Source organism: Hevea brasiliensis, chromosome 6 (assembly GCF_030052815.1).
Source record: "Hevea brasiliensis isolate MT/VB/25A 57/8 chromosome 6, ASM3005281v1, whole genome shotgun sequence".
Classification (NCBI taxonomy): domain Eukaryota; kingdom Viridiplantae; phylum Streptophyta; class Magnoliopsida; order Malpighiales; family Euphorbiaceae; genus Hevea; species Hevea brasiliensis.
The window spans coordinates 3897905-3969993 of record NC_079498.1 but is presented as its reverse complement, the minus strand read 5'-3'; the positions used below and the strand labels follow the sequence as shown (position 1 = coordinate 3969993).

At 28.6% G+C, this 72089-nt stretch overlaps 6 protein-coding genes and 2 non-coding genes across 10 annotated transcripts; 3 read left to right on the top strand and 5 right to left on the bottom strand.

Moving 5' to 3' along the window:
- Positions 1 to 4939: 4939 nt before the first annotated feature.
- LOC110651253 (probable aquaporin PIP2-2) lies at positions 4940 to 7232 on the bottom strand. The gene is made up of 4 exons (XM_021806524.2): positions 6825 to 7232; positions 6018 to 6313; positions 5518 to 5658; positions 4940 to 5437 (listed from the first exon to the last, which is right to left on the bottom strand). Exons 1-4 carry the CDS (start codon positions 7132 to 7134, stop codon positions 5324 to 5326), a joined length of 861 nt encoding a protein of 286 aa, XP_021662216.1. The 5' UTR covers positions 7135 to 7232; the 3' UTR covers positions 4940 to 5323.
- An 11189-nt stretch (positions 7233 to 18421) lies between these two features.
- Positions 18422 to 20378, bottom strand: LOC110653252 (60S ribosomal protein L12). Of its 3 annotated transcripts, none has more exons than XM_058148251.1 (2): positions 19781 to 20378; positions 18422 to 18740 (listed from the first exon to the last, which is right to left on the bottom strand). In XM_058148251.1, exon 1 carries the CDS (start codon positions 20364 to 20366, stop codon positions 19797 to 19799), a length of 570 nt encoding a protein of 189 aa, XP_058004234.1. In that variant the 5' UTR covers positions 20367 to 20378; the 3' UTR covers positions 18422 to 18740; positions 19781 to 19796. The 3 variants fall into 3 exon arrangements, with proteins under 3 accessions (XP_058004234.1, XP_058004233.1, XP_058004232.1); XM_058148250.1 differs by having other exon boundaries at positions 18422 to 18711; XM_058148249.1 differs by lacking the exon at positions 18422 to 18740 and adding an exon at positions 19035 to 19285.
- A 7417-nt stretch (positions 20379 to 27795) lies between these two features.
- On the top strand, positions 27796 to 28800 carry LOC110648061 (protein S40-4). The gene has a single exon (XM_021802161.2). The coding sequence runs from the start codon at positions 28005 to 28007 to the stop codon at positions 28542 to 28544; it is 540 nt and encodes a 179-aa protein (XP_021657853.2). The 5' UTR covers positions 27796 to 28004; the 3' UTR covers positions 28545 to 28800.
- Positions 28801 to 34925: 6125 nt separating this feature from the next.
- Positions 34926 to 38943, bottom strand: LOC110648064 (uncharacterized). The gene is made up of 3 exons (XM_021802165.2): positions 38700 to 38943; positions 38486 to 38530; positions 34926 to 35412 (listed from the first exon to the last, which is right to left on the bottom strand). Exons 1-3 carry the CDS (start codon positions 38781 to 38783, stop codon positions 35227 to 35229), a joined length of 315 nt encoding a protein of 104 aa, XP_021657857.2. The 5' UTR covers positions 38784 to 38943; the 3' UTR covers positions 34926 to 35226.
- Positions 36946 to 37048, bottom strand: LOC131181019 (U6 spliceosomal RNA). The gene has a single exon (XR_009149648.1). It is a non-coding gene; the product is annotated as a U6 spliceosomal RNA (small nuclear RNA).
- On the bottom strand, positions 38791 to 38893 carry LOC131169194 (U6 spliceosomal RNA). Its single transcript, XR_009149649.1, has one exon. It is a non-coding gene; the product is annotated as a U6 spliceosomal RNA (small nuclear RNA).
- Positions 38944 to 39509: 566 nt separating the features above from the next.
- LOC110648067 (vacuolar fusion protein MON1 homolog) lies at positions 39510 to 47290 on the top strand. The gene is made up of 14 exons (XM_021802169.2): positions 39510 to 40166; positions 41886 to 41965; positions 42092 to 42163; positions 42277 to 42316; positions 42611 to 42712; positions 42834 to 42955; positions 43620 to 43752; positions 43891 to 43982; positions 44464 to 44545; positions 44698 to 44762; positions 45663 to 45965; positions 46055 to 46146; positions 46271 to 46335; positions 46799 to 47290. The coding sequence occupies exons 1-14, from the start codon at positions 39687 to 39689 to the stop codon at positions 46892 to 46894; spliced, it is 1824 nt and encodes a 607-aa protein (XP_021657861.2). The 5' UTR covers positions 39510 to 39686; the 3' UTR covers positions 46895 to 47290.
- A 7150-nt stretch (positions 47291 to 54440) lies between these two features.
- Positions 54441 to 59093, top strand: LOC110648066 (double-stranded RNA-binding protein 2). The gene is made up of 3 exons (XM_021802168.2): positions 54441 to 54947; positions 57068 to 57287; positions 57795 to 59093. Exons 1-3 carry the CDS (start codon positions 54702 to 54704, stop codon positions 58757 to 58759), a joined length of 1431 nt encoding a protein of 476 aa, XP_021657860.2. The 5' UTR covers positions 54441 to 54701; the 3' UTR covers positions 58760 to 59093.
- Positions 59094 to 72089: the final 12996 nt, after the last annotated feature.

The window sequence follows — 72089 nt, the reverse complement described above, 5'->3', positions numbered from 1 at the left end:
TTACACTTGAGTGGGGACTGCAAATACAGATCATAAGTGTTCAATGGTCATGATTCACTTAATCCATTTTCTTCATATAATATGTATATGTATGTGGAAGTGTTTCTCTCTAGTTTGGTGCCTCAACTGTTGAGGCAATATCATGTTGATTATATTTACATCACATGCGAAGAAAGAGTTGATAAACCCAGGTGAGGGCTTGAGTAGGAAATCATACTATCATAGTCCTATTATGTGTATTAAAATGCAAGTAAGGGTATTGAGTACATGCACGCGTGGGTTTAATTAACGTTGAATACAAGCTTAATCTCCCAAATTAAAACAAATGGGTGAGTTTTTTTTTTCTTAGCTTAGAGGACCAGCAAAGGTCATGTAAGCATGCTGGAGATGAAATCAATGCTCCTCTCCCCACACGCTATTGGTACTAAAATCATGCTTTTTGCGTATGTGTGGGGGTGAAAGTGACCTCACAGACCTACCCAAATAAACCCACTAGAAAAATTACACAAGAATCTTGTTCTAGTTGTAATGGATCTTTGGGGCTTCACATGTTGTTGAATGGCTATGCAGCATGCACCTCTTGAATCACAAGAGTTGGCCATTTGTGATAAAAGGTTTCCTCTCTTGAAAGCCTAGAGGAAGGGAATAAATAATAAGTGCATGCCGTGCTTTGTTTATGAGCTCAGTGAATGATTGTTCCAATTGGGTAATTGGGTTGGTCCAAAACAAGCCCATAATGGATCATTGAGGTTTGAAAAGAAGCCCACTTTAAAATGTTCCTTAGGACCTATTAAATATAGATATGGACAGGGTCTTATTTGGATCCGAAACCAAATTGATTTCTTTTAGGACAAGCATACTTTAATGGCTTATGGTTTTTTTTTTTTTTACTTAAAATTTGTGTTATTACATTATTAGCACTTAAAGATAAAATTATTAATTAATGTCAATATATGTTAATGTGGTAAATTTCTTTGTGTTCTTAAGCTAGCATGGCAAATGAACCTCGCCTTATATGTACCCGTCTGTATGTTGATTTTTTTACAATAAATGGATAAATATCAGTATATTTTATTTTTTCCTCATTTTTCCTAACTTATTATTAAATGAATGACATCATTATACAGTTAAATAGGTGAATCCGTTTATTATGCAACAGAAAGAGACTTGCCATGTTAACATATATTAATGCCATTTAATAATTTTATTTTTAAATACTAACAGCTTAATAATAAAAGCTCTTAAATACAAAATATATATATACCCTTATTAATAAAACGCCAAAATCACGTAGTATTAAAATATATTTATCCTTCTTTTATATTTATCCTTCTTTTTTATTATACATGTGAAAGAGAAGAGAGTCAGCTTGAGTCTTTCAACTTGCGGTAAAATATATGCACAATTACTATTGGGTAATAAATTTTAATCAAATATTTAAACACAAACATTCTCAATTGAAAGCTGCTTCTCAAAAATATTTGAGCAATTTATGACAGATTGAATATGCAAGTGTTTTCTGCAGGAGAGCATCTACTTTCTGGTATGATAATGTTAGACTTCTGAGAAGATAAAATTAAAATTTCATCAATGAGAACATTTTGGAGACAGCACAACATTTATTCACTAAAATTTGTGATAACACTTGGACCAAAGCTTTCAACAATTAAGCATAAAATATATTATTAAACTAGTAATTCAATATTTTAATATTTACTTCCTAATCTAAAATAGTAGAGATTCATATCTTAATATAGTCAAATCTCTTTATAAATTTTTAAATATTAAAAAAAATATTATAAGAATTTACATTATTTCAAACTAAAATTGTTCAATTAAAATTTAAAAATATTAAATATTAATCTAAAATTTAAAAATTAATTAAAAAGTGTGTATATGTATATATATATATGAACAAAAATTTCTAAAAAATGGTTCAATTTATTAAAATAAAACACATTTAACTATATTATTTAAATTTAAATAAAAATTTCTAAAAATGTTGTTTAATTTATTAAAATAAAACCCATTTAACTATATTATTTAAATTTACTTTCATTGCAACATTTTAAAATTGTATAAAATATAATTAGTGCATGAGTCAAATGGTAAATATGGGGTCATCTAAAATTGACATCAAATTTTAATTTCGCCAATTATTATCTCTTTTAATAATTAGTACTTAAAAAAGAAATTAATACACTTGAAAATTCACATTCATTATTTAATACTTATCAACACATTTTTCTCCTCGTCTTAATTTCATTATGAGTGGCAAGCAACATCAATTAAAGACATCAAGTTTTATTATTAGAAGGTTTTTTTTTAATCTAAGATAAATATGAACACACATAGTCCAAGAAAGTGACACGCTCTTTAATAAAATTATAATAATTTTATTAAAATATACTAACCCTTATAAGGTCACACACATACACCTATCTATAATTAATGTGAGACCTCGAAAGATCAAACTACTAACAAATTGGTTCACTCTAAATTTTTTGCTATGAACACTCGCATTAAAAAATGTCATAAAAATGTATATCATAAAAAAAAAAATATCATTATTATTGTTTACCAACAAATGAATACTAGAATATTGTTGTCATTGCCTGGTATACTCCTTTCTGATAAGGAATAAAATAATGGTTTAAAACTCAATTAGTCCTATATTTATTGGGAATATTTAATTTAGTATATTTTTACTTTTTATCCAATTTAATTTAGTAATTTTAAATTAAACTCAATTTAGCCTAAAAATCAAGAAAATCAAAAAATTAAACTTCTTAATTTTTGGACTTAAATTAAAAAATTTAATTCATAAATTTTAATTTTTAGACTAAATTAAGCCTAAATTAAAACTTCTGAACTACTTTAAATAAAAAGTTAAAAATAAATTAAATTAAACTTCTCTAATAAATATAAGAGCTAAATTAAACATTACACCATAAAATAATTAATTCATCAATTAATTGTATAAAGCGATGATCTCATTACCCAAAAACTTAGAAAAATTTTCGCCCCTAAAAACAGTCCCACCTGGAGGTAGAGTGACATCAGTAGCCAAGCATATGAAGCTATCATATACAAGTCCAAATAGCAAAACCATCACCCTCCCTATAATTTAAGCCAAAAATATGCATCATCTAACAGCTATAGCCTCACCTACTTGAGTTTAGAATACAAAAACAAAACCATAAACTAAGGGACAAGATAAGGTAAATTATAATCTACAATTAATAATATATGAAAGAGGAGAGAAACATCCACCTTTAGAAAAGGAAGGAATCCCAAGGTTTATTGACCTAACATAATATATTTTCCTTTCCTTTTCTTTTTTCTAACAGTCCCTTCTCAACAACTACCATAAGGAATCAAAGCCACCATGATCATTTTCCATGAACCACCACCACAAAAGCCACATCCATCATCTAATCTATTTTGTGTTGTCATTTTCTAGACAATTACTATTAGTTTATATATTATTGTTAAATAGTCATTTGTAATTGTTTAATAGGCTTGAGGATAAGATTGGTTTGATCAACACTATTTTTTTTTTTTCAATAAAAACATCACTATAGTGCCCACAATATATTTGAGGCTGGAAAGTTTTGGGAGGTGGAGAAACTTGTCCAAATATATAAGAGAAAAAAAAAATTTTGTCTTTTTCATTCACCTATTCTATCTCTCTGAAATTTGACCTCTGTTTCACTTATATCTCTTAATTTTAATTTTGTTATTAAAAAATTTTTAAATTTTAATTTTATTTCATAAAAATCCTTCTAATTTGTTATAATAAATTTTCAGGTTAAAAAAATAATAAAATTATCTTTTTATCTCTTTTCCTCTTATACTAAAAAAATACGGATCGTTTTGTTTCTATCACAAAAATACTAATGCTATCACAATAATCTATTTATTAGGAAAAAAAAAAAAGAATCTACCCTTCATCGAAAAGTATTAAAATTGTATTTATAAATGTCATATTATAATTAAAGAGTTTTTTTAATTTAAAATCTGTTATTGCAAGTTTGAGGACTTTTTATGAAATAAAATTAAAATTTAAGAATTTTTTAAAAATAAATTAAAGTTAAAGGATGAAAGTGAAATACGGAATAAAATTCAAGGACATATTATAAAAATTATCCAATATTAAAAATATATTTGATAAAAAAATTAAAAAAAAATTAAATGGTAAATATTACTTCTATAAATTTAAATCCTTAAAGAGAGTATAATTATTAATTAGATTAAATACTAATCTAATCCCTTTAAACATTCAAACAACACTAATAAGAAATTAAAAATTATAAAAATAATAATTACCTTTTATCAAACTTCTACCAAACACCCACAAGGATTAATCTCTTCAACATGAAGCTTTTACTTAGTTCTTTGAAAAGCATAAAGTAAAAAAGAGAAAAAGTATAAATAGTAGAATCCTAAAAGAAGTTAATATTCTTTCATCTGATGCTTTTTTTTTATATATATAATTTCTACATAATTATTAGGCACTGAAAAGAAGAGAAGAAATTAAGAAGAAAGTTCAAGAACAAGAAAAGAAAGTTAATCTTAACCTTGTCATAATGTACTTTAGTTAACCTTACTACTCTATCTGAAATGTTTTCATCTCTTATCTCTTAATAATTGGGAATTGGGATGACCTAGAAGACACCATGCCTTGGTTAAGTATAGTACACTATTCACTAGAGAAGTCTTATTCACTACTACTTACTATAGAAAATCCTTACACACAGGCTTTAATTAGATGCTTGATTATGCAAGTATGAGAACAATTCTCTTTTATATAATTCAATGAATTAATAGACTTATTAGGTGAATAATATAATTTTAGCTATTAAATCAAATCAGATTAAGTATATGTCTTTAATTATTAGTAAATGCACTGACTATAATGATGGTAAAGAAAAAGAGAGACTACAAAACCCATTTTACTAGATTAATTAAGCACAACCAAGATGAAATACACCCAAAAGATAATGGATTGGGAAAAACTAGGAGCTGAAGATCATAAGATAAGGATCAAAGGATAAACAAAAGTGACAACTTAAAAATACAAATCATAACAAAAGCAACAGGGATAGAAAAGACACCCCACCTTGACCATAAATTTTTATTATTTACAATTCCATGGGCTTTTCCAATTTTCTCCCTCAAAACCCTTGAAAGGGAAAAGAGAGAAAATGGGGAAGGGACCCCTTCTTAAAAGACAACTTGCTCATTCATCATCATCCATTGTTATTCTTCTCAAGCATCATCACCATCTTTCTTCAAATTATCAAATAAATTAAAAACTAAATTAAGCATTGCTCCTGAAGGATCCTAGAGCCTTAATGGCTGCTGCTCTCAGAATGTATTGGTGGTAGAAAGCAGCAATAGCGGCTCCAATAAAAGGTCCAACCCAGAAGATCCACTGCAAAACAAACAGAAAATAAGTTCAAGCATATGAGAGAAGAATGTATTAATTTTTATTTAAATAGGTTAATTTCGTACTTGATCATCCCAGGCCTTGTCTTTGTTGTAGATAACAGCAGCTCCAAAACTCCTAGCAGGGTTGATGCCAGTGCCAGTAATTGGAATAGTGGCAAGGTGAACCATGAACACAGCAAATCCAATAGGGAGAGGTGCCAATACCTTAATTGGGAGAGAAATTAAATTAATAGAAATTTAATTAAATATTAATTAAATCATTTTAATGTTTAAGAGGCACTTCATAAATTATAAAAAGAAATCAAATGATGGGGTTTTTTTTTTCTCTTTTTAAATAATTTCTTATATTATCTTGCGCTTGCTTTCCAAATCAAAAACCTAACCAACTTCAGATCAAAACTGTGGTGTGGAGAAAGTAAAGACCCCAGAAATCAAGATATTGAGATGAGAAAAACCAGCAAAGTCAACAAGAAAATGACTCATGTAATATCCCAAGAACCTAAACATTAAATAGCACAAATATTTTATCAAACAATTCAGAGAAAACAGAATCAGGTCCTTACAGGAACATGGGAATCTCTTGCATTCCTCTTAGGATCAGTGGCAGAGAAGACAGTATAGACAAGAACAAAGGTACCAATGATCTCAGCACCCAAACCAGTGCCCTTGCTGTACCCAGAAGAGAGTTCGTTGGCCCCACCTCCATACCTGGTGTAATAAGCCTTTTGGAAGGCCTTGACCAAACCACACCCACATATTGCACCCAGGCACTGTGCTACCATGTACAAAAGGGCCCTGATTAGTGACACCTTGCGTCCCAGGAACAGCCCGAAGGTCACAGCTGGGTTAATATGTCCTCCTGTGTAGAATACAAACAAGGGTTATCATCAGTACTGGTCTTTACGAGTAACTGGATGGGAAAAAATATAAAATAACTAAGAATAATATACCATTAATTTGGTTAAATTGGTTATAAATTTTGTTATTTATAAATTAAGCTTGAATAAAATCCAATATTTTCTTCAAAACAGACATTATTCTTGGTTATATATGTTTTAGGAAACAGTTTGTAGAAAAAAAAAATAAAGAAAATAAAGATTAAATTAGTCTTTAAAGTGTTTTCTCTTCTTCTTGTTTCAGTTTTCCCCCCAACTCCATGAAGAAAACATTGCATGTGTTTCACGTTAAATTTTCTAAAGCATGTTCTTAATACGTGGTTAAATTTTTTCCACTGTGAGATAGAAAAAGAAAGAAATTAAGCACAAAACAAAAAGCAAGTTCTTTGGAAAAAAAAAAAAAGAGAATTTTCTTTGGAACCAAACAGAGAAAGAAAAAAAGGAAAAGAAAAAAAAGAAGAAGAAGAAACTGACCAGAGATACCAGCAGTGCAGTAAACAAGAATAAAGATCATGCCACCAAAGGCCCATGCAATGCCAAGAATACCAACACCACCACAAGCATCAGAATTCTTGGCAGGGTCAGTCTGACTCTTATATCCAATTACTGTCAACACAGTGATATAAAGGAAAAGAAGGGTAGCAATGAACTCTGCAATAAGAGCCCTGTAGAAGGACCATTTTCCAAGTTCCTCTACATCGATCAAAGGTGCAGGTGGAGGGTCATGGTAGTCTTTGGCCGAGAATTCTCCAGGATTCTCTGCAACTTCCACGTCCTTAGCCATGAGAGAATTATTGATCTATATATTTTCTTGATTTTGCGCTTCTCTGGTGGCTAGTGAGCTCTGAGAGGGGGTGGAGAATATGTGGTTAGAGAGGCGAGCAAAGAGGGGGTATTTATGGAAGAGAGGATGGACGGTATATGATTAAGAGAGTATAATATTCATCGTTTGATGACATAATTAACTTAAATTTTAATTAGCCGACCAAATACCATATTTTTCTTCATTTTTTTTCCCTCCTTCGCTTGCTTGACCCCACCATTAGCTGCAACGGCTCTTCTAAAATGCATCTAATATAATTTTTTTTCAGTATAAGGCCCCATTTATTTAAAAAAAATTATATATGAAAATTTTTATTTAGAAATTATTTTATAAAAATTATTTTCATAAAAAAATATTTTTTTATTTTTTTATAATATTAAATTAATAATAATTATTCATATTATGCCTACATAAATATTTTTATATTTTAATAAAATTATTAAAATTAAAAAATAAATTTTCTTTTTGAAAGGAAAAAAGTCAAATATTTATTTTTTAAAAATATACTTAATTTTTCTTTTAATTATAAAAAATATTTTTTATATATTTTTTTAATTATAAAAATATTTTTTATTAACTTATTTTTTAAATATTTTAAATATTAAAAATATAAAAAAAATATTTTTCACGTATAAATTTTAAAATTTGGCAGCATAAATGCATTGGTTGTGCGGAGGCTTAGCCGTTTAGCCTCTTTAACGGTCATCAGGACCAGGGAAGATAAACAAGCCGGACAACGGTCAAAAGCTATACGGTTGCACCCCTTTCTGTGGGCGCTTGAGATTAATAGCGACCAAATTAGTATCTTAATTGGGGGTTTAGTTTAATCGATAAAAAAATTTTATTTAAGATTTGATTTTATCAAAAAAATACTTTGAAAATTATAATTTTAAATATATCAAATCGATATAAACAAAATGTATTCACAATTATCTAAAAATAAAATTTAATTAATATAGATATATATAAATTATAAGAATAATAATTATTTTTTTATTACTCTTGTACTAAATACCCTTTAAATATCACTAAATTTTATGATGAAAATCTCATTGTTGATAAATTTATTTTTAAATATAAAAAATATAATATATGTATTTTTTCATAATGATAAATATAGATTTTTCTATATTCCCAACTAGATTTGTTTTGAATATCATGTCAAAATGAAATAAATGCCACCATAATTAGAATTAGTAAACTCCCCAATTTTATTATGCGAGAAATAATTTAAAAAAAGAAAAATGTGATTCACATTTTGAGAGATTTTAAGTCTCTTAATAATTAATATTTTCCCAAGGTAAAGTCTCTATCTATGTACTCATCTAGATTACATATATGAAAACAGGAATTTTTATAGTTGAATTTGGTAATTTCAAAATAATGTATCATATGATTTAGCATTTTTTATTTAAAAAATAAAATTTTAATTTTAATTTAATCCTAAATTAAATTTTCATAACTATGTTAATGATGTGTTAATGGGACACTTTTGTATGCATCAACTTATATTGTCACATCGCCTATCTCATACATAAACTAAAAGGCAAATGCATTAAATACCCTTTAAATAGCATATTCTTTTTAAATACTTAAAAAAAAAATAGACATTATCCTGCTTTATCCAAGAAAATTATATTATATTTTGATTCCAAAAATTATTATTGATATTATAATATTAGCATACAAGTTGTCATTTTGATGGGCTGATGATCGATGATGGTCATGCCAGATGAACAAATTATCTGTACAAGCCTAAAAGCTATGCATATATGATGGTTATAGCCTTATCAAAATCATAATTTATTAATTTATGATTAGAAGCATAGCCAGATATATAAGATTGCAATCTTTTATAAAATTTTATTTTAATTTTCCATAGTTGCATTTTCTTGGCTTCCAAACAGGGTCTGCATGTGAGAAAATTGCAAGTATTGATTCCCTGAGCTGTACAAATCAATCATTGAATTTTTTTTGAGTCCTTGGGGAGTGGTTATGAAATTATTGAATGAGAAGAATGTTGATTAAATGGGTGCCAGCTAATTTCTCACAATTGGGGGGCAATTTTATCAAGAATAAATTAAAAAGCTGTTCTAATTGTCACATACACACACCAGAAAATCAAGAATATTGATTTAATTGCAATAGAGAATTTCTCTATACATAATTATTATTGACCTCTTTGTTGACACTTTGCTTTGCTTGCAGAAAAGAAACTGAGAGATGGAAATTAAACAAACGGAATTTTGTTTTGATTATGTGAATATCATCAAAATCACATTTATTATTTGAATATATATATATATATATATATATATATATATATATATATATATATATATATATATATATATAAAATAGACACATAAATTTAAGACATAAACATAATTATACAATCATATAATATAAAAAAGAAAAAAGAGATTTGCATAATTCGACTGTAAGATCTACGTTTACGAACAAGATAAGAAAAAAAGTTAAATTTCACTATGATGAAAGAGTAAGATACAATCAATTAGGACTTTTAACCCTAGTAATTTTTTCAAATATCACTAATTTTATTCGCAAAGAGTAGAATACTATTCATGCCTCCAGACCTCACTTTTTATCTCAATTAAGTTCTAATACGAAACTCTCAAGTTAAATTACAGTTTGAATATACGAAGAAATATTTAAAATTCAAGTCATATAAAAATAATAATATATTTGAATTGAGTGATTTCTTATTTATTTCCAAATTCATATAATCTTAATCTGATAATTAAAATAAATATTTTTATCCTAATTTGAAAATTAATTTGAGTTTTAAATTCAAATGTCTGTGAACAAAAATGATAAAGAAGAGCCGACCACCATATTTGTGGAGAGTGCTGATGACTGATGCGATGAACCCACTGGAACGTCCCTATTGTTTCCATGCCAATTTCCACAACAGGCCTCGTCTTCATACGTTCCTTTTCTTTTCATGCTCTTTAATTTATTTCATTCTCATTTTTTATTATTATCTTTGTTTGCATAAATCCATGGGGTTGCTTTCTTTGAACATTGATTGTGGCTAAAACCTGCTCCACGTATCGCAAAACTTTGAGTCCCCAATGGGTTTGAACTTTAAGGAAGAAATAATTTTTATTTTTTGATTATTTTTTTAGTTGGCTTTGTAAGGCTAATAGCGACACCTAAGTTGGCCGGTTTGATTTTTCTTCATTTTCTAATCTAAATTAAAATTTTTAATATTTTTAAAAATTATTAAAATACCATTAAAATTAAAACTAATCATTTATATTACATTTCAATGTAAATTACAAATCAGTTTCAGCAATAGAGAAAAATGATCCTAGTGTGTGTGTGTGTGTATAGATATATATAGGAGGGCAAGCAAGCTATGCAATAAGCTAGTTTGCATCCTCTTTTGCAGCTTCTGATGGTCTGCAAACACTTTTCAGAAACCATTTTCTGGTGCATTTCTTGCAGGTCTGGTCTCTGATGGTTTCAGGGAGACTTCAGAAACTACCATTGATCCTGTGCTGTCCTCCAAAATCCATACTACTATGTACTTTACATGATTTTTTTTTTTTTAATTAAGAGTGATATTCAAATAAAATTTTTTCAATAATAAGATATGAACCTTTGCCTACTTTAACAATGAAGGGAAGTTTTAGTCTTTTTTTTATGGAAATTTTTGCTCGGTTAATTAGTAGAGGTGCATGATATTGATTTGTTGCAGTTAAAGACTTAAAGTCAGTTGATTTGCTGCCAATGGTTATCATTAAGCAAAAAATAAATAAATAATTCACTGTCTAAATTCATAATGTTCTGTAAACAAAATTAGAAATTTATGGGAGTTTTTATTAGAAATAATTAGTGAAAGGAAAATTTGTCTCATTTTAAAAAAATTATATAATTGTTCTATTCATAAAAAAAAGTTGTATTTGTTCTAAGAGAAAGTGAACAAATATAATTATTTTAAGAGGTATAAATTGAATAGTTGTATTTATTTTAAAATGTGTAAGTAAATAAATGTAATTATTTAATATTGTATCTGTTCGAGAAGTGCAAACCCTTTTATAAATAACAATTTAAACAAAAATCTATTGTAACACCCTTAATTTTTAAATTTATTATTTTTTAGTAAATATTGATATTTTATTTTATTTGAATTTTAGGAAATTATTTGAAATTTTTCGAATTTTAGAAATCGGGTTCGATTTTTTCGAAAACAAAAACTTTGATGATTTTTAAAAATTAATTTAAAGACTACGTGACAAAACTAAAAATATATTTGGAGTCTAAGAATTTTTTTGAGTTTTCTAGAATTTTTTTCAAAATTTTTGGGCCTCGCTTTCGCTTCCAAGGCAGAGTAAAAATTTAAAATTTTGTATCCTGAATCGAACCGATCAAATCGGATCGGACCGGCTTCTTCTTCCTTTTTCTTTCTCCCCACGCGCGTCCCGACTTCCCCTCCTTCCCTTCCCATTTTCTCTCTCCTCCCTCACCCCCAGGTTGCGTCGCCGCCTCCCCAGCCACCCATCTCGCCAGCGCGCCGCTCCACCACCTCTCCATTGCCGATTGACGCTTCAGGCGGCCAGAAAACGCGCGCGAATGCCACCCCTGGGCGCGCGATATGCTTTGTCTTCTTGGCCGATCCGGCCACCGATTGGGCCGGGTCTTGTGTCAAACAACATCTACACCTCGAGAGCTTTCTATAGACACCAAGAACACTAAAATCTATCGAGCGGTTTGTCCAATTTTTGTCCGGGAAGTTTTAGCCCATTTTGATTTTTGGGCTAGATTTCTTGCAAACCGTGAACCCCACGAAAAAACCGAGAGTACCATAGATCTCCACTCGTCGAGAGCTTCGCGGCAATATAAATTTTGAAATTTTCCGACACCGTTTTTTGGTGGGTCCCATGGAACTTCGTAGTGTTTTTCCGAGCATTAAATGAGCTTAGAAAATTCCATAAAAATTTATGTACTAACCTCCGTATTGTGGGCTTCGTGTAGGTATCTTCAATTAGCGGAAATTTGACAGTTGTCTAGGTCTGTGAATTTCCAGCCAGACAGACCGGTTACCGAAAAAGTCTTAGAATCAGATCGAGATTTTGGCTACCCCACCATTGTCAAATGTCCCGAGCGCGTCTCTGAGTCAGAATCAGCATAGATAAACCCAAACCTTACTTTTTTGTAATTTTTCAGTGCTTAAATGGGATTAAAAATCCATAAAATATTCATGGTAGCTCAGAAAATTATGATTCTTTTTGCATTAGCCTAGTAATATTGCTAAGGCCTGCGGGGCAAAGTTTTAGAATTTTTAGAGTTTATTTGAGTAGTTTTTGCAAAAAAGGTCAATTATAAGGACTAAACTGTAATTTTACATATTGTGATTGATGACTGTTTGGATGGGCCCAAGAGGGGCTGTGTGATATGATTAAGTTGTGGGTGTATAGTTTGTGAATACAGAAGTGTGTTTTAAACCCATTTGCAAGTTGGGTAGGTCCTAGGTATAGATGAGACTCTGCCGGATTTTCGGCACGACTTAGGACGTCTTTGGTCTTTTTCTTAGTTTATATTGAGTTAAATTTATTAAATAATTGTAATAAAATTGTCAGGTGAGCCGGGACAGCCTTCTTCCTCCGCCCAGCCGCCACAGTGACTGCTGTCAAGTTTGTGAGTAAAATATTAATTTTAATTGTAATTTCACTATTATTATATGTTCAAGCATGCCCATGCATCACTTATATGTATATATATCTATGTAATTAAACTCTAGGCACGTTTTATGTTGCATTCACAACTGTTAAAGTGCCATGGATGTTGTTGTGGTGATTTGGAGCAGTGTGCGTGCATTGGCATGTGTGTGATATGGTGTTGGCTATGAATATGACGGGTAGACACGGCTTGAGATCTTCGCTGGGACTCGGTCTTTCGGGATAGTCACGGCTTGAGTTCTTCGCTGGGACCCCGATTTGGTTTATTAAAGGAAAGTTCGGCTTAAGTTCTTCGCTGGCACAGGTTGGATTTAAGAGAGCCGTATAGGAGATCAGCTCCCATATATTATGATTGATATTACTGGGTGTGTGAGTGCTCCAAATTATCTTTTTGCTATTATGATGTGAAAATATTACCGATATTGCATTTCACTCTACAAGGTGCATTAGTTTTAGATAGTTATAGAGATTATGGTTAAAATTGATATTTAACTCTCTGAGTCAAACGCTCACTCCTGTTCAATATTTTTCTAGGCCACAGGAGGATATTTTTGAGGTTAACCTGCTTTTCTCCCTCGCAGGTCGTTTATTAATGTTTGTATAATTCTGTTAACTTTTAGAATTTTCGCATGTGTCAGAAATATTCATTTGATTTGGGTTTGTAATATAATTATCATGTTGGACCTGTAAACTTATTATTATATATATGTTTGTTGGACTGGATGAGGGAGCTAAGCTCGCATTTATTTTTATGACATTTGAGTATGTGGAGGGTGAGCTGAGCTCCCCAATTGATTATATATTGTGTTTACAGGTCGGGTGAGTCAAAAACTCCCTGTTTAAAGGTCCACTTTATGGCCGGACTCTGTCCAGTTGAATTCTTGAAATTGGGTTCAAATAGGCCTTAGAGTTGGGTTAAGGGATAGTTACACTTACTACGGGCCTCGGGGGCTTTAGGCTGGCCAAAGTCTTAGTGCTGGTCCGGCCCATAGGTTGGGTTGTGACATCTATTAATTTTTTTTCTCTTTTATTTTCTCTTCATTTTCACTTACAAATAATAATATTATTATTTAATTCATTCTAAGAAAAATTTTAAAATTATTGTATAAAATTTTATTTTAACGTTATCCTAAAAGAATCTATCAAGCTGCCTGATAGCAATACAGTGGGAGTATAATTCTCTTTCTTATTACTACACCATGGAAGCCTATTATTGTTTTTTTTTCTAACAGTTTTTAGTTCATTTACACAAATTTTCTTGTAATTGGAATTGTTTTAAATAATGTGAAACCTATATTTGATATTAAGTAGGAGCTAGTTATATTACCAACCATGCAAGACTAATATTAATAGTTTTGTAATATTGATTTTTATGTATTTAAAATTAATTATATATTTTTTTATCAAAATTTTGTGTTTTTTAATTATAAATGAAAGATTTTCATAATTTCCATTAAAAAAAATTTGGTATTGTGAAGCAACTATAACAATATAATATAAAAAAAAATTATTTTCTTTTTTACAAAAACAAATACGTTATTAATAAATTAAATTAATAAAATCATTTTATAATAATATAATTACAAAGAAATATGTAATTTAATGTTTAATTATTTTTATGTGTATATAATTATATATTTATATAAATAATATGATATGATTCGATTGATTTAGTTTATAAATGATAAGATATATTGTATTTAGTATTTACACAAAAATTTCTTATATTAAAAATATATATATATATAACAAGAAACGGCTTGTCGCTTGACTAGAAATGAGTATTCATTCCTCCTAGTTTGCCTAAGAAGGCCTTGGTATGGCATCGAACGACAAGTCGTTTGCATAAAGGACAATGCTAATTCATTGTAATATCAAGGAACAAATTCAGGATTTTCACATCTACCACTTCTTCTTCTGCTACTACACTCAAAATTTCGTAATCTTCCGTCTCTCTCTCTCTCTTCCTCTGAATCTTTCCATCTTTATACTATGTGAATTTTTAGTGTTTATAAAATAATAATAATAATAAAGAAAAACTTATTTAAACTCATAATTGACCTGGATAATATAAATATGGGATAACTTTACTTAATAAAAGTAAATTATCTAGAACCAGAATTAAGAATGCAATGATCTCATTAACAATATGCATTTTTCAAGGCTATATACAAACTCAATTTCTGCAGCCATTTGGATGATAGCTAGCTAAGGGAAGATACGTCATACACATTATAGCCTAGCTAATTAATTGATTTACATATAAATATATACACAATGGTACATTAGATTTACAAGAAAGTGTCGTCTCTAAGATGATATATATATATATATATCCCACCAAGAGCAAGTGCCCAAAATGCATGCCTGGCTGCTAACTAACATACTGATCAAATTGCAAAATCAACGATGATTACCATCGCTTTCATCTTCATGTTCTTCAGCTTTCTCTTCTCTAATGGTCTCCAACGATGGAGAATTAGAAGGCCTTAATGGGAAGCCAAGAAGTGATGGTGCAACCTCAATCCAAGGCTTAGGCTTCACCGCAAGTCGTCTCATGAGCTGTTTTGCCATTTCAAGAAAGACTATAAATATAAAAATATAATAGTTGGAACTTTACCTTGTTCTTCAAAGTCTCTCTTTCTCTTTCTCTTTGATCTCAAATAGAAAGAGAGAGAAGGGGTGAATTGATATAGCTTCCCAATGGCAATTCCTACAGTTTTTCTAACAATAATATACAAGAGAAAAGCTTGTTGGATTGTGAAGACTCGAATCCAAACTGTATATATAGAGAGAGCCAGATGGGTGAAATTAGTGCTCAAAATAGTAAAAGCAAAGAGATATTTATGGAGAAGCAGTGGCTATCGGTACAATGAGTGGATGAAAAACATCTCGCAGTCATACCTTCATATATTCATTCATTCATTCCGCTAACTTAGGAGATACCCAAAAATATCTAAGCGTACCTACTTAGTATAGTTATTGAATCATTAATTCTTGTCCCTTTCTTTATGGGAATCCTAGGTTAATATCTTAACTTATTTAGTACAATGATTAGATTCACCGTAAATCTAATACATAAAATGTATGATAAAATTTGCTTATTAAATAAGTGAGTCTCATATATTTATATTTTATATTCAAAATGAATCAGATTTAAATAAGAAAATCTAATAATCAAATGGGTGTTTAGGTGATTAGAAATTAATGATCATTTCAGAATTGTAAACCTATGTTACTATCAATTCATGTCCTCATATTTTTTAGGTGATAGTGAAAGATCAATCATCTGGTGATTTAATGGTTGTCTCTTAGACAAGTGTAAAAACAATCCCATGTCGAGTCTCTTTAATCAAATCATTATTTATATTTTTTAGCCGACACTAAGATTACTAATTAATGATTTTATTTTCACAAAATTAATGATATGTTGTTTTGCTAAGAGGAAAAAAAAAATCTTTTGTTGAATCATGCTTACACCCATATATTATTTAAGATTAATTTATTAAACAATTGAATTAAAATCGTACTATATTAAATATCTAAACTCACAAATATTATAATAATTAAATACAAATTAAATATATTATTAATAATTTGCTAAAAAAAAAGTTCAAAATGGTTCCACTTAAAAAATATTTTCCATATTTTCTTACCTTTAGAGCATTCAAAAAAATAAGTAAATAAAAAATATTTTCTAATAAAAAATATATATATAGAAAAAGTGATTTTTCGTTTTATAAATTTTAATAATTTTATTAAAATATGAAAATATTTATATATATATATATATATATGATATAAATACATATCATTAATTTAAAATTAAAAAAATATATATATTTTTAAAAAATATTTTCTATAAAAATATTTACCTTATATAAATTATATTTAATTATTATAATTTTTACAAATTCAGGTTGTATTTGTATACATGTGCTACTCAAGATGACAAGATTTTCTTTGTTAAAAAAATAATGACAATATATTAAGGATTATGGATAAATTTAAAATACTTGAATTTGGTGAATCTAGTGGTTAATGTAGACTAGATACATTAAGTAGAGGAAAACGCGTTCTGGAATCGGACCCGTGAACTGTTAAATTAAACTAAAATCTGTTTGAAAAAAAAAAATAAAATCGATTAATTTAATTTTAAAGTAAAACTAAAATTGATCAAATCTATTCAATGTGAACCCCCTTGGTTCTGGCCCGAAACTGTGGTCAACCCCATCTTCGACCCTCCTTTCTGCAGCAGAGTTTGGGTAACACTGTAACACAAGCTTAAAAATCGTTCAATGCCGCGGAATTTTTTTTTTTTAATTTATTATTTTAATATATTTAATAAAAACATTTATATAAAAAATATATTAATTTTAATTTAAAATAATATAAATATTATACTTATATATTATAAATAAAATTATTATTTATCAATAATTATTAATATATTTAATCAATTTAATTAAAATAAAATTATATTCATTCACTGTATTACATGTTAGTTATGCCTATATAATTTTAATAATATAATATTTATTAATCACTTATTATAATATATTAAATAAAATATAATTTAATAATAAAAAATATTTAATTTTAAATCTAACTATGAATGAAGATGACAAGTAATATCAATTAAGAAAAATAAATGATTAATCCATCTAAAAATAGCTTAGCACTGTTCTTATATTAAAAAGTTTAGTGTATAAAGATAATGTATATATATATTGTTTTAAAATATTTTAAAATTAATAAAAAAAATAAATTAAATATATTATAAAAATTTCATAAAAATTAAAAGTAAAAAAAAAAAATTTGTTATTTATAAATTAAATTTATATATTTAATATATTAACAATTGTGGATGAATGTTACTTAAAAAAACTCTAAACCAATATTATAAAAAAAATCAATAAATAATTTTTTAACATTTTTAGATAATAATAATATAAAAAATAATAATATTAATTAAAATAACAATTTATTTTTATTATATTCTTAAAAACACTAAAAAGTACACCTTTTTTAATAATAATAATATAAATAATAAATCATGCGTCAAAGGAAGAAGCCTGCTTCTCATTTCGTGGCAACGTTTCACGAGGACGTGTTCTGAACAATAATTTTTCCCCATTTTTTAAGGTATTGTAATTGATGAATCAAATAAGTAATCGAAGTTAAATGAATTAGCCCTCCTAAATAACACCTTGAATGGATTGTCTCACCATATAATATGAGACTTTACTCCTATAAATTACAAGTAAATTGTCCTACAAAATTTACAAAATCAAGAATAACTTGATTGGTCACTATAAAGATGTAAAGTCTTTGAAAAAAATATTATCTTCCACTGCCTAGCCCACAACCACAAGATGATATCTAAACCATTAAGGCTCCATTGATTTTTTTTTTTTTTTTCAAAAATGCCCTATTTAGGAGTGGCATTGTACATTTTAACTTCAACTCCTCATTTATAGTTTCAACGAATATCATCCATCTTAAATAAGAGAAAAATAGTTCAAAATCAAAACAGCACAATCTACATCAAAACAGAAAGGAAGAGATGCAACATAAAACCAAGAAATGGCATACAGAAAGTAACTGAATCCAGGAAATTTTAAAAATGTTTACCCTCAGTTCAAAAGAAAACAATCCAACAAGGCAACACCACAATCCTCATAAACGAGCAACATTACATTCAGCATCATCTCCATATGCACAAGGGAAGAAATAAACAATGCGCACATTTCAGAGGTTGAAAAATCTCTTTACAATTGACACATCTATGGCAGCAGCCCTCAGTGCAGTGCACCAGCAACATAAATTAATTCTGAACAACCAAGGTTTTCAATGTTTATTCTTTGTGAAAGTAAAAAGTTAACAGTAAGATAGCTTATGCCCAAACTTAAATAAATCAGATATACATTCCATAAATGATAGAGATTAGAAAACAACAATAACATGTAGGATTTTTTCATGGGTTCTACTCTTGCTAATAGGTGCAACTTAAACAATGAGATTCCTAAAGACTACATTGGCAAAATATCGCACAAGAGGGGGGTGGGGGAAGGGGTGGGTGTGTGTGTGTGTGTGAGAGAGAGAGAGAGAGAGAGAGAGAGAAGGGGGGGAGGAGGGAGAGAGAGAGGACTTGCATTCACAAATTCAAACATTTTGATTAGTTGTTAGACCGATCAAACAACTTGAATAAAACAAGAACCATAAGGATTTGTAGGAAATGCCTGAAAATGGGCTTACACACAAAGCATTTGGACCTAATAATGAAGTTTTACGCAATGCACAATTGAGCAGGATCTTTAATGTACAAAAGGTTGGCATCCTTTAAAAAATATGTTGGTGCAAATTAAACTTCACACGCTCGAGAAATCAGTCAACAGTTTCCTTAACTGCAGGCAATGAAATGATCCAGATATTAACTTCAAATGATCCTTGTTTTCCATCACTTCAGCTACAAATCTTAATAACATTACAAATAAAAGACAATAAAAGAAATTTACTTTCAGGCATCCATATTATATATTTATATTATCATGTTCATTAACAACTACCAGAAAAAAATTAATCAACATTTGTTTTCCACTGTTCTTTTAACAATGCTGCCCTTTGTATAACATAAATATATCAATAGCTAAATTTATTCGTTCAGTATTATCGCATATAATTCAAGCATAAAACATAAATTCAACAGCACTGAAAAGCCATTAACAAGCATCAAAGACACTATATCTGGCTAAAAAAATCCTCCAAATCATCATCTAATTACCTCAAACTAGTAAACAATCTAAGAAACATCCTTAAATTTCCAAAAACACAAATTAGATTTTTTTTTTTTTTTTGGTGGGGGGGGGATGGTGTTTGGAAAGAAAAAGGAAATAGCTCACTGTGACAAGTGATCTCTCAGTCAAGCGGCACCTCAACTTCACCATCAGTAATCTCTTGCTGCAAATCCTTAGGATTCTTGCCATCGACCGTACACCCAACCGAGACGCAAGTTCCCAAAATCTCCTTCACAGTTCCACTCAGATCCTTCGCCATCGATCTTGGCCTCATAACCTTCGCGATCTCAATTACATCATCGAGCGAGATGTTCCCGCTGTGCTTGATATTCTTAGTCTTCTTCCTGTCTCTCTCTGGCTCCTTAAGTGCTTTGATGACCAAAGCCGCCGCCGATGGAACAACAGTCACCTTGGCCTGGCGATTCTGCACCGTGAGTTTGACGGTGACGCGAAGGCCCTTCCAGTCCTTGGCGGTCTCCTTAGCGATGTCTTCACCAATCTTTTTAGGGGAGAGACCGAGCGGCCCAATTTTCGGAGCCAGGGAGCTGGCCGCACCGACTTCGCCACCGGTGACCCGGACAAAGACATCGACGACCTGAGAAGGGTCAAATTTAGGCGGCATTTTGGGTGCTCCGAGAAAGACAACACTAATGTTTCCAGAAAACACAGAAGGAAGAAAACAAATACACATATCACACTCCCCAGCTTTTAGGGTTTTGCGGGACGGGGTCAGAGAGTGACATGACGTATTTGACCTTGTGCAATTTCCTCTAAGCAGTGGGTATGAAGGGTAAATATGTCTTTCTATGTACTAAACTTGGTCTCATTTTAGCACTTTGGTTCGTATTAGAGGTCCATACGAGAGCAGGCGGCCCAAGATATGTTCATATGGGCTTGTGCAAGGACTTCGGCATGGTGAGACATTTTAACAATGTAATTGTAATTTTTAATCACTAATTATTAATTTTTAAAAATGCTAAACCAAAAATTATATTGCAAAACAATCCAATTCAGTTTAGTAATTTATTTAATTAAATAATTTTTTATTTTAATTTAATGATTTAATTAACAAGAATAATTTAAATATTTGTTAATATTATTAATATTAATCAATTATTTTATTTTTTTAATCATTTCAGTAATTATTTTTAAATAAATCAAATAAAAATATTATTTTACTGAATTAAATATTTATTATTTTAAAAGTTATAATTGGGTTTATTTTGGTTATATTATTTATTTATATTTTATGTTTAAATATAAAATTTTTTTCATTTGTTAGGTCTTAAATTTAAGATAAAATAATGAGACAGCAGTGAATTAAAAGTATAATAAAAAAAGAAAAGAAAAAAATTAAAATTAAGATAACAATATTAGATATGTTATTTTATATATTTTATTTTCTTATCAATAGAAAGTTTGTTAAAATTAATGAAAATATTGAAATTATTGAATAAATTAATAAAATTATATACATTAGCTAAAACTGACAATATAGAAATGAAAAGATTTAAATAATTTGTCAATTGATGAGTTTAATTATTTTTAATTAAATATATTGCTAACATTGAAAATAATATGAAAAGTTTATAATTAATTAAATTGATAAAAATATAAAGTTTTGTTAAAAATAATAATTGACAAATATTATAATTTTTATTGTTTATTTTAATATAAAAAGTCGACAAAATATTAAAAAAGTGAGGATTCGAATCTGAATCTATCAGGTGAGTGATATGCTTTTAACTACTGAATTACTTAAAAATAAAAGTTAAAAATAACGTTGAACCAAGTATTTAATAATCAGATAAGTTTCTCATTGAATTGTCTTCTACAAAAATCATATATATCAATTATTGTCCTTTTAATATATTATCAATCAAAATAACACACAGAAACAAAAGGCAGCATTCAAAAGTGTCATAATCAATTACTTGTAATTTACCCTGATATGAATTTCAAACTTGTTAGGAATTATAGAAGGGTGATGTAAGTTATGACCCACATCTCTCAACAAAATTTATGTATTGAAAAGGAAACAACACAAAACCCTTAATCTTCTATTACTAGTAGTGGACATTTTCATCACTTTCTTTAACTTTGCAAGTGAAAGTTGTGTTAGGGTTTTATAGCTCCCATATCTTTATGACCCCATTCATGTCATTTTCTTTGAATATTAGCCATTAGAAATGTCATTATGTAAGCATGGCAATGGACCTACATATTGCACATCATCCCTTTTATCATCACTCTTTTGAAAGGGAAATATCAATCCCAACTGTAGGAAGAATTAAATATGAATTTCATTTTTGTCACTAATTTATGTGTTTTATCTCTGATTAAAAAGGTAAAAAGTTGAGCGAGAGTCGTTGTATGTGAGTTCATGATGAAAAAACCGAGACAGACTCATTTATCAGTGGATTAGTCTTTCGGGATTTTATCATTAACTCGTGTTTGCGTGTGTTATATCTTTGACAAATAAGTATCGAGAAGAATTTTTTACCTAAATTCAATTTATCATGGATTCAATATACAAATGTTTGAGACTCATGTATTTAATAGGTGGATTCCATCATACGACATCTATCTTGAATTTATAATAGATCGAGTTTAAGCAAGAAAAATCTAGCTCGTTTATTTCTCTAAAATTAAGCTTAGAAAGTGAACTATTTTAAAAGTAAGTGAAATTATCATGTTTAATGTTTTTCTCATTTTAATAAAATGACATCAAGAGTCAATTTTTATGTAACACATTAAATTCATTTTTTTTATATAAGTAAGGAATATCATACACATTGAAATTAATAGATAATATATCATGAATTAATTTTTATATATTATATTAAATTTATTCATTCGATTTAATAAAAAATAAATCAACAATTTTAAAAGTTGGAAAAGATATAATTTTTTTATAATTTGATTAGCTTACAGATTTAAATTGTAATAAATAAGATATGTTATCAATTTAACTTTATTAATTTATTGAATAATTAAAATTTTTTCATTAATTTTAATAAATTTTATACTGATAAAAAATATAATATTGAATAATATATATAATAATGTTATCTTAATTTTATTTTTCTCTCTCTTGCATTATACTTTTAATTCATATATTTCTCATTATTTTATCTCGAATTTAAGATATAACAAATAAAAAAAATCAAATGTTTAAACATAAAATATTAATAAACAATATAACTAAAATAAATTTATTACAATTTTGAAAATAATTAGTATTTAATTCAATACATAATATTTTTGTTTGATTTATTCGAGAATAATTGCTAAAATGTTAAAAAAATAATTGATTAATATTATTAATATTGGCATATATTTGAATAATGTTTATTAATTAAATAATTTAATTAAGTTAATTGCCAAAATTAAAACTAATGTGTAAGTTTTCATTAAATTAATAAAATTAAAAAATTTTATTAAAATTGAAAAAACATATAAATATTTGAGTTTTTCGTTTTAATCATTTAGTCATTGTTATTAATACAATCATCACGAGTTAGATGACTACAAGACTTGAGCTTAATTTTTATATATATTACTAATAAAATTAAAAGTTCTTCTATTTTTACTTTTTTTATCTTTATTTTCTTCTACTTTATAAATTTTTTTTAGGTGGCTATCGGCAAGTGTTCTTATGGTGATTATATGTATACTAAGATTTGTTGTTATTGATAGACTTTAAATTTATATTTTTTTCAATTTAATTAAAAATATTTATTTAACAAATGTTTTAAAATAATTTGATATCTACAATTAAATTAAAAAAAAAGTCATCTTGAAACGATATTTTAAAATATGCTGAATAAATAAGTTCACTCATAAATTTTACTGAAAAAATCTCAATCCCTATAAACGTCGTATAACATATCTCAACTCCTATAAACATCTTATTACATATCTCAACTGATATAAAAGTGATATTAAATACTTTTTGAATCATAAATAATAGATCATCGATCATATCAGTGTAGTTAAATTTTTTATTTTTTTATTTAAAAATTTTAAAAATATTTTAATTTTAATTTATAAAAATTAAAATATATTATGAGACATTTTAAATATTTAAGATGTCGTAAAATTTTTTATTAATAAATTTCATGGGATAATCTGCCTAGTGAAATGATGTGAGTTGTGTGTTTTCAAGTGGACCCACTCACCCAATTCTTCGCTTGTGTGGGGTTAAGATTCTTTTTTGCATCCATTAACCCATATGGTCCACTAACTTAAAAGAATTAAGCCAATGACTTTATCACAGAACAGAAGTATCCATCGAGTTGCGGCGATTATTAAAAAATCTCCATCATTTAGCCACGGATAATTTTAATTAATCTATTAGAATCAAATTACGTATTAATGATTCACATTAAAGTCCCATCATCAATATCAACTCTTTAATTTTTTTTCTTAAATTTAATTTATTATAAATTTAAAATATAAATATATAATATTTATATATTTAATAATTAAATTTCATTATATATTATATATTTTGAATTCATAATAAGTCGTTGACACGCAAAATCATATTTTGATAAAAAAAATATTGAAACACTAATTAATACTTTAAATTATTAGTATAGTGAATTTATTTTTCATAATTTATTGAGAGTATGAGTGTTGTAAACTCGAATTTATATGTGAATAAATTTAATAATGACTAATTATTAAATTAATTATTTATATATAAATATATATAATTATTATATTTATTTTAATTAATTTTATTTATATTTTAATATAAATATTTAATTTAATAATTATTAAATTTATTTTTATATGAGATTCAATTTATATTAGATGTATGCACAAATGCTACAAATTGAAGGTGCTTTGGAGCATCTAATTTTATTAAATATCACCGCCACAAGCATTGGATTCGCCAGAGTTAGTGCTTTTAGATAAATCCAAAAGTTGTTTGGTTGCTTTAAGATTAAAATATATTAAGTTTAATTTTAAATCACTTTGATATTTTTTATTAATATATTTAAAGATATAATTTTTAAAATTATTTTAGTAATAATGATAAACAAACTGTTGATATTGTTATTTAATATTCTTCGTGGAAAAGTAAGTGCATGAGAATATCTTAAATACCTAATTTTCTTTTCATATTATTATTATTATTATTATTATTATTATTAAATTATGTGTGAAAATAGCATTAAATAAAATATTTATACATAAATCCATACACTTATTTTATATAATTTTAATTAATTTATAAAAATTTTGATATAAATATTTAATTTAATAATTATATAATTTATTTTTATATGAGGCAATGAGTAGGATATATGTGAAAATTAATATATTCGAACCTAAACCCGATTAATATTCTCAAAATCTGAACTCATTTTAAACTCAGCTGAAATTTATTCTCAGCTATCCAAACTCATCTAAAACTCAATTATTATTATTTGAAAAATATTTAAATTCATTTAATTTTATATTTTTTATTAAAAATCTACATAAAAATTATTTTATTAATAATTTATATTTTAAAAATTTAACAAATCCATAAATTATTTTAATTTTATTTTATATATAATAAATTATATACAAATTTATAAATATTATTATAAAATATATATTTTATATTTAATTAAATATTTATATAAACAGATTCGGATAATAAATACTTAATATGTAAAATTTAAATATGACTCAAATTCATCATAGATATTAAATTTTAAACTAAAATCCGATTATAAATTATCAAAATCTATACTATTAAAATTCAGTAAAATTAAATATTCACAAAAACTCAACTTTATTACCATTCTTATATGAGATAAGTTTATTATGGAGATATCATTAATTATTTTCAACTCTTAAATCTTTTAAATATTGATAACTTCAATTCACCACTTACTAAACAGTGAGTTGCATATTTTTTAAAATAATAAATAAATAAATGCTAAATCTTATAAAATCATTATAAAAATTTTAATATCTATTCTCTGCGGTTTATATTTATACAATATCAATCATATTAGTATTATTTGAGTAAATATTATAAATAAGAATAAAAATAAAAATATTTAAAAATAACTAATAAAAATAAAAAATCAACATGAAAAATGATTTATATCACTTGTTTCAAACAAACATTAATTACGAGATCCATCACAAAAATACATTAAATGTTATATTTTTTTTATCACAAAAAACATACCAAAAGTAAAACAATTTTAATTTTTTTTAGATATATTTATATACAATTATGATTATAATATATATTATAATTATAAACTATATATAATTTAATATACAATTTTGTATTTTGATTCTGATATGCCCATTTCAGGCTTTAGTTATAAGTATATTAAATCACTTTATAATTTTTAATTTTAAGTGTAATATTTTATTATAAAATATGCTTAATCATTAATTATACATGTATCTTATATTTAAATATTATATAATTAATAAATAATTAAAAGCTATATTATATAATATATTTATGTTATTATATTATAAAATATATTTAATTTTAAATTATAAACGTAAATTATAATTAAAGATTATATAATTAAAAACATATAATTATATAATTATATATATATATATATATATATATATATATATATATATATATATATATAAACACTTTTGCTTATGGAGAACAAGAATATAATGGAAGATATTATGAAGATGTTGTATTGAAGATTGGCAATTCAAAACTATAGCAGCCATCCAATTAACATTCCAATGGTACACAGCAAAAACCCACATTATCCTTCGAATTTTAGAATCATCAACTTTCTTCTTTTCATGGATTGGAATCATCAACTCATTATTCGAATTTATTTTCTTTTTTTTCCCCTTTGTGAATCACTTTAATCATATCTTGAAATTTTCAAAAGAGTAACAGTAAATTTATAATTTAATCCTTAAATTTTATTTTATATTATATTTTAATCTCTAAATTTTACACTATATTATATCTAGACTATGAGAAATAGATTATTTAATCACTTTAATCTTAATATATAGAAAAAATTTAATTCTTGTAATTTTAATATTTATAATAATTTTATTCATTAATATATTAAAATTACATAAATTAAAGTGTAATATAATATAAAATTTAGATATTAAATAATTAATTTCTTAAGATTTAAGAATTAAAATATAATATAATGAAAAATTTATAAATTAAATAATTAATATTTTAAAATTTTAAAAATTAAGTGTAATATATAATAAAATTTAAGGATCAAATGGTAAATTTTCCAAGAATAAATTTCCCTTCCACAAGTAAAGCGTGATGTTACCTTTAACGTTCAACTGAACTCATACACTCCACCACGCAGTTGTTTTTCTTCTTTTTTTTTTTAAAAAAAAAATCAGAAATTAAAACGCTATTTTGGGAGGGTGAGACGATAAATTGGGGAGATTTTTGGAATGTAGCATTGGGTCCAGCTGGCGAGAAGGACGAGCTAGACTTAGTGGTGACCCCACATCACGTGCCATTCACGCCCCCACACGTATGCATGATCAGACTTCGCCACGTGTCTAGCATTCACAAGATTATACACGTCTCGAGATCCTAGAACATGTAACCTGAACCAGTTTTGTCCTCTTTTCTAGAACCAGGTCAAATGAGCTTTCCCTCTCCTTCTGTCTCAGTACGCGTCGCGACAAATTCGTAACTAGCAGTACAATATTTGTTATCGTAAGGGACAAATTTGGTATTCCCAAACTGCCCTTCTTTTGTCCACTAGTAGCGCCTAGTTTTGCGTTAATATATACTCGGATTCTGTCATAAAAGATAAGCCTATTTTTATTTTTATATAATTTATAAAAATAATTAAAATAATAAATTTTATTTAATTTTTTAATATATCCTCACCCATATTAAATAATTTAGTTTTTACTAAATTATTTTTACAAAATATAAAAATACTATATGATTTAATTTTTTAATATATAAGAAATTGTAATTTTATTTTTTATTAAATTAATATTTATATTTTTTTTAACAGATATGATCTAAATTATTAGACGGTAATGTATCGCTTATATAGCATAAATATCTAACGTGGCAATTCGAGGAAAGTTAAACAGGGTGTTATGGTAATTTCAGCAGATGAAGTGACAGAGAAAAATTTATTTAAGAGAGAAACCCACTCAGCCTTATCCATTATATATATCTAACCTGTAAACCTTTATAAAAGCAAATCAATATCCTCTCCTCCCTTCCCCACCGGTGAAACCACCAGAGACGAGAACCAGACCAAGGCGAATCCCCATAGAGAGACCCAAAGAAGAGGAACCCAACCGTAGAATCTATTTGTCTTCAATGGCTACTAGTAAGAGCTACTTTGCTAGACAAAGCTACCGATTTTTGTCCAGTGACCAGACCCCTCACGCGCCGCTCACGCCCGACTCTGCATTCGAGCTCGATGAGTCTGACGTTTACAACAACTCAGTAGCAACTCGCTCCAACTCGCCCGAGTTTCGGAAAGCTGTACAGAGTTCGAGACTTAACAAAAAGTCCACAGCAACAGCAGCGGCCAGACTCACAGACCCTGGAAATAGAGCCGTCGGGACTCCGTCGTCACTTCCGGTTAACATACCGGATTGGTCGAAGATATTGAAAGACGAATACAGGGAGAATCGAAGGAGAGAGGTCGACGACGATGACGATGATGATGTGGACGGCGAGGATTATTTCGATGGAGGAGCGAGAGTTCCACCGCACGAGTTTTTGGCCAGACAGTTGGCGAGGACGAGGATCGCATCGTTCTCGGTGCATGAAGGAGTAGGGAGGACATTGAAAGGGAGGGATCTGAGTAGGGTAAGAAATGCAATTTGGGAGAAAACAGGGTTTCAAGATTAAAAAGCAAAAAAAAAAAAATCAAGAAATGAAGGTCTTTTTCGAGGATTTATATACAGGAATTCATCACTACAGGTTTTCTAGAGTATGTGATAGATGTTTTTTTTTCAAATTTTTACTTTAAATTTTGATGGGTATGGTGGTATGATGCTGAATAGTATGAGTTTTATGCTTGTGATATGCTAACTTCTTCGAGATTGTATCAGAAATGGCTGAGAAAATTTCACTTTGGCAATAAAATTGCAGAGATTTTTCATTATATTTATATATATGTTGATTCCCTGTACAAATCATCTCAGATGCTTCTGAAATCTTTCTTCCGGCTGATGTAAAGCTTCAAGCTTTTGTGATTCATATTGTGTAATGTGGTGGCTCATAAGTTGGCAAGATTGGGTCCTCTATAGCTTGTTGAAGCAGCCCTGTTTCAGGATGGATCTTTTATTTAATAATTGCCAGAACATAAAAGCAAAAAAGGGAAAATCTGATTTAGTTTTCCAAATTTGAAAGTTGAAATGGATGGCGAGAGAGATGGGATCATTCTGGGGAAAAAAAGATTACGAAGAAGGAGGGTGGTGGAAGGAAGGTTCAATAATTGGTGGAGTTGGGGTTTGATGTGGGTGAGGTTGGTAAGAATTAAGAAAAGTTCAGGCTACATTCATGGATAACGACCCCTTTGAAAATAATAATAATAATAATAATGCATAAATCATTGCATGTCAAAATTGTAAATTTTCATATTCTTGAAATTTTCCTGGAAAAATAATACATCTAGTTATAATAATTAGGGTGTTCGTATATAGGTTGATTTTGACAATTTGAATGTATACACTGTGAAATTAAACTTAAAAGAAATTAACTTAAAAAAAAAAGTGGGATTTCATTGATCAAAATTATATCAATACAAGTAGTATAGGATACGCGGATGTAAGAAAAAAGCAATTAAAATTGTGGAAAATGAAAATATATTCATTGCTTAACAAAAATTGGTTTATATACATGAGGAAGACTAAATCTGTTATAATCAACTTACTAGATCATCTTTAATAAATTAATAGAATATTAACTTCTAAGCTTCTTTACTCTTGATAATCTTGTTAAAGAGAACAATAAGTGTAACGCATCGTTTTAACCATTATAAGTTAGTTAATGAGTTTATGGTGATCAAAACGATGTGTTGAACTAATTATTCTCTTTTTTTTTTATCAAAAATAGAAATTCATTAACCTGACAAATTGAGTACAGAAAACCCTAGCCTATGCCAGACACTAGTCCCACTAAATAAAGCCCTCACAGAGATAAGCTCAACAAATAACTCAATACAAGCCCAAATCCTAGGCCTAATCATTGCCGTCGAAGGAGGAGAGTTATGCAGTAGCCACTCATCAACAACCACGAACAATAGAAAGAGAAAGCGGGCTCAACTTCAACTCAACACTGCAAACAACACAGAGCCAAACTGCATCCTCAAAGCATACCACTGAGGACTATTAAAGATGAAGCATTGTCAAACCGAAGGAGAGAGGTGAGTAGGGTCGCCCAACAGAGCTCCGAATGGCAAGAGAGCCATGAAGGTCAGGCGGCGAAGACACCAACTTTGCAACCCCAGAGGTGCCGAGCCTCACAGCCTAAAGGATTTTGCACACTCCCATTGAAAGCTTGAATACTGAGGAGACTACGCTCCACCATGCACAAGGACTCCAAAAAGCACAATAGCTCAACAGTTGCACTGTAGGACCGCAACCTAGAGAATAACAACCAACATTCTTATCGAAACATAAACGTAACTGGATACAAACAGAAAGGATCTAGGAAATCGGCAAGGGCCCTCTCACTGAAGCACAGGATCCACCAAACAAGTTTGCACAGACTAGATCTATAAAAAAATCGACAGAAAAAACACATATCTGAAACAAAAAACTAATAGCCAAATAAAATTTATATACATCCTAATCGAAGGAAGAAGAGGGACCTTCATTCGGCGAGGAAGGGATGTCGTCCTCTGCCCTTGAGGGTAAAGAACGACCACTCACGTGCTCCTCTAGTTCTGTAGATAATGAAAAAGAGAAACTCTTACTTAACAGCGAAACAGAGCTCGCACTTTGTTGTTTCACTTCTATCCAATTAATTATTCCCTTTGGTAAGATTAATCCAGTAGATTAAAAGATATTTGATGGCATAATTTGGATTGCTTCCATGTCCCAATACACTTTTGGATATCTGATGTATGATTAAAGGAGGAATAAGATAAAAAAAAAAAAAATGGACCCAAAAACCAATTAGATATGCTAGTGATAATGGAAGCATTATGATAGGGGGAACATCTGGTACAATGCTAATCTTGATAATGGGATAAGCTCATATCTATGATAGATTTATAGGTTAGGTGCCATCGCCATTAATGAGTTACCCCTTTATTTATTTGTATCCCAAAATATAAAATAATCTGAAAATAGGACATTGGATCTTGCACTTTAGATTTCGGATAATCGTTCTATTTAAATAATTTTATTACTATAAGATTTATTAATTTTAATTTTATAATATTAAAATAATTTCTAAAATTATAAAATCATGAATTAATCACAGATTTAAAAAAAAATAAAAAAAAAACCATTTGAGGTGAATAAAATTAATTTTGAGGTTAATATTTAAATATATTTATGAATTAATAAAAAAATTAATATTTTCTGTCCAGTTGGCAAACTAAAAAATATATGGCGAGATGAAATTGCAAGCCAAGGTCCACGTGAAATCCATTCGTGGGACAATAACAAAGGCTGGCATCAGCGCAGCCAGCGTTAATTCTGCGATCACCATTAATATTATCCACATTTTTAATTAATTATTATTATTATTATTATTGACGTGGATCCATTACAAAGCTGAGGTGTTATGATAATAATAATAATAATAATAATAATAGTAATTGAATAGGAAGTCGTGAGATATTGGGTTAAAAGTTGAAATAATTCTGCAATCACCATTAATATTATCCACATTTTTAATTAATTATTATTATTGACGTGGATCCATTACAAAGCTGAGGTGTTATGATAATAATAATAATAATAATAATAATAATTGAATAGGAAGTCGTGACATATTGAGTTACAAGTTGAAATTAAAAAAAAAAAAAGTTTGAGCTAATCAGACCAGTCACAGTCCGGAAATTTTAATAGTAGCGCTTAAATTTTAAAAATTATAATATAATAATTTTTAAATTTAAAAATATAATATAAATTTTTTTACATTTTAAAATTTTATATAATAAAATCTTTTTAACTTATAATAATTAATTTATAAATAACATGCTAATGTAAATAATTCTGACGATAATGTGAACGATTGCTATTATTTTATAACTAACAGTAAGATCTCTCTAATTAACTGTTATACATATAATATTTTATTATCTTATACGACTAAAATCTTTTTTTATAGTTAACCTATAAAGAAAAATATAACTGATTTTACTATTATTATATGGATGAGAGAAAATTGTTCATATCACTGTTATTCTGTATTACATAAATTGACTATTACAAATTAAAAGAATTTTATTGTGTAAAATTTTAAAATTTATGAATTTTATATTATATTTTTAAATTCATAGATAATTCTATTATAACTCTTAAAATTGAAATTTATCCAAATCAAAGGGTGTTTACCTTGTATTATAAGTTAGTCAAATTAATTTATAAAATTGTAAAATAAGTTGATCTATTTGTTTATGATAATTTTAAGTTTCAAGATTATAAATTGAGTTTGTAAGGTAAAAAAAAAAAAAGGATCAACTTTTTATTTTTTATACTTATAAATTAGTTTAATCAATATTTTATTACATTATACTAATTTAATTTTTAAAATTTCACTAAAAAATTTATTTAATTATTTTAATAATAAATATATTTATATGTTAGTTTTTATTAAATATATTAATTATTTATCAATAAGTTATAAGCACTTTAACTAAATAAATAACTGCTTAAAATTTTAAATAGTTATAAATTTAAATTAATTTATAAGTGCTAAAGTACTTGCCTACTTATAAACTAATTTTTATAAGTTAAGTCAAACACTTCCTTAATTTAGTGTAATTTAAATTAAATTAAACAAAATTTCGACGAGTTAAAATAAAATTAAAACAGAGTTAATTTGATTTGGTCTAAATTAGTATTGAAAAAAACCTTTATGTATTATATTGATTTAAATTAAAATCAAAATCATTTTTTTTTTAAATCCGGTTCAGTTTCAAATCCTTAATTCTAAAGATCAAAATTAATCTAGCCTATATCCAACCAATAAATTATTCAAAATTGGAATAAATTATAATTAATTTTTATTTCTCATAAATATTTTATTTTAAATAAGATTAACACAAGATTAAAAATAGGAAAATATTAAAAAAAATGAGATTTTGCGTATTGATGTAGGGAAAACGCAATTCAAATTTTGACAAACTAAGGCTTCGTATGAAAAATATTTTATTAAAAAAGTTTTTTTTTAATATTTTTTAATATTTGAGTATTAAAAAATTAACCAATTAAAAATATTTTTCTAATTAAAGAGAAAAATAAATCAATTTAAAAAAAAATAATTTTATTTTTTTTAAATTATTTTTTAAACTTTAATAATCTTATTAAAATATAAAAATCTATAATAAAAGATAATTTTATAAAAACATTTTCTTAGAATATATTTTTTATAAAAAATATTTTTCATATATAAATTATTTTTTATGAAACACACCAAGTCTAATACTATGAACTTTTTTGCACTTTAAAAATAAATATGTCATGAACTTTGTCTGTTAATACTTTAAAATAAATATTTTATTGTCATTAATAAAGAAAATAATTTTTTTATTTTTTTATTAAAAAATATTTATTTATAAGTTCCAAGATATTTTTTTAAAAAATTATTATCTCACCTTATTAACTAAATAAAACTTAATATATTATTTTATTAAAAATGAAACATAAATTTTTAAATATTAAAATGTGAAATTTCATATATATATATATAATTTTAGGATTTTTTTTTAAAACAAATTGAGAGAAGTAAATTGAAAATACAGTTTACTGGATAAGAATAGTTTCAATAACAAAAAAAATATTAAAATTTAAATAATTTTTTTAAAAATATATAAAGACTTATTTTGAAATAAATCATTTATAAATAAAAAATTTAATTAAATTCTCATATAATAATATTTAATTTTTATTTTGTTTATAAGGAATTTTTTTGAATTAAAAATTAAAAATTTTTCATTTTAAATACAAAAATTAATAAAAAAAAATAAGTAAGTTGAATCCTTATAAAATTTTTATTTTTTAAAATGGGAGTGCACACAATTCATTTACCAATCCAACCACCACATAATGAATATAAAATGCTCTTGCTTTCTATAATTAGAAAATAAAGATAAGTATATATCACTACTTTATAGTTTATGCATTTTATTAATAAAAGCTTGAGATTTTTTTTGTCCTATTAATAAAGGATCTGTATTATTACTTCGTTAATATTTAAATATAAAATTACTAAACGACATCAATAGATGTTAGCGTAGTACTTCTTATTATATTTTTAAGCTAACATGGCAAATAAATCCTTCTATTTAGTTATATATACTAAATATCAACATAATCTTTTTTTTTTATTCTTCCTAATTTAACATAATTATATAGCTAAATTGGTATAATATTACATAAAAAATTAATTTCCAATATTATACTTATAAGAAAAATCATAAAAATAGAATTTTAATTATTGACTTCAACCTTCTTCAAATTATTGACTTCAACCATTAATATTATGTAATACATCGCCACATCAGATTTCAATTTTTAAAGGAAAATGACACACCAAACAGCACCTCCACCATATAAAACCCTACGTCCAAACCAGAGGACATCTTTGTCCTTTCATAATTTTTTATATTAAAATAAAATATTTTATATAATTATTTTTTTAATTATTACATAAAACTTTAATTTAATATGAGTAATAATTTCAAATAGTATTTAATAATTCGACTATAGTTAAAATATTATCTCTTTTATTTATATTATTCGATAACATAATATTTATGTAATATTTAGAGATAGAGAAAATAATTCGTGAAAAATCACCCTCTTAACTTTTAGAGATCAATGTAATGTTTTAAAAGGAGTCGTCAATTAAAAATTGAAAGAGTATTTTAAATAGAATCAATAAAATAATATAACCATTTTTATATTTATCGTCTAATTTATTAATTATTTTTTATTAAATATTAATTTAAATTATTATATAAATATTTAATAATTAATAACTAATAAAATAATTAAAAGCTACTTAAATAATTAATAATTATTAAAATAATCAATATTATAAAAGAACACCTTCATTGGTAAAAATAAAATGATTACAATAATTTTAAAATATAGAGAAATATGAACCACTAATTAAAAAAATAAAAATCCAAAAACTAGTTAGTCAAATAAAGAGCTGTAACGTGGTCCTAAAAGGAAAAGGGTAAAGAGAGAAACTGTGAGGAACGAAAACCGTTACTTTTGAAGGTGTAAGATTGAAAGCTGTAAAGACCGTTAGATTATTGTTATTATTTTTTTGTTATGGGTCCAAGATGGTAACGGTTAGTTGACCTTATTATCGTGAAGTGAGAATTGTCGTTTTATAAACGTTAAGCAGTCGTTTTCGTTGTCCTGTCTGTCTCTCTATTCTTACCTTCTTTGGCGACATTGGAATAAATATGGAAATGTTTTTGAGCAGGCCTAGTCTGAGATGATGTTGTCACCCTCTGTCTAATTGAACTCCAAATCACCCATTTTGGCTGTGCCTCTTTGAGATCATGGGCAACTCCTCCACCCTACATTACAGTCTTACAGAATAAAGGCTCGAAACTGATTCTACTGCATGAATAATGTCTTTAATTATTAAATTAAGTCAAATTAACAATATCAAAAGAATGCTACTTAAAGTTCCTCAATGAATCACTACTTCAGAACTCTACTTTTCGAAAAATAAGTAAATTAATCCAAATATCTCTACAAATTAAAAAAAAAAAACTCACTAATATTATATCCAGTTTAATGACACGAATAATAACTGTGATATATATATATATTTTTGAAAAGTCCTATTGAGTAGCACAAATGAACTAGATTTGTTAACTTGAATTATACAAACAATATAGTGTTGAAGTTGGTGTCCACATTCCAATTAACCATCCATGAAGGAAACCCTCACATGATCCAAGAGGGTCATTGAAAAAGACGCATGAATTTTGAATTGATTATTCCAAGTTGGATATACATGATAAGCATGATCCTTGCAATTTTTCCCCCTTTTATGGTAATTAACGAATCCAACAAAAAGTTCTTATCTAACTTTGAATGGGTACTTGATTATGTTCTTGAAAGGCAGCTAGTAGTCATCCAAGAGGCCATTTAAAAGAGAGAATATTAACCAACAAGTGTTGAGTGTAATGGTAAGACTTACTGTCTCATTAAGGAGAGAACTTAAATTCGAGTATTGGCAAAAAGCATTATTAGAAGAGGCAACTATGAAATTTGAAAAAAATTATTCTTCTAAACTGTAAAATAGACATAAGAGGGATACTCCTGATAAATCCAACAATCAAAATTACTAATAATATGAAAAAGGAAAATCTACATATGAAAAGAATCATGTGAGTTCTCCAGCCAGTCTTTTGCGATTTTAACCTTTATAAAGTAAATAATAAAGCTGCTGCTATAAAGTGCATGCAGTGGCTGCCAAGCCTCCACATAAAACATGAGAGTATGAGGCATGGGAGCATCAAGTTGCTTCAACTAATGAGATCGTTATACATATAATTAAAAGACCTGTCTGATTTTGTGAAAAAAGCATAAATATAATCACAATATGCTAGTTTCATTGATTTCTATGAACTTTTCTAAGACCTAAACTTCCATTATAGAAGAGAAAAAGTGCATGTAAAATCAAATGGTCCAAGGATTTATAATTGATGGTAGTTTGCAATCTGCAATCTGCACACACATAATGCCTTTTTCTTCACCTTCCTATTATGGTCTATACTTTCCAACTCAACCTTCACATGGAAAAGCCTACAAGACTTGATGTGCAGATAAATACAAACTAAAACTAAAACTAAGCCATACTTTATGTTGAAGGATGATACACAGAGGGCTGGGGATGTTTTAATTTGATACCATACCAAACAACAGTTGAACTAAAAGGGAAAAAAAAAAAAGCTCAAAACTTGTTATTGTGTCTAAAAATGGACCCTGTTGAAGTTCTAAACCACAAGAAAATAACTCTTTAACTTGACAAAACCAAACTTCTTGCAAAACTAACAAACAACACAGCAATCAAGTAGAAACGCAAAAAAAAAAAAAAAAAAAATTTGGACCATTTCTCGATTTGTGCGTGTCATCCTTGCGCAGGGGCCATGCTAATCTTCTCTGTATCGTTCCAATTTTATCGGATGTCCCCGAAGGGACAACCTTTTGGTTGTCTTCTATTTCTTATAAAGGCTTGCTGCTTTTCATAACTACCGATGTGGGATAAGTTCAATGCCAACTAGGTAACATCACAACCTAGATAGATTACATAATCTCATTAGGCCCACATGTGGGTTCTGCCTTGTGGATCAGGCCTAGTTGGTCACAGCTCAATGTTAAGAAAGCATCATACATGTCATGGGCTGAGAGCACCTAATGTTGAATAAGCCCATAAGACCCCTCCACTTCTATATAGCACACCACACTACAACTCTCATATAGGAACTCAAACATGAGGCCTTCATGTTTAGAGGAGAAAGTTTTTCATCACCACTATTCAATAAAAGCCTAATTATAAACACTACTGGGCTATAGTTTGCAATTTTTCATATTTATAGTGTTGACAGTAATCTTATAATGTATTCTATTGTCATATAGCAATCACATTTGAATTGACTAAAGAAGTCTTGAATCGAGTATTTCTATTTAGTTATTATGAGATTAGTCACTACTCGCTTTTATGGTGTGAGAGAGAGGACTAAGATTTGGATCAAATAGAGAGGTTTTAAAAATATATGAATTTAGATTTTAATAAAATCTAAATAAATATAAGAGTTAAAAAGTATTTACAATAACAATATTAACTATATTATTAAAAAAATTCAAATTTAACCTAACAAAAATTTTTGTTTGATGCTCATCCCCTCTTCCAATTCAAAATTTGAAAAATTTTTATTAAGATATTTTCAAATTTATAAATTTCAAATCCAATATTTAAAATCCAAAATTTAAATTCAAATCAATGAAATCCAACCTATTTTTTAGCTTAGATCTCAATTTATAAAAGATAATTTGGATCTTCTTTCTCCCCTCTGACTAGACTCTGACTAAAAATCTTCACAAACCATGGGAAAGTCTATGTTCTTGAATTTCTATATAAGCTTCTTGCATTTAATGTTTTTCTTTTTTTTTTTAATCTTATTTATTTATTCATTTATTTTATTTTATTTATTTAATTATAAAGATTCTAAGGTAGATTAGAATTAAAGTTCTTTATTTGAAGTTAGTTTCTTTCTCATTCATTTTTTTCAAGTTTTTCTTTCTCATTCATTTTTTTCAAGTTTTAAACTATGAATTTGAATATTTTTTAATATAGGTATTTTAAATAAATCATAGTTCTAAACCAACTCAAATTACATAATCATAGCAAAAAAAATTAAAAGAAAAACTATAATTAGTTATCACAACAGCCACACAGTAACCCTCCAAACAGTGGCAAAATAAAATTCAAATACACTCAAAGAATCCACAAATTTCCAGATCTGGGACAGAGCTACAATCCTACATTCATATAAAACTTCAATCCATTTCAGAGCACGAGCTTGCGGTGCGATATATTACAAGAATTTAATAAAGAAAAGAAAAATAACAACTGACCTTTCCAATGCGAGCTCCAGTGTCGATGCTAATAGCAAAGAAATGCTGCAGGTGTGAAGAAAACAGAGACGAAGGCATTATCGTAAAGCTCCAGAAACAGAAAATTTGAAGGGAAATCAGAGACTAAACAAAAAACTTCAATCCATTTGAAAGCACAAACTTGCAGCGTGACATACTAGAGGAATTTAATAAAGGAAGGAAAATAACAACTGACCTTTCCAATGCGAGCTCCAGTGTCCACGCTAATAGCAAAGAATTTGCTACAGAGACGAAAACAGAAAATTTGAAAGGAAATCATAGTGGAAAAAAATTTGGACCATTTCTCGATTTGTGCGTGTCATCCTTGCGCAGGGGCCATGCTAATCTTCTCTGTATCGTTCCAATTTTATCGGATGTCCCCGAAGGGACAATGAGTTCTCTTCTCGCTCGAGTTTATGAAGTATAATATATTACAGTAACTAGACGATGTGGGACTTTGGTTGGATTCTAACGACGCTGCCTGACTATTTGTCCATATTAAACCACCTTGATAAGACCCTACACGTGGGCCCTCTGTAGACCACATGTCTCAACGAAGGTTCAGTGATCTGTATATTATTCACGAATGTGCGACACCTGTGTACTGTAATATAAGGTGGCCCTAATCAATTGGTGAAACTGTGTGGATGATAAATATTAAATAGTTGAAGATGACTGCGTGTGCTCCTTAAGCAGGAGGAAACAAGTACTGACATTATGACAATGAGTTTCTGCCGTTGACAAAAGAGGTCCCACGATCATTAGACAAATCAGGTTTTGTCGGACGAAGTAGAGTGCACGGTGTATTTGATCCGTTTGAGGATGCGAAATTGTGATTGAAATCGCAAATAGACTAAACCTTGAGCATTTTTTTATAGAATGAGGAAAACTTGATTTATGCGTACTTTGTGGACTGTTGTTGGGCTCTAAAGCCCAAACCCAATTCGCTTGAAGCCGAAGTTCCAGCAATTACTGAACTCGGATCCAAGTAACCCGAATGTTTCTAACCACCTAAGCACCTACCGGTCAGACCTCGTCTCTCTCTTCGCTTCACTTTCGCAGAGCCTTGAAGCCACCACCAACAACCACTCTACAAAAATATCAACCTTTTCTCTCTCTATCTCTTAACCATTTCTCACCGATATCTCCAATTCCAATCCCTAGTATCTGTGAAATTACATCAATGTCCTCCACCTCCTCATCCTCCTCCGGCGACGGTCCACAAACTAATTCTAAGCCCCTTGAAAACCAATTCGAATCCTTTACTATTGAAGAATCCAATAGCATCGTCCAAAACGACGAAGCAACGGCTGAGCCTCAACTAGAGTCTTCGTTTAATGGATCGCTGGACGATAACGGTAATCACGAAGAATTCAACGCTTTAGAAGAGAGAATTGAGGTCGGAAGCGAAGTTAGGGGCATTGGCGACAGTGGCGATGGTGTTGTGTGGAGAAGGACGAACTCAGAGCTGAAAGTGGATGGGCCTTCGAGCCCTAGCAGTAGTGGATATGCTGGCGAGAGAGGAAGTAGTAGCGTCACGAGTGCGTCGAGGATTGGCGAAGTGAGTGAAGATGAGATACAGGAAGCTGGGAATGATGGCGACGTCGATGGGAATTTGGACTCACAAGCAGCTTGGGTGCCTGGAAAACGGCATGTCGATGAGGTACTGTGGTTTTGGCACTATTCTACTTGTGGATTTTCTTTCCACTTTCACTCTCCATAAACTTTATAGACCGCATTAACTTCTGGCAACTTAAGTCGTTTGTGAATTCTAGATTGTTTGTTATGTATTGCATTACATTTGCAACATTATGTATATAGCATAAACTGAAACAGTTATTTTGCTGTTACCCATTACGAAACTGATAAAATCCATGCTGGTAACCCAATTGAAATGTAAAATTTGTTGATCAATACATTTTGACAGAAGACATATTGAAGTTTGTTCTTATCTCTTGCCTTCAATAGGTGAAATGTCCATATCTATACCAAGATCTAACTTGTGACTTAAAAGATGTATTGAATGGAGGGAAGCCGTTTCTCCATTGAATCCTCCAAGCTTTTTGTTTGGAGAATTGCTTATATTCGCAGTGTACTCAAAGCAAGCTCATAATTAAAACCTTCTATGTTCATTTCTGGACCTGGCTGCTAGGTCTGTGTAGTTGAAGGAATTTTTTATGATATGTGCTCCTAATGGGTTTTGGATGCTTATGAATCAGTAGGAAATGATGCCATATGTTCTTTACTTGTCTTCCTAGTTAATGCATTCCTAGTTCATCTGCATTAGCATTAAAGATGAATTTCGAAAGTTTTGGTTTGACATATTTGCCAAAGTTCCCGTTGGCTGACCTTCCAGTAACAATGTTTATTTAATGAATAGCACTCTTTAAAAGTGTGCTTTTCCTAGATTTTGCAAAGACATTTGCCAAAGTCACTTCTGCTGTAGACTTTTAAAAGTGTTTGTCACTACTTTTCTTTAATATGTATGAGTTCAGTACTTTGTAAACTGGATTTGTTAGGTTTCCAATCTGTTTTGATTTAGTGGGAGAGAACTCCATTCAAGGAATTGATAAGTGAAGAACTGAGGTCCAATGAATGGTATCTGACCAGCAACAGTTGCTACATGGGTCTTCTAGTACTCAATTTATAAGATAGAATAGTCAAGTACTTCTCTCGTGGGCTTGCTGATCTGATGGACAGTTTCTTTTTTGCTTTTCTTTAGGAAACTTAAATAAAGGAAACAAGAGAACCCTGAACAATAAGCAAAGTTAAATAGAAAATGTTAGAAGCTGGAAAGTGAGAAAGAGGTAAAATAATCTGGAAATTCTGTTACTACTGCTCTTCCGCTTGTTTTGACACATGTAGTTTTCAGATCATTTAGGAGGAAGGGAACAAAGAGCATACAAAGCTCTACCTATAGGCTATACACAGTTTCTTTTGGTGGTAATACCTTTTTGGACTTCATTTTTTTGGATGAAAACGTGAAACGGTCTGTTCTATTGGAACAAGCACATAATATGGATTGTGATAGTTAACTCTAGGACAATCACACACACACCTATAGGCTTGAGAAGAGCAACCTGCGCTTCCATACAGTTCCACATGGACATCAGCCATGGTTTGATCTTCAAATTGCCATTTGAAAGAAATAGTGGATAAATAGAGCTTTCCTAAGTTGTATTGTACACCAGGTGTTTTGTCTTCATGTACTAATTTACTTGATTATTATATAATTATTCAATTGTTTGGAATATTTTTTAAATTTTGGCTACATATTTCTATCATTTATTCATTTTATTATCTGCCATTTATGTCAAAAAGTATAAAATTCCACTGGACTCTTGCAATATTATGTTTTGTTTGATTAATAAATGAAGTGCAGGATGATGCTTCCATATCATGGAGGAAAAGGAAGAAGCATTTCTTTATATTGAGTCACTCTGGGAAACCCATATATTCCAGGTTTGATCCAGATGCCATACAATCAAATACACAGTTTTATCAGCCTTCTCACAGAATAGAGTGAAATTTAATACCTTCTGTTCAGTATTTTGTTTGTCCTGTTCAACATCTCTTGTTAAATTTCAGATACGGTGATGAGCACAAGCTAGCTGGATTTTCAGCAACATTGCAAGCCATTATTTCCTTCGTGGAGAATGGGTACATCAATATAAGAAATCTTCTCTTTTCAACACCCATTAGTTGGAGAATTTTTACTTTAAAGTCAATCCTATACAGAACTTACAATAGCTTCCTTAATTGTGTCTTTCCAGGGGGGATCGTGTCAAATTGGTTAGGGCTGGAAAGCACCAGGTTTGTTCATATATTCTCTTGTGGCCTTCATATTTTTGTTCATTATCAGTGTTCTAGTCACTCTCTTTGAAAAGCTCTTGTTTTGTCCTCTTGGTGATATAACTTGTGGACCACTTATTTCACCCTCTTAAATTATTATTCGTGCATGCCAGTGGAGAACTGAAAAACATCCATTTCAGAAAACCTACTATTTTTATCTTTTGATTGGAGAAATATATTTCTTATTGGATGCATATGGGGATGTAGCATATACTCAAATATATACCAAATTGTGATAAACTTTTGTTTGTTTAGGTGGTTTTTCTTGTGAAAGGACCAATTTACTTAGTTTGCATCAGCTGCACAGAAGAACCATATGAATCATTAAAGGGGCAATTGGAGCTTATCTACAGTCAGGTAGCCATTAATTCCCTTGTTCCACATTTTTACTAATTATTATCTTACTTTTTTCAGTGAACAAAAATTCCTCGTGCAGTTACCCTTTTTTCTCATGTCATTTATTTTGATGTGGATGCAGATGATACTCATTTTAACGAAGTCAGTAAATAGATGTTTCGAGAAGAATCCAAAGTTTGATATGACACCCTTGCTTGGAGGAACAGATGTTGTTTTCTCATCTCTCATACATTCATTTAGTTGGTTTGTTTCTCTACCTTGATTTTGTATGCCTACTTTTGCTAGAGTTTGAACAATAAAATATTTAACCCTGTTTCTGATGGTGAGTTTGTTCTTGTTTTGTTGATTTCATGAGCTGCTGTAGTAAAACAATAGAACCTGTCACAGAATATGCAATAAATAATTATGGATTAAAAAAAATTTTACTTCAAGAAACCGCCAAAAAAAAATCTTGTGTTGCAGTAGAATTTATATGAACAATGAAAATGATATCAATGATCAAGATAAATTAGAAGCCTGTTATCAAGGTCTATGTGTTTTCTTATGTAACTAATATGCTATGTTTTCAGCATAAATTATTGTACATAGAAGTTATAGTTATGTTATTCTTATATAGAACATTGGTAACCACAAAGCAGTGGCCTCAGTTGAACTGTCTATGCATTATAGGTTGAAATTGTTGCTACTCGAACTGTAATTTGTCTTTCCTTTTACCTGTTGTGTTTTGCATGTGCTTGTGCTAGTATTCTTGAGGTTTTCCCCCTTGTACGTATGCTTATATTTTGAGAAGTTTTATTTGCCCTGCATTTTTGTTTAATGTATTTATGAACAAGTTGCATGGTTGAATGTACATGTCTTTCTGCTACTACTCTAAATCAGATATTACTGAAGGAATTTTCTTTGCCAGGAATCCTGCCACATTTCTTCATGCATATACTTGTCTTCCTCTAGCTTATGCAACGAGGCAAGCTGCAGGTGCGATTTTGCAAGATGTTGCTGATTCAGGAGTCTTCTTTGCAATATTAATGAGCAAACACAAAGTAAATACATGCACTGTCCCCATTTTATTCCTTTGTCCATATTTTTATACTCAGTAATACCTTTTTTTAAAGTTGTAGCTATTTTTTAAACTGAAATTTTACTAGCTAGAGCACTTAATGACTTAACCTCGATTTCAGGTTGTTAGCCTAGTCGGTGCTCAAAAAGCTTCTCTCCATCCTGATGACATGCTGCTGCTTTCCAACTTTATTATGTCATCAGAATCATTTAGGCAAGTAGAATTAATTGACTGTCTCTTGTTAATGATCTTGTTTGGACATGTTAAATGTGCACTTTGACTCCAAATGTTTAACAATATAGTACACTACTACACTAGTAATATTACTGTAAATTAGTGAAATTTTCAGTCTGTTTATTGATATCTCTTCATGAAAAAAAAACTTTTCCTTTGATTTGATGGGCTTATAATCTACAAGAGTTCATAAAAACTCAATTATTCTGTTCTATTTTTCTAGGCAATAACATACCCAAATTCTCAACTTTTCCCTCTATTTATATTTTTGTAATGCATGTTGGAAACCTGTTACAACTTAGTTCTTTATTTATTCATACAAGCTAAAAAATTGAGTCGCAATGGGAAAAAACTTCATTCTCCCTTTGATCGTTGTTGATTTTGCTTTTTCTTTGTTTTGTGGTGATTTGTGAATTCTTTTTAAGCGTATAGCCTTACATATTATTCGGGCTTTATGCAGGACATCTGAATCTTTTTCACCAATTTGCCTCCCAAGATATAATCCTCTGGCATTTTTATATGCTTATGTCCATTATCTTGATGTGAGTCAAATTTAGTTTCACAGCATTTATTCTGAGTAATCATTGACGTTTATTTATATATTTTCATTTACATTAAATGGTTTCAATTGTGTTCCTGTTTGTTGTTACAGTGCCATTGGAAATAACATGACACTTGCACTCTCTTGTGGCAGGTTGACACGTACTTGATGTTGCTTACTACTAGTTCGGATGCCTTTTATCATCTTAAGGATTGCAGGTAAACTTGGTTATAAGATGTAAGTTTAGTTGATAATCAACCTTGGATTGATAGCAGTGGAGAGATTCAAAATTATACAATCCCACTTTACATTTCTTTCCAAAAGTGGAAAGATTTGAAAAGACTATATAAATATTTGAAGTTTTTGTGATTTTTGAAATATGATCTGAAATATTTTCTATAAAGGGCAGGATTGAAGTGTGAAATTTTTTTTTCAACAAAATGCTCTCTGCTTTCATTAATTTTCAAAAGCATTCTAAATTAAAATAGTAAAATCCTTAAACATGCATCAAGCTCCATGTTACTTAATAAGTTTCTGAAGCATCAAACTGAAATATACACTTCCGTTATTCAATTGAAACAAATTTAATTCTTATACATTTCTAATTTACTTGAAATTTTATTTTTATTGTGATTCAGAATATAAATCAAATATATTTTCAGTTTCTTTAGTACTAAAACCAAAAACTTGAATTGATTTGTACATAAGATCTTGTTGTATTTAAGTTCAAAAAGTACTGCTTACATGCATCTTAGGTGAACAACCGACATAGTTTATATAGACAAGGAAACGAGTAGTCATATTAATGTACAAGCAATTTTTAATTCTGAAACTTGTTTGAAGGAATCAAGTTTCCCTTTGCTTTATACTCTTCTTAGTATTTATTTTTCTCTTCCTTCATAACTTGAACAACATTATAGAAGTTGAATACATGATTGTTCCTTTGGGCACCTTTACTGAAGCTGCATTTTAATTTATTGTTCAGTAAACAATGTAGCCGATCCCAACTACATTTGAATTAAGCCTTAGTTGTTGTTGTTGAGTTATTGTTCAGTAAATAATATATATGTTTTTCCATCCTATATCATGTTCAGAAATTTTTGACAAAAACTTTACAGGATTCGTATTGAAATGGTTCTTTTGAAGTCCAATGTTCTTAGTGAAGTTCAGAGATCCATGCTAGATGGTGGGATGCGTGTTGAGGATCTGCCTGGTGATCCGTTGCCTCGTTCTGGAACTGCTTCTCCTCATCTAGGGCAGCATAAACTACCGACTGATCACCCTGAAAGATTCAGGGAATCATATTTAGGCATCGGTGGTCCTGCTGGACTTTGGCATTTTATATATCGCAGTATATATCTGGATCAATATGTATCTTCTGAGTTTTCATCACCAGTTAATAGTCCACAACAGCAGAAAAGGTAATACTGCTGAACTTGGAATTCCCTTTATGCAGAGATGCTTCTGGGTTTTATTGTATCAGTTAAAGAACTAATATCCTGTTTTGCAGATTATATAGAGCTTACCAGAAAGTTTATGCTTCCATGCATGATAAGGGAAATGGGCCCCACAAAACACAGTTTAGAAGAGATGAGAATTATGGTAGATTGTGCACTATTTATATCATTCTCCTCTATTAGATTTTATTTTAGCTTATAATCTCTTATTAGTTAGAAAACTGCCGCGGTGATTTCACATTTGTTTCTATTTTCTCCCTTTGTGACAGTACTACTCTGTTGGGTCACCCCAGATTTTGAACTTTATGCAGCATTTGATCCACTTGCAGACAAGGTTTGACATTTGCTCATGCATATACGAACTACTCATTTTCTAGGTTGTATAAAGCGTGAACATACACTGTTCTCTGGACAATAATCAAACCTTAGGCCTAAGCGTCCACACACTTGAAGGCTTGTCTCATTAGCCTTTATAAATCATAATTTACCATCAAATAAGCCATATAAACCTTATATAACTGAAATCTTCAATAATCGTGAATTTGTGAAGGAAAAATGCAAAATGCGAAGATATTGTGAGAGATTGGAATCAAATCTCGCAATCCTTGTCCTGTTTGTATTGTCTTGTCATTTAATCAGGCTAGATTTTGTATTCGACATCCTCTTTGACTAATTGTACAGATGATTTTAGTTGTTGGAACAACCATCTAGCACAAACTAAGCAACAAGACCTTGTTTGACTTTTCCAATAGAGTCTAAATAGAATGATAAACTTACTGTTTGAATTGCATTTGCAGGCTTTGGCAATAAAGACTTGCAACAGGGTTTGTCAATGGGTGAAAGATGTTGAAAATGAGATTTTTTTGCTGGGAGCCAGCCCTTTTTCATGGTGATATCCCAAAATATTTTGCAAAACTGCATGTATACTAGTTTGTTAATTTTATAAAAATCTCACATAATTTTTCCCAACCAACAGTTAATTTGCATACACTAACAGTTTACTACAAATTTGTTCTATTTAATTTTTTTTTTCTGAAGGTTTTGCATATATTTGCATCCTTGTGTAGTTGCCAGAAAATGTAAAAGAGCAATCGTTTAATTGTAACAGAAGTCTTGTGTACTAGTTTTGTTTTCCAATTTGGAAGAGAACTTCGGGAAAGGAGATTGCAGTGGATTCTAGGATCTGGTGATTAAAGCACACAAAATGACCGTTTGGATGTCCATCATTCTGTAATGTATTCTTTTCTCATCCAGGATTGAAATCTGATAATATATGTACTTTCCTCGTAGCATTTAGTACAGTCATTAAAGTAATATGTCTGTGAATTTCACATCTTTTATGAGACTAGACTGATGATTGCCGGGTGATTGTTAGTCTGTCTAAATGAATGTTGCAATGCAAATGCATATGCAGCACACCAGATTGAGACTAGAATTATTGGACATGAGCAGGTTTTCTTTTCTCAGGAGTGCAGTGTGAGAAATTGAACTGGTGCTTTATAAATTATAATTTCTTTTATATGCTCGATACAGGGGAAGCTTGAATGAGGAGAGAGAGAGAGAGAGAGATGTGATGTGATGGACTCTGGTAAAAATGGTGTTGGATAGGCGTCCTGCTTGAACGGCTCACAGCTCACTGGTTTCCTGCAATCATTAATAGGTCCCAGCTGGAACCCTGTCCATGTAACATCCTCTCTCTCTCTCTCTCTCTCTCTATGAAAGTAGCACATGCGATTTATTGCCTTCCATTTCGTGTCCAAACGTGTGAATCTTGCTACCAGTTTCTTACAGCGGATAATAAGGAGAGTTAAAACAGTATAATAATAATAATAATAATAATATCATCAAATAATGAATACACAAATTTAACCTACTTTTTTTTAATATATCAAAAATATGTTATAATTTCTCACAACAAAGTTAAAATCAAAGATGATTTTGTGAATTGAAATCAATGTTTGCATTTGCAAGTAAAATCTCCCCTTTGAAACTATGGGATGCTAATTTCTTTCCTTTTTTTAGTGCTTTTTTAAGACATTTTTCAATATTATTCTCTCAAATGTCTAAGAATATTTCTCCTTGCATCATCATTTTTGCTCTTTGCTCACTTGTAGTTTAGGAGTTGAAAACAAAACTAATTAAAATCTTTAATCATATCTATTTAATAATTACTTGTAACATCCTCTAAATAGCTTATATTGTCTTACCTGATCTCATCGTATATTGTCATGTCTCTTCTACCAAATACAATTAAACTCAATCTTACATTTAAGCAAACAAGACTTAAATTTTAAATTTTTGTCAATTTTTTAAAAATAATTCATCATTAAATTAATTTATTATTAACTAAATTTATATTTTTGCCTATTTAAAATTGTGATTTCTTAGTAAAAAATTCAATTACAATGCTACATAGAGACAATAAGTCTTTTCCTCTTTCGTATAAGATTTACCTTCTCAATTTTAAACCTTGATTTTTTTTAACTTGGTACTGAAAAAACAAAATGGGAAGCAAGTAATTATTATTATTATTATTATTATTATTATTATTATATAAAAAGGAGTTTACAGGAGTTGGTGTTGTCCCACATAAGGAGTCCAAGAGAGAGAGAGAGAGAATTAGACTGTATTTGAGTTTTCAACTCTTGCTTTTAAGTCCTTTGAAAAATCGTAGTTAGGCACTTGTAAAGGGTGTTGTGGAAGCAAATAAAAAAAGCACAACCAGTGTAAACAATATTCCGATTTGAACAATAACTATACGCATGTATGCGAAGATATTGAAAATTAAGCAACCAATTATGAGAATTATCAAGCAACCAACAACCAATTTAAGTTCTTCTCTACTATTAGACTTTTTCCATAAGAGCCAAGCTAAATACACACGCATGCTTTTCTCTGGAGTTTTGGAACCAATTACAAGAGTTACAACTTTTTTCTTTACTCAAGCTTCAGTCTAGGTGCTTGATAACATTTCCCACAACAAATGATATACTCTTCTTGATGATTTGGGTTTCTTTCAACTCAATTGATACACAATAAATCAACCTAGAAAGAATATGGAGATTATTTGCCAATTAAGCTTAAAAACTTTGCTCTTCAAGAATGAAAACTTCTTATAAATAAACTTAAAATTTTTGCCCTAAAACACTTGATTTCATCAAGATAATCCATAAAACAAGTCGGCTTTTATAGAGTTTCAAAAACTAGTTGTTAAGCTAAAAAATCTAGACTAACAAGTAAAAAAATAAATAAATAAAACTAATCATTATTTTGTTTTTTAGCATACTCAAAATTTTACTGTCAGACTTAAAAGTAATTTGTTATTTTTGAAAATAATAGACCACTTTTTTATAGAGAATTTTGCTCGAGAGAAAAGTAACTTTTAAGTAACAAGACTTACTTTCGCTATTGTCTCAATAATTTACACTTTCAAAATATGACTTCAAAAAAATTTTCGACACTTTGAAACAACATATTTCATGTATCTAAGAATATGCAAACCTTTAAAATCAGTGCTTATTTGAAAAAAAAAAAATTAAAATTGACAATTTCTCTCTTCTTTTTACAAGCATATCTTGTGCCTAACGAATTAAGAGATTTTACTTAACTTTTAAATGCTCTTCAAATGTGCTCTCAATGCTTGACATGATTCATGATATCCCTTTGTTGTTTGTCAATCTTTCTTGGGTAATTTTCATCATTTACAAACTTGAAATGCTTACAACACACTTTGTTAAATAGATTATCTTAAGTTTTACCATCATAAAATATTATGCTCTTTTGAACTATAGGGCTAACAGCTGGCATGTTAAATGTAATCTACCCATTAAATGCCAAATACCAAATTTATATTAGAATTGTATAGATAGCTTTTCAAAGTTGCGCATTTATATTTTGGGATATTGATTATGGACTTAGTATTTGTGGCTCCAAATTGTCAAAAGTATTAACTCATTGGTTTGCTGGCACATTCGTTATTTAATAGTCAAATTTCATCAATTTGGGAGATTAAAGAAGTTTGTTCCCCACTTACCTTCTCCATGATAATGAAGTCTAGGGTTTTATTTACAACACCTTAATGACCATAATACCCTTGATTAATTCATACCCTTTACATTTCCTTGAAGGGTATTTTTGCACCTTGGCATCATCCTCGGCCTTAAGAGAAGAGATTGAGATTCCATAGTCATCTCTCTGACTAGAACAATGTCATCAACATCAAACCATCATTTTTATTTAAAGTTTGCACTGTGGGGTGGAGCCACCACTTACACCTAAAATCAACCGATAATTCTCTATTTTTTTTCCCCTTTGATGCATTAGGCACGTGATCTTGATTCTTCTTGTCACGTGATGTTGTTATATTATGGGTTGACTATTGTTGTCCACCCCATTGTATAGGTCATTATGAATAAATCTTTTGCGGGTAGAGGTTGGCTACCCCTTTGAGATTGATTTAGTTTTGTTTGACATTATTGTTATTATTGAAGTTGTTGTGGAGAAAAAATATTTTTTTAATATATTAATTAAATAATATTAAAAATTTATTTAAAATTAAATTTAATAAATTTTAATTATTATAACATAAAAAAATAAAATATTTTTTAACAGTATTTTTTAGAAAGTAATTTTGATTCAAATCATTATGCTAAACAGATATTTAGTGTCTATTTAATATTATCATTAAAAATGTATTAATTAAAAAAATTAGAAATTAAATTTAATGTATTTTAGTTATAATAATATTAGAATAATTTTTGATAATATTTAAAATATTTTTTTAAATGTGTTTTTTAAACTATGCTTGACAATTTTTACCAATTTTCGACTAGGTCACAATTTTCGCTAGCATTATATAACAATCAATTCAACATTTCAATAAAATTTTGCATAAAATATATGTAACAAAAAATTAAATTATAAATTTGTTTTTATAATAATACATTGGATCAATTTTCTTATAATATGTTAAAGTTTTTTTAATAATTTGTTCAATAGATAAATAATTCATATTGAATTTTAAAAAATATATAAATACAATTTATTTTTTATAATATGATCTCAAAATTGAAATCCTATCCTATTAATAAATAGAGAGTAGTAATTAACATAGTATTTAAATCTTAAATCAGAAACCATATATTGAGATTTTTACAATGGAAAAATTAGGTTGTGAAATCGTTATCCACCATTGAAGTTTCATTTAATTGGCTGTAGTTAATGTCGTAGACTCCAAAAACACTTAGCAACCTACCACCATCATCATTATTATTATTATTATTATTATTATTATTATTATTATTAAACTGTTTTTGTCGGTTTGATTTTTTTTATTGACATTATTATTATTACTGTGTCACTATCAATATTATCATCACTGATAAGACTATTAGACTTGATAAGGGCTAGCCCGACCCTTAAATTAAATCGGGATCGGCTCAGGTCAATAGTTTGGAGTCTTGAATTGAGTTTGGAATTGCTTCGATTTAACAACTTTTTTTTTCCAAAAATTTATATTGAGGTTATATTTTATTTATTTTTTTATCTTAAAAATTAAATTATTTAGTTTATAAATAATATCTAAAAATTTATTATAGTTTATAATATCTAAGGCCAAACCGAAACTATTTCGAATCAGAACCGTTTTCAAACTATAATTGATTTGAATAGTGAAGTCGGCTGAACCAGCTATTCGTAGCATCTTGGGTCGATTTTAACGAGGGATCCATACAACGAGACTCAATAATTAAATTAGGCGTTATAAATTATGACCAATATCAAATAAATCTTTCCCTCAAATCGAACCTGCATAGTGTTTTCAAATCATTCAGTAATGGAGATTACTTATGGTCATTCAAAAAACTGAATTATTTCAACTTATATCACCATCTATAAATTATAATTAAGGATAACTAACTAGTGTTTGGTATGAATGATTTGATACTCTTATCTCTTACTCTTTGTTTAGGAGGAAGTTTTTTAAAATAATGAGAGATTTTTCAATATTTAAAAACCTTGAATTTTTGTGTGGGAGAGTGGAAGGCTTTTCAAAGTATGAATTTTTGAAATTTTTAAAAACCTTTAAAAACCTCAATTTCCCAATCAACCAAATTGATGGGTTAACAAGATTTTCTCTTTAAAATCTCCAAATGTTTAAAAAGCCTTTCTGTCTTTCTAAATACTGAAAAATAAGAAGGTTTGAAAATCATAAAAAATCTTATTTTAAAAAACTTTATAAAACCTTAATTTACTCTACCTACTTTCAAATGGAATATTAAGCAAGTGAATAGATAAAATACTCATTCCCTTTAATAAACCGATCTAGCATAAATAGGATTAATTCTGATTCATTAAGTTTGAGACACCTGTGGAATATCCCAAAAAGGAGGATAATGATAATGTTCTTCATTCTTCTATTGTTCAAATTATTTTTGCTAATATTTGTCAGTTTTTTTCACCTAACATTATGAATCTTAATAAATTAAGCATACATAGAAAGCTTTGATGATCAAGATAGTTAGATTGTGTACACCTATTTTATTAAATTTTTCTTGCATTTTTAATAAAAGTTGAAGTCTCAAAAAAGAAAAAAAAAAATCAAAGCTAGAAAATTTGAATTCAATTTAGAAAGATGTCATAGCATAATAAAAAGCTTAGACTTTTCCTATTAGATAAGTTAGGCAACTTCTTTTGTTCTCTTCATTTTGGTGGTGGTTGGTGATGAGGATTGCTTACTACTCTTTACAACAGTAGATTTTTGGGTTTAAATTTTGTTGATTATCAATTTTAAGTATTTTAATATAATTAATTGTATTGTATTATTTTCAAAATTTTTTAATTTCATGAAATAAATAACTAAATTATGAGGCAAGGTAATATGAAAAAATTGTGAGGGAAAAGCGCATTGGAGTGTATATCATTTTTCTTTATTTGAGTTGATTAAAATATTTGTTTTTTTTATTATTTTTCATTTTAAACAAAAATATCAATTTGATTTAGATATAATTAGTTTAATTCTAATCTTATTTGAAAAGGGAAATTATTAAAAAAAATAAAATTTTAATTTTTTTTTACGATTATATTTTATAAAAATTAAATTATTAATTAAACCTTATACTTTTTATTTTTTTAATTATACCTTACTTACAATTAGTGAGATAATGAAAAATGCCACGTCAGTCTATCATGTCATTGCTAGCCATTAATTAGACTTAAGTAGGAAAAGATGAAAAGTTTAGAGTTTTATCGATAATTTTTGTAGCTTAGAGTGGAATTATAATTTTTTTTTAATTTTTTTACAAAATTTCCTAAAATTTATAATTTTTATTCACTTAATCTTAAAATTAAAATAATGATATTGGTATTATTATTGACACAAAATTAATTTTAAGTAACATATCATTAACAAAAAAATAAACAAAAAATGGAAAGGTATGCAGTTTAGATGTGTGCAGTGAGGAGGAAGGTGGCAAGTGGGAGCCATGCCCCTAAAAGGCCTCAACTCGTGGAAAACTTTCTTTTATGTGTATATACTCATAAATTAATTTTTTAAAATATTTTTTTTATTTTGTTAATTTATAAATAATGAAAAAAATTAAAATTATTATCTTTAATAATTTAAGGGTATATAATAATAAAATATTTAAATTTTAAATTATAACATAAAACTCTTAATTTTTAGGTTATTTTGATATTAGTTAGATTAAAAAATTATATTTTTTTATCTCTTAATTTAATACTTATTAAAAAAATTAATTAATTAAAAATAATTTTTATAATTAAATTTTTCTAGTTTTTCTTTCCCTTGTTCTGTACTGCCAATGATATAAATTATACATATCAATACGTTAATAACCCATAACTTATTTATCCTAAATTACATTAATAAAAATAATTTAAAAATTAATTATAAAAAATCATAAAAAATTTTATATTACTTAAATTAAAAGTTAATACTTTAAGCTTCATTTATTTTGTTAAAAATATTTTTTATATTTTTTTAATGTTTAAACACTAAAAAAATTGATTAACAAAATATATTTATTTGATTAAAAAAAAATTAAATCCATTCTATAAAAAATGGCTTCTTCTGTTTAAAAGGAAGCTATTTTATTGATGGTAATTTTGTCAAAATATAAATATTTATATATATATATATAATAAAAATATATCATCAATTTACATTACAGTCAAATAATAAATATAAAAATATTTTTTAGAAAATAATTTTTATGTAAAATAATTTTTATATAAAAATTATATTTTATAAAATAAATAAAATTTTATATTATAAATTAAAATTTAAATATTTTACTGGTATATTCAGTTAAATTAGGTGAATATAATTTACCCTAAATCACATCCATGCAGTCTAACGTTCAGTTGACTCCCAACAATAACAAAGCATTAATAAAAACCTACTATTTTAATACCAAAAAAGAAAAAACAACTAAAGAACTTCTCCACTCACTAAAAATTATCCTCTCTCTCCTTGGTCTCTTCTCTCTCCTCCTCTTTCCTCTTTTTCTCTCTCTAATCCCCAAAACAAAACCCTAAAAACCTTGATCTCGCCGGACCCATTCCTTTCCTCCTTCGTCGTGATCCCTTCATTCTTTCCCTCCGCCCCAAGGAAACGAGAAACACAAGGAAGGAAATAAAGCGACGGAAATTCAACAATATAGAGAGATTTGAGAGGTAGAAATGTACAAGAACCAGCTGCAGGAGCTGGCCCAGAGGAGCTGCTTCAACCTTCCCTCTTATACCTGCATAAGGGAAGGCCCTGATCACGCCCCCAGATTTAAGGCTACAGTTAACTTCAACGGCGAGATCTTCGAGAGCCCTCACTATTGTTCTACCCTCCGCCAGGCTGAGCACTCAGCCGCTGAAGTTGCCCTTAACTCCCTCTCGAACCGCGGCCCCTCTCACTCCCTCGCCGCCCGCATTCTCGTAAGCAAATTACACTGGCTCTTCGTCTCTTTTTACTAATTATTTCCATAAATTTTTAATTTTTTTAATTTCTGTACACCATGGTTATTATTGTGTGTTTCTTCTACTAAGCTTGACTGCAAAATGGAAGATAACAGAAAACCAGTTCTCTTTTGCTAACTTGCGCCGGAGGTGTTGCTGCTTTTTCCAGTTAGCTTTTTTGAAGCTTTTCTCCTTTTCTGGCCTTCTCCTCTGTTTGCGTGTTTCTTCCTGGCGCACGCATCACTGCCTCCGGCTAATTCGCTTTGAAATTGGTGAAAATGCCTTCGTTCCTCGTCCCTTCTTCAGTTCTTTGCCGTGCCGTGTGTGCTATATTATGCTTTTATTATCCTCGGCCTTAATATTAATTAATTAATTTTGGACTGCAAAGTGCTATCGTGCGCCGAGAGAGGTGCAACGGCTTATCCTGCGCACGGGTCTTTGATGATCGTCGGTGAGTTTTGTAGGTTGGTCGGGGATGGATTGATGTCGAAATGACCGATATGTCCTCGTTTATTTGACGGAAAACTCTGTCATATAATAATTTAGGAAAACTGTCGAAACTGGAGGAAGTTTCTGTGATGTAGTCGAGGCTAAGTAAAAACCTATCTGGTTTTAGTTTGGCTCTATACCTAGAAAACAGCTGTGCCTGGGTTTTTCGTTGTTGGTGAACTCGGTTTGCTCAGTGATGGGGTAGTTTGGTCACTTCAAGAATGTGGGTTTTTGGTCCTTTTATTTTTCCCTCGTTGACCGTGATTGGTTGCTGAGAAAACGGAACACAGGACAAGGAAAAAATCTGAAATTTTTAAATTTGTTAGTCATTTTGTCCTTTGTATATTTTTCTTTGCTTTATTGTTTAAAAAATATTTAAAAAATAAGAGAAAGAAATGGTCATCCAGCTAGTCTTTGTTAAAGAAGACTCTGATGCCTGATAAAAGATGTTTTGCTGGATAAAGATTTAGCTAGAAATTGTGATGTCATCAGTATTTTAATCAGCTTTATTATGATGTTGTTTCCCTCGTTTACATGCTTGAGCAGAGGAATCAAGATGTCTTGATACATTAATCAAGGGGAGTAGTAATTGGGCTAGATGATCAAATAACTTGAATCTTTCAATTCAGCAGAGGCAGAGATATTAGTTTATTTGGCACGAAAAGAGTTATTATCTCCATGTGCCTAAATTATGTATCTTGCTTTGCTAATTTTCTTGTTTGTTAATTCTGCAGCACAGATTTTCTTCAACATGCTGCATCTATTAAACTCAATATTACTTCCAAATTTAGCTTTTATTTCCATAATCCTTTTGTAATGTAACATAAAAATATGATCAACCCTTTCATAGGCTTGGACCCCATCAATTTACCCTATGATCTTATCCGTTACGAAATTGCTATAATCTTCTTACCTGCCTTAAATGGCACAATGCTTATGTCATCATTTTCCTGCACCTTTGCAGCGTCAAAAGTTCTAGGGATTTTGTCAACATTTCCACAAGAACACATTTAGTTTGAAAACAAATTTTCTTTTTCAAATAATTATTCTCTTAGGATCCTACCAATTTTTTTATTTTGCTGGTTATTATTTACTAGGAAGTAATATGGTGAATTAAAAGATCAAAAAGATGAATTCAAACATGCAAGCTGAACTGAAGTTGTAATAATGGCAACAATGAATCCTTCTGATCAGGTGGGCTTAATATGAAAATCATATCAGTCATTTAATTAAAGAGCTGTAATTTTTTAATTGTAGAAGTGTACAGGTATTACAAGGGCTTACAGAACTTCTAACCCTCAATTAATAACATGGGAAAAAAGAGGAATCTCTGTAGCTGTATAGCTGATTCCAAACTACGCCTGATTGGGTTGAATTTAGTGATAAAACTAAGGCATTTGTTTCTGTCCATTGAGTGGCTTTTCTTTATGGTTACTTATACAAGTAGTCAAGTATCTTAATGAAAGTCTAAATATTAGCATTTTGTTATCTTGTGGCTGCTCCTTTGGAATCTTATATTACTTTTGGCTTTCAAGATGAGCATTAGCATTGTTTATTATTCTTGGCTCGCTAGTTTTGTGATCTTAAGGATGCTAGGTTTCTGTTGTCAGGATGAAACTGGTGTATACAAGAACCTTCTACAAGAAATTGCACAAAGAGTTGGTGCTCCATTGCCACAGTACACAACATTTAGGTCAGGCCTGGGCCACCAACCTGTTTTTACAGGGACAGTGCAGTTGGCTGGAATTACATTCACAGGAGAACCTGCCAAGAATAAGAAACAGGCTGAGAAGAATGCAGCAATGGCAGCTTGGTCATCGCTAAAGCAATGTGAGTCCCTGCTGAAATTTTCATTTATAAATAATTGCTAGGGATGAATGTAAATACTTGAGTGGTTTCTTCTTCAAATGGAGGATGTTCAATAAATCATTTATTTATATCCTAAATAAAAAATGGATGTTTCAAACAAAAAAAAGGAACATGGCACTATCAAAAGATCCCCACCAATTGGTGTTCCAGCTGACTTGATCATTGCAAAGCCGAAACATGTAGCATTGCACTGCCTTGTTGCCCTGAATTATCATTTTGAAAATTCTTTGCAAGCATCCCTTCTCTTTAAATGCTTTAGATGGTGTTTCCCTCATTATACTTACTATGTGTATGGCTGTATATCTTGAGGAAGATTTTCTTGTGGGATATTTCTCTAGTGACTTGGCCTGCCTTTGGCACTCTAAGCCAAGACCATAATTTTTTGCTGAACTTATCTGAGTTATTAATAATGCACCTTTGTGAAGCTCACTTAAGCTTAAAGTGTAAATGTGTGTTTGTTGTGGCCAGTGGCAAAAGAAGATGCAAGTTCTTCATCTGAGCCAGACAACAATGATGAACTAGAACAAATCACAATAGCACGTGCCCTGTTGAATTACCGTCTGAAGGAAAAGATAGCAATGATAAGCTCCGCCAACTCCCCAATACCATTTTCAAAAAAGTTTCAAATTCAGAGCCCTAGGCCAACAAGTCCACAGCCTGCCCCAGCTACCTCATCTAAAATCCTCCCCTTAATCTGCCCAAGGACAGCTTCTCGAAATAGGCCTACTTCAACCACAGCAGTTGACAGACCTGTGCCAGCCAGACCCACATCAACTACAACAAATGACAGAAGTGTACCTCCACGACAATCACCTCTTCCAGAACTCTGGGCAACTTATCCTCAGAAATTCCCTGCAGCAGGAGCAGCTCCTTATGTCCCTATCCGACAATTTGGGGCACATTGCCACGGCATGGCTCAACCAGTGAAAATAAGAAGTGTAGTGCCCGTTTTTGCAGCACCTCAACGTCAACCACCATCACTTCCCCATCAGGTGATGCAAGGGCTACCTCAACAACCTCCACCTGTTACCATTAGGCCAACTTCACTAGCATATGCTACTCCACCACCCGTTCGAAAAGAAGATCCTATGAATGTTAGAAAAGATCATCTGGCTGCTCAGAAAGAAGATTCTGTGGGCATTCAAAACGATCATTTACCTGTTCAGAAAGAAGAACCTCAGGCTGTTCAAAAAGATCATTCGCTTGTTCAGAAAGAAGAATCTCAGGCTAATCAAAAAGATCATTCATCTGTTCAGAAAGCAGAATCTCAAGCTGTACAAAAGGAAGATCCTTTAAACATTATGAAAGATCATCCAACTGCTACTGCTGCTGCCTTCTTGCCAAATAAATCACCAGGTCAAGTGGAGGAAACTGGGAGCCCAAAGCTGAAAGAATTTGAGACAGTTCAACAGATGGAACAACTCAAAATCTGATTGTTGCAGGGGAAGAGTTGGATCCATGGGAGACAATCTAATGGTTTTTATGCTCATCTCACTTTTGTTGTAGCATCTTCTCTCATCTTATTGTATGAGTGTTTCTATTTTAACTTTTTTTTTCCTCCTGGCATTTTACTTTTAACCATTTTGTTCTCTTAGGCAGCAGGTTAAATTAGTATGGGCAGTGCCATATATTTGGAATTCAAGAGTTTTCTTATGTTAGCAGTTGCATGGCCATATGGTAGTATAGAATTAGAATGATGTTGGAGTTCAGTTCAGTGCCTTGTAATGATTTTTTTTTTAGGAAATTATCCTGAAATTTTTTTTTTAATCCCCAGACTTGAAACGGATATTTGATTGCGCCTGGAGACAAGATTCCCCTTCACTTTCAAGCAGTGTATGATAATATTGAGTGGGTTTTCAATTCCTAATCTTTTGTTGCTTTAGTGAAATGTGAACGCATGAAAAGTCGTTTAAAATCACCTTGTTCACTAGCTCTGCACCATATGTTTGCTTGGCATTTGGCTTAGGTAACCACATGATAAGCTGAGCTTGATTGTCAAAATACTGTTGATATAGACCAAACCTTAACAGGAGGACATATTTCGGATCCAAACAAGGGATTTGAGTTGCAGCCATCAAGTGGCTAGCTGGCTATCAACTGCTCTGGATCAATTATCAAACAAAGGAAGATGGGAAATAGACCCGCTGTATCTTTCAGTTGATAATTGGTAGTAGCCCATGAAAGGGATGATGAACCTTAACAAGTACTACCCAGGGCCAATTTATGTAGTGAAATCAGAATGAAATGTTGCTGAGCGCATGATTACCTCATTAATGGAAAATTTTATTATTAATTTTAGTACAAAGTTTTAAAGAAGAAGAATGATTTAGGAGTGGGAATCCATGATCAGTTTGAGTTGCTGTTGAATTAATTGGCAGCTGGAAATCACATGCAAGACAAGCTCAATAAATAAGTGGGGCAGCCCTGTGCCTGTGGATTATCACTTGTTAAGTAATTTAATTAATGTGGCCCCAACGTTATCATAACGTCACGCCATCTCAAATTAAAATTTTAATTAGACTCTAATTTGAGAGTTTTTGAGAAATCTGTCCCCTTATTCCGCGCGTGTACGTTAAGTTAAAACTTATAATAAACTATAAATAATATGTAAGTAATTTTTATACAATTTCTCGACTATTCTTTGTATTTTATTTATTTCTCTTAATTTTAATTTATTATCATAATTTATTATAATGTGATATTTATAAATATAGCTTCAACTCTTTTTGATAAATGATACATTTTTATTCTTTTTAAGAAGTAGATGATTGTGATAGTTAGGGCTGAGCAGAATTCGGTTCAAACTGAAAAATTGAACTGAATCGATTCAATTCGGTTCAATCATTTCGGTTTTAAAATTTAATCGATTCGGTTTTAATTTCTAAAATTTTCGGTTTAGTTCGGTTTTAAAGAGAAAAAAATCGATTAAACAGAACCGAACCGAATAGTGATTTATATAGTCAAATTGAACCAAATTGATTTTTGATTTAATTTATTTTTATGAAAAATTTATGAATTATATTTAATTTTATATATATATTAATTGTTTAATTTCATTGATTAATGGTTATTAGGTTCAAATCAAAGTTAAAATTAGACCAAATAACTTGAAAATTAAGCCTAAATTAAAAAATAATAAAAAATCAAACCGATCGGTTTAAACCGAACCGAACCGAAATAAAGCGGTTCAGTTCGATTCGGTTTTTCACCAATTTCGGTTCGATTCGGTTTCTAAAATTGACGATTCGGTTTTTATAATTTAATTCGATTCGGTTCGGTTTGAACCGATTGCTCACCCCTAGTGATAGTATTATATTTTTTATGATAAGTTATTAAATGGTTAATTTTTTTAGTGTGAAATAAAATGTAATAAAAAAGTAATTTTATTGAAATATAATAAAAAAAGTTTTTTTTTAAAATTTAGAAATCTAGTTGGAGGGGTTTTTATATTTTTATTAACAAATTAAAGTTAAAGGGATAAAAGTGAAATAAGAAATAAAATTCAATGATAAATTATAAAAATTATCCAAATATATGTAGTAAATGCTAATACTTTTAAAAAATAATTAAAAAAATGAAAGACAAAGACTCAAATTTTTGTAATATATTAATAAATAATATAAAAATTAATTAAAAATAAATAAAATATTATTTAATTATAAAAATATTAAAATAATAAAATAACTTTTCAAACTATTTTTTATGATATTTAAAATGATTTTTTTAAAAAAATTTTAAATTCAATACAAATGGGTCCTAAATGCATTTAACACCAAAATAGTAAGTTGAATAAAAATTATTTATATGAAAAACAGAATATGATCAAGAGATTGAAGAAATTCAAGTTGATGACATATGCATTCAAATTAGGGTGCCCAGAACTTAGCAATGAAACAAGCAAACTCTGTTGAAAGAATGGAAATTGCCAACTTATCTAAATCCACAGTTCAATCCAAAAAACTACAACTCAAACACTGATTTTGCTTCCATAAGTTGCTCGGTTGGTAGGTTCCATTTTCATACGACATCATTATTACAACCTTGAGGATCAAAAAATGCTGTCTTTTCCTTTAACTTCTTCATCAATCACTGTTTCTCTTTTCCAATCTCTGTTGCAAGCTCCTTATATTGCTAAGTTCAGTCACATGTATGTGGCCGAGTCCAAGTGTCCGAATGGTGAGATGAAAAGTTTGAGCCTTCACAATAAAAGTCTAGCTGAGCCAAAGTTCGGATCGAGCGTCTTGCCTATGGCTCGTATATGTTGTAAATGGCCAGAGATTGAACTACCCCATAAGCTTACAAGGGCTAATGATGAAGCAGGGGTCCTCCTTTCTACAAATAGAGGCACCAGAAAATAAGGGAACATGACAAATATTGAAGCTTTTGGATGCTTAACATTTATATTGTCATTTCCATTCATTAATTGCTATTGAGACTATGCTTCCTGCCTTTCTTAATGTTCTCTGTCAACCAACATGTTGAGAATGCCACAGCTTTTAAAACTTTTGAGTGTGGAGTTTCATCTTATTAGCATGGTGTGTAAGGATTGTCCACTTTCTTCTTTCTTTTAAAAATCTTTATCCACCATCCAAAATCGATGGTCCAACATTATTCTGTTGGATACTATGGAGTAGAAACATCCAAAGCTTCTAACCCAACTCCCATCATGTTGATTACAATATTTTCAACATTGAATTAATGTTTATAGACTATTGAAATATATCCTAAAAGAACCTAACAGGAGAGATGTTGCTCTCATTGTGGGGAAGATGAAGAGATCCAATGAAAATATTTCTTTTGTAAGGGAACTTCTATGGCATCATAAAAATAGACTTGATTTCAAGTGGACCATCATATATCAAGTGGGTTTTGGGCCAAAATCAAATAAGTTCTTGGACATGCACATCTCAGGTGGAAGTGGAATCAAATCGACCATTCAATCTGAGTCTGGGGGTTCTCCACTTTCAAACCCTTTTGCACATTTAGTAGGTCTTTTAAATCATTAAACATCCCTATAGTGCAATTCTTCCTGGTAATTACTGCATACACATTGCACAATCCTTTTAGTTCAAATTCTTTAATTTCAGGGAAGTCCCAGGAAGTAATTTGAGGGTGAATAAGTTATTTTCCGGGAAGCAAAGTAGATTGCTTCCTTGACTTTTCAGAAATTGAGATAAAATGTCAACAAAATCAAAAAATTCGAAATTCTCTAATCAAGTTACACTCAATCAAATAAGCTTTAAACTAAGCTTAATTATATTGATTTTTTGGGATTTTTTTTTATCATAGATTAGGGAATGGTTAACGTCAGGTAGTTATAAAAATTTTAAAAAAAAAAAAGGTGGTAAAATAGTAGGTTTTGATTGAATATAAGTGGCCATTCTTGACTAGTTTTGCTTCAACAACACCCCTAACCACTAAGAAAGAGCAGTGGCATCTTTATCCATTTGTGGGTTAAAGCTTTCATAGTGAAAAGAACAGAGCATGAAGATTGAAAAGAGTGAAATGATGTTTAAAAAAAAAATATTTTATTTTTTATTTTAAAAAATATATTATTTAATTTTCAATTATTAGTTTATAAATTATTTCATTCTTTCGTTGCTTTTTTTTATTAAATTAATTAAATGAGAAAAAATAATTATAGATGAATTTAAAATTATAAAGACCAAAGAAAGACTGGAAAAAAATTACATTAAAATAATAAGAATAATTAAACAGTTCACGTAATAAAGGATGAAGAGACGAAATAATATATTTTTTAAAATAAATGTATTAAATAATATTTTATAAAATATATAAAATTTTCAAAATATATATATATAAATTAAAAAATATTTTAAAAAAAAAAACTTTAAATTAAAAAAAAAATAAAGTACTAGTGCCGACTACACAATAATAAGGGTGCCATACAAGCAAAGGTGGACTATGGGTGGGACCAAGTCTCCACTTCAACGACACCATCCCCAAAGCAATGCCACATCAGCATTTTATTGATTTACGCAACAATTTTTTTATTTTTATTTTTATTTTTTTATGAGGAGTGTATGTATGTAGAAGGCTCAGACAAGATGGGCCCACGTGATTGAACCTCTAAATGGGACCCAAAGAGGGGTTAAGGAAGCGCTGGTATTATTCCTTCCCTATTACAAAAGCAATGGCTCATGAAAAAAGAAGATGGGAACCCTCCACCCGTAAGGAAGAATGCCAACTATCATAAAAGCAAAGCAAAAAATTTTTAAAAAAAAATTATTTATTTATTTATTTTTTAAATAATTATAATAGTGACAAATAATAAGAAGAGGGGGACAAAGTGGAAGGATGTTAATCCCACCAAAAGTTTAGAAAAGAGAGAAACAAACATACCCCTTTTGACTTTGTTATTGCTCATCATATACAATTGATTGTAATATATTATTATAATATTTACTCTTCATACACTAACACAACTTTATTGTCTTCTCTTTCTCTCATGCCTCTTTTTTCAAACATTTAGATTTTGATCTTCTTGAAGATTGCCCTTTTTTTTTCCTCTTGTAATTAATCCTCTAACATGGTTTAATTATGTGCAATAAAAAAATCAAATATCTTAATTTAAATGTTTAATGCGTTGGTATAAAAAGGATAAAATGAGAAAATTAAAGGTCTGACGTAAAGAGGCGTAATATCACATAATTTATAAGTTTTAAATATTAAGACGGATCGAATAGTTAATAAAGCTAAATAACAAAATAAAATTTATATATAGTCAATTTTAATTAATTTAGAATTAAAATTTATGTAAGATTGAATGCTTACAGTTGTATCAAAAATTTAAATTATTAGTAGATGTGTAACTCTAACATTTTATAGCATAGCAATCTAAATAATATAAGATAAGAGAATTTGGGTAAAATATTGACCCACTGAGTTATCTACTTGTTACCAATAATATAATTGTTGTTGTTGCAATTAATCCTTTGATTAAATCTAAAACAAAATTATGCTCTTAAATGGGATTTAAGTTAGTTAATTAATTAATTGTTAAGTATTGAAGTAGTAAAAAGATGGGCAGTGGGTTTTAGAAGGTGGCTAGGAAATCAAGAAACCAGGTGACAAAAAGAAGTGTAAACTTGAAGGGTTGGAGACAAATTTTATTGGAGAGAAGAATTATAAGTAGTTTTTAGTGTATGAAAATAATTAAAACTCTAAAATACAAGCCATTTGTCACAAAGGCAAAATCATGAACATCAAATATTGTATACACCCATCAAGAATTAATATACTCCCTAATTTAAGAAAAAAGAACACTCAAGGATGCTGACAACACCACTAAAAAATGGAGCATGGGATGGTTTTCAAAGTTGGCAAGTCAATTTCATTAACTATTTATTCAATTGTGTTGTCTTCAAGTGTATTTTCCACTTGGGTTTTAGCTAGCTAGCTAGCTCATTGGCATGCTTGTAATTGAAAGGGTATAAAGTAGAGATTGATAGTGGAGAGGAGAGATTGGAAAATCTTTCCTTTTTGAAAAATGGGTTTGAATATGCATTTCCTCATCATATCATTGGGACTCAAAAACAAAGGTATGTTCCAATCATAATACTTAGCCACTTCTAGTTTAAGTATAAGAACATGAAAACAACAACAAAAAAGTTCAAGAAAATCAAATCTCTTAGCAACAAAAATCATCACAAAGAACAACAATATCTATTCTATATATGCTATCTAATGTAAAACAAAAATAAAATCTTTCATCATCCAAACACCATACCCACATGTTACAATTTATTAATATTATCTGAACCCTTATATATATGAAAATGTTTTCTTTCATTATTGTTACTGATAATAGAAATGAATAGAAAGTTCCAATTAATTGAAGAAATGAATCACCACAGTGTTGCTGTAGAACCTGAGATTCATTGATGTGCTTGTTTTGGTGAAGAGAATTCAAGGGATGAATGAAGGACCACTCTACTTCTTAGCATAAATTGGAACAACAATTCCTTGGATTAAAGCCTTGTTTGACCCTTCTCAATTCCACCTATATCTACTATACACTTCCAACTTCCTACTATTTTCCACTGTCAACTCCACCTAGCTATATCTAGCATTTGTACATAAATAATTATTTATTGTTCTCATGTAATTTATAATTGTTATAATTGTAAATCATTGAATTAATTAACTAAGTAAATTTATGGCTCACTCAGAAAGATTTCTAATTCTCAATCTCTTTCATTGATTGAATTGGAAAGGTGAATCTAATACAATATATGAAAAATAGATATGATATCACTTACCCCAATAAAAAAAATCATGGCATTCAACTTAAAATAGTGATAGAATTGTTGAGAGAAAATTAGGTTTTTTTTTTTATGTGGCTTAAAAGTTGTTTAGTGTAATTTATAAAAATTAGTCAAGCACTTAATGCTTATAAATTAATATAAACTTATAAATATTTGAAATTTTAAGTAATTACTTGTTTAATCGGTTATAAACAATTGATAAGTAGCTAATCTATTTAGTAAAAAGTAACTCATGAGCACATATATTGTTAAAATTAATATATATATATATATTAAATGAGATATATAATAAAATTTTAAAAATTAAATGAAGAAAATGTAATAAAATATATAGTCAAACTACTTATAAATATAAAGTTTACAAATACTAAAATAAAAAATTAATTCTATAACTTGTTTTTTTTTACTTATAAAATTAAAATGTGTTATAAACAAACTTATAAATTTGTTTTTAGAATTTATAACAAATACCCTCTTAACTCAATTTTTTTTTTAATTTAAAAAATGCAGTTTCCCATACTCTGACTGTAAGTGATATTCAGGTAAAATCCTACCAACAATTATCACTCCATAACTCAACCCCTCTTAACTCAAATTTTAATATAAATTCAATAATATTAAGTTAAAATTTATTAATAAATAAGGAAATTTTTGGTATAGTGTGGAGTAAGTACATTATATACTCCTCATCCTCAACATATCGTTTGAAAACAAATAAATATGGTAAGCTATATATATATATATATATATATATATATATATATATATATATATATATATATATAGAGTTTTCAATACCTTTCAAGGACAAAATGAAAACCAAGGCAAATTAAAATGCTGTTGTTGATTATTTTATTATTATGATATTTAATTAAAATAAGTTAAAAATGGAAATGTCAATTTGAAGTTACCTTAGCTTATTTTAGTTTTAATTTAATATTAGTAATAAGAATTTTAATAATAAAATTAAAAAATTAGCTATTTATTTTAACAATAACCCTTTAAATAGTCTAAAAATTATTATATTAAAAGGGTATTTGATTTGATTACTTATTTTTAACTTTTGACTTAAAATATATTTTTTAATTTAAAAATAAATAATTAATTATTTAATAAAATTATTTAAAAATAACTTTTAAATAATTAGTTTAAGTGTTTGGTTAAAAGTAATTTAATTTATCAAAATGACCCAAAAATATATATTATGAAGTATTGTAGTTATCAAAATGAGGATGATATTAATATTTTAAAAAATTATTAAAATAATATAATATTTTATTTAATTAAAATATAATTTTAAAAGAAAAATAAATAAATTATAAGTAGAAGATATTTTATTTATAATTTTTAATTTATTTTAAATAAATTTTTAACTAATATATTTATAATAAATATTAATATATTTATAATTTTTTATTTATAAATAAATTTAACTAATTTATAAATTAAACTAAATACTTTCAAAATATTAAAATTTTCTCAATATTATATCTAAATTAATTCCATAACACCTTTAACTAAAAGAAAATTAATTTTGCTAGTAAAAAAATCAGACAATCATTGAAGCAAAAAGAACAACATTATTATAATTATTATTATTTTTTTTTTTTTAATATCATTGTTGTTGCTTGTGATGCAATGCAGTCTCTGAATGTGAGTTGTGGCTCTTTTTTCTTTCAAGAAAACCCATTATTAAGTCAAATTGATTATTATTTCTCTCCAAGAAACAATTCCAATCTCCAATAATAACAATAATAATAATGATAATGTTTAAATAATAATAATAATAATAATAATAATAATAATATTTATTTACATTTTTTTTTTCTTTCTGAGTGTTAGGTCGTGAGAATATTTGTGGACAGCACGTGACGCTACTTTTCCCGCATGCGAAAAGCGATGTGAAAATGCCTCACAATTAAAAACACTTTAAATTTTTGTAGAAAAATATATTAATTACTATTTAGGTTTGTAGATTATTTATTAATTGAAATACTATATATTAATAACCGTATTGGGTGTTAAAATATACTCTCTCTTACATTTTATTTATTTTATGAAAAATAATTTATATATATAATTTTTTATAAAAAATATTTTTTATTATTCATTTATAATATTAAATTAGTGGTATATATTTATTTCATATATATATATAAATATATTCACATTTTAATAAGATTATCAAAATTTAAAAAATATAAAATAATTTAAAAAAAAATAAAAGTCATTTTTTTAAAAATTGACCTAATTTTTCTTTTGATAAAAAAAAATATTTTCTATTATTAATTTTTCTGAGTACCCCAACTATAAAAAATTACAAAAAAAATTTTTCAAAAAAATATTTTCCGTGAAACAAATAAAGTCTTGATAGGACTATGATGTATTCGACAATATTAATTATTTTAATAGTGATTAATTTTTTTTTGATAAAAATAGTGATTAATTATTTAATTAATTATTAGATATTAACTATTAGTAATTAGTTACTTATATAATAATTTAAAATAAAAATATTCAGTAAAAATAATTATTAGATTAATAATTAGACAAAAAAATAATAGCATCATCTCAGGAGAAAAGCTTTTCATAAACTATTTCTTCAATCTCTGTATACAATGTCATCAAATAATATAAATAATAGATATCTAATAAAAGTATTAAATATTATCTTAAAAGTTACTGTAAAATAAAACCTATATGTATGTGTCCAATTAACTTAATTTTATATACATATTTTAAATTTTAATTTCGATATTAATACAATAGGATGCTTTTAAATATGTATAAATATGAAAAACACAATAATCATAATGAGTGTGTTGATATGTTTATCTAAATATCATTTATTTTATAAAAAATATATATTTATTACTAAAAAAATTTCATCTCAGAATTTTTTAAATTTATAAAATTTGGAATTCAAATTTTGATGAAAATCAATTATATTAAAAAATACATTTACTGCAATTATAGAATAATAATATATAAAGTGTTGAATTTATAGTTTTTATATTAATTAAAAATAAACTATTTATATTAAAAAAAATTAATCTAGAGTTAAATTTTCGTCAACAATGTGCTTCTAATATAAAATTTGAGAAATTACCAATTTGTCATCTTGCATGAGTTATAAATAATTAGTACAATATAAAATTTAAGATAATTTATTTTTATTTTAATAATATCATTTAATTTCTTGTATAATAATAGTAATTATAAATAAGGATTGAAATGGAACATAATTTAACATACTGAAAAAAAATATAAAAACATAATAAGAATTTATTAAAATTAATTTAAATTTAATTGATTTTAAATAAATTAATATTAAACAATATTAGCAGAAAGACAAATATGCATCAAGTTAAAAACCGAGCAGCCGCAGGACAAAGATAAGAAAAGGAGGAGATTGAAGCTGACATTTGCTTTTTAACATTTGTTGGTCTGGAATTAAGCAACCGTCCTTTTACCTATATTATTCAAAGAGCTCAGCTCAGCTGGTCTTTTTTTTTTCCGAATTTGTCCTTGTTGAGCCTCAAGAATCTCGAGACTGCCACTATCCAATCACATTTTTTTTATTACTTTGTTGAAGAATATTCCTGCCATGTTTTTTTTGTTTACATTATTTTATCTTCTTTTACTTTGATATATAATATAACACTATCAATGGCTGATTTGACTCGTAATTTAGGGCTTTCAAAATTACTATTAGACCCTCACATTTTCAGCTAATTATCAAGTGTATCAGAAGTACTAAAAAATAATATTTCATATCTCACAGATAATAAATCATTTCTATTATATAAAAAGTGGGTTCTACGTGATTGTTAAAGAAGGTATGTATACACCGGGTATACCAAATAATTTCTCCACATTTTCTAACTTGCTCTCAGATTTTACCAATTTTTAAAATTGTGACCATTGAAAAAAGTAGAAAAAAAAAAAAGATAAAATATTTTGTTTACTTTGATTTCTTTTTTCTCTAAGATTTAGTCCCTAGTTGTTGTCATTTGTGGCCTCTCTTGCCCCTCTGAATTGGGAGTGTTCCTTCTGAGCTCGGAAAGTGGGTTTTGTTGTCCCACCTTCGAAATGGGCATAAATATTTTCATGGTTGTTTTGATTACAGGTCCTGAAAAATTCATGGGGAGGTTGTTGAAGACACGTGATGTAGGTTTTATCTGGTTGGTGCTTGTCTTCTGGGTTTGGAGCTTTTTGCTCAATGGTGGGTTCCTTCAAGGTTGATACGCTAAGCGTCTCCAAGATTCACAGAGCTGCTTTGATGGTTGGATGGCTGGATGGCTGACTCCCAAAGAGAATAAGACACTAGCATTGCTCTGCTTAGCGTCAAATCGCAAAGCCATAGTCAATGGCTCTGGTTTTTTGGCTAATAAGGTTTCATTGTTGGCTAGGTTGCGTTTCAATGGTGATGTTCGAATGGTTTGCTAGCTTAGGTTGAGCTTTGCAGCAACTACAATCCACTATTTTCAGTTGGCAGTCAGCTTTGGTGCAGCGACAATGCTAGTGACATTGAGAGTCTTGTGATTTTATCTTTTTGGTCGCCTAGGGTTTCCACTGCAAGGAGCTTGGTACTTGGGCTCTGTAACTTGAGCTGAACTTCTAGGCTTCACATTGTTCTAAGATCATGTTTGTAATGCTTTTTAATTAATTGATGGAAAAAATTTCTTTATTAAATAGACATTTTCCATTACTAAATATTTATATGACATTTATAATAAAATTTATCTTTTAAATTTAAAATATTATAGTAAAAAAATATAAGATAAAAAAAGGTGATATTTGCCTATTTTTATGTGTGTTTGTATTGTAGAGCTTAAAAGCATAAAGTAAACAAAACACTTAGTTCCATGCACTTATTTTATTTGACTCTCCAATAGTTCAAAAGTCTCTTCATGGTTTCTAGAAGAGATTTCTAGAGTCCCTCTTCCTTCTCACCATAACTCCATTTCCATAGTTCATAGAAACAATATTCATAAATCACACACTCTTTTAAAATCTGTTTACTCTTTAAATTTTCTTTTTTTCTCAAATATTCTCATTAATTATCAAAATAATCGATACTTTTTATGTTATTAATTTATTCATTAATTTCTAATATTTGCATTTGATTTGGTAGATTTCATATTGGCAATATATATTTATTATTTCTTTTTAATTTTACATTTTATTTAGGATGATGTAGAGTGAAATAAGATTTTAAAAATAATTTTTTAATTATTTTAAACTTTATAATTTTTAATATTTGAGAGAAATGAAAAACTATTTAAGGCGTTTAAGAGTTCTAAAGAAAAACAAACTTTATCAATTGTCAATTTAATAATTAAATTTTAAAAAATAAAAATTACAAAATTTTCCAAATACAAATCCAAAGTTATAATATAACAAAAAGAAAAAAAAAATCACTCATTACTTTATAATTAGTAAAGACAACCAACTTATAATTAAATTCAATAATGAACTTCAAAATGCCATTGAATAGTCTCATAATTAAATTTTTTTAAAATTTGAAAAAAAAAAATCTAACTTTTTTTTTAATTCAATAGAGGCATGATATACAGTTGGTGTCATACAGTTTGAGATAATGTTTTTTATTTATTATCACAAAGATGAATAATCTTAAAATAAATAAATGAAAATACACACTCAAACTCTACACTTGAGGCTTCCTTATTTTTTATACATTAAAAGTAGAGAAAGATCAATCAAACTATTTCTATCTGGCTTCTCTAATTCTATTGACATAAAAAATAGTTCGTTTAAAAAAAAATATTACTTAAATTTAAAAGAGAAAAATATTTATTAAAAACTTAAAATGAAATGAAAATTACTCAAACGTTAGAAAAAAAAAAATTAGAATACAAAAATCTCTTAGAAGTTTCCACATAATTAAGTTCCATATAGATATCTTTTTCTTTATCTCGAAGATGCTCCAAGTGATAACATACCTTTCTCCTTTTCCTCTTCTTCCATGAGGAGCAAAGCATAAACCCTAACCAACAATCATCCTTTATTTATTATCGTTTTGTTTCCATGGAAATCACAAGGCAAAGCAATGCCATTGAGGAATTGCCACATACAGCCATTTGCTACAACTTGAGAAAAATACAAAACTGCGGTCAAACTTTGCATACTCCGTCTCCTAATAGTGACAAAAAGGGCAGATAAATATTCTTCACATTCTAGAATTATCCTCCCTTCAAAGTTGAAAATCCAATACTTATAATTCCAAATAAATCTAGATTCAAATTAATGATCGGTTTGATTTTAAATGAATCAAATCGATAAAATTAAAAATTAAAAATAATAAAAATTAAAAATTAAATTAAATTAATCATTAAAAAATAATAAAATCAAATCAAATTAATATATTGATTCGATTTTAAATTGATGAAATTAAATTTTATAAGAATTCATATTTTCAATATTAATTTTTAACAATAAAAATATAAAAAAA

Excerpts from the sequence above, each read along its gene's own strand:
- LOC110648067 (XM_021802169.2), top strand. The coding sequence starts at position 39,687 with ATGTCCTCCACCTCCTCATCCTCCTCCGGCGACGGTCCACAAACTAAT. Across the intron at positions 42,317-42,610 it reads TTAGGGCTGGAAAGCACCAG|GTGGTTTTTCTTGTGAAAGG; the intron begins GTTTGTTCATAT and ends TTGTTTGTTTAG. Across the intron at positions 46,336-46,798 it reads TTGATCCACTTGCAGACAAG|GCTTTGGCAATAAAGACTTG; the intron begins GTTTGACATTTG and ends TTGCATTTGCAG.
- LOC110648061 (XM_021802161.2), top strand. The coding sequence starts at position 28,005 with ATGGCTACTAGTAAGAGCTACTTTGCTAGACAAAGCTACCGATTTTTG.
- LOC110648064 (XM_021802165.2), bottom strand. The coding sequence starts at position 38,783 with ATGATTTCCTTTCAAATTTTCTGTTTTCGTCTCTGTAGCAAATTCTTT. Across the intron at positions 38,531-38,699 it reads CTGGAGCTCGCATTGGAAAG|CATTTCTTTGCTATTAGCAT; the intron begins GTCAGTTGTTAT and ends TCACACCTGCAG. Across the intron at positions 35,413-38,485 it reads CTGGAGCTCGCATTGGAAAG|GGTGGAGGAGTTGCCCATGA; the intron begins GTCAGTTGTTAT and ends ACTGTAATGTAG.
- LOC110648066 (XM_021802168.2), top strand. The coding sequence starts at position 54,702 with ATGTACAAGAACCAGCTGCAGGAGCTGGCCCAGAGGAGCTGCTTCAAC. Across the intron at positions 54,948-57,067 it reads CCCTCGCCGCCCGCATTCTC|GATGAAACTGGTGTATACAA; the intron begins GTAAGCAAATTA and ends TTCTGTTGTCAG. Across the intron at positions 57,288-57,794 it reads TTGGTCATCGCTAAAGCAAT|TGGCAAAAGAAGATGCAAGT; the intron begins GTGAGTCCCTGC and ends TGTTGTGGCCAG.
- LOC110651253 (XM_021806524.2), bottom strand. The coding sequence starts at position 7,134 with ATGGCTAAGGACGTGGAAGTTGCAGAGAATCCTGGAGAATTCTCGGCC. Across the intron at positions 6,314-6,824 it reads CTGCACTGCTGGTATCTCTG|GAGGACATATTAACCCAGCT; the intron begins GTCAGTTTCTTC and ends TATTCTACACAG. Across the intron at positions 5,438-5,517 it reads ACAAGGCCTGGGATGATCAA|TGGATCTTCTGGGTTGGACC; the intron begins GTACGAAATTAA and ends TTTGTTTTGCAG.
- LOC110653252 (XM_058148251.1), bottom strand. The coding sequence starts at position 20,366 with ATGTGTATTTGTTTTCTTCCTTCTGTGTTTTCTGGAAACATTAGTGTT.